The sequence below is a fragment of the Arachis stenosperma genome, chromosome 6 (genome assembly GCF_014773155.1).
Source record: "Arachis stenosperma cultivar V10309 chromosome 6, arast.V10309.gnm1.PFL2, whole genome shotgun sequence".
Lineage (NCBI taxonomy): Eukaryota > Viridiplantae > Streptophyta > Magnoliopsida > Fabales > Fabaceae > Arachis > Arachis stenosperma.
The window spans coordinates 129,338,463-129,410,551 of NC_080382.1; the positions used below are offsets into that span (position 1 = coordinate 129,338,463).

The 72,089-nt window shown below is 34.1% G+C and overlaps 5 protein-coding genes across 7 annotated transcripts; 4 read left to right on the forward strand and 1 right to left on the reverse strand.

The window, feature by feature from the left end:
* The first annotated feature begins 4,143 nt into the window (after positions 1 to 4,143).
* LOC130934611 (uncharacterized) lies at positions 4,144 to 4,998 on the forward strand. Its single transcript, XM_057864168.1, has one exon. The coding sequence runs from the start codon at positions 4,144 to 4,146 to the stop codon at positions 4,996 to 4,998; it is 855 nt and encodes a 284-aa protein (XP_057720151.1).
* An 88-nt stretch (positions 4,999 to 5,086) lies between these two features.
* LOC130934612 (uncharacterized) lies at positions 5,087 to 6,587 on the forward strand. The gene is made up of 2 exons (XM_057864169.1): positions 5,087 to 5,486; positions 6,424 to 6,587. The coding sequence occupies exons 1-2, from the start codon at positions 5,087 to 5,089 to the stop codon at positions 6,585 to 6,587; spliced, it is 564 nt and encodes a 187-aa protein (XP_057720152.1).
* Positions 6,588 to 20,859: 14,272 nt separating this feature from the next.
* Positions 20,860 to 40,611, forward strand: LOC130936854 (uncharacterized). Of its 3 annotated transcripts, none has more exons than XM_057867016.1 (19): positions 20,860 to 21,016; positions 21,449 to 21,886; positions 22,838 to 23,086; positions 23,652 to 23,842; positions 23,941 to 24,112; positions 24,581 to 24,718; positions 24,814 to 25,003; positions 25,518 to 25,663; positions 26,395 to 26,571; positions 26,946 to 27,056; positions 27,495 to 27,614; positions 28,796 to 28,952; positions 31,428 to 31,591; positions 31,745 to 31,831; positions 32,079 to 32,407; positions 32,658 to 32,736; positions 33,017 to 33,156; positions 34,022 to 34,295; positions 39,929 to 40,611. In XM_057867016.1, the coding sequence occupies exons 2-19, from the start codon at positions 21,596 to 21,598 to the stop codon at positions 40,250 to 40,252; spliced, it is 3,339 nt and encodes a 1,112-aa protein (XP_057722999.1). In that variant the 5' UTR covers positions 20,860 to 21,016; positions 21,449 to 21,595; the 3' UTR covers positions 40,253 to 40,611. The 3 variants fall into 3 exon arrangements, with proteins under 3 accessions (XP_057722999.1, XP_057723000.1, XP_057723001.1); XM_057867017.1 differs by having other exon boundaries at positions 21,453 to 21,886; XM_057867018.1 differs by lacking the exon at positions 20,860 to 21,016 and having other exon boundaries at positions 21,801 to 21,891.
* Positions 40,612 to 40,790: 179 nt separating this feature from the next.
* LOC130936858 (uncharacterized) lies at positions 40,791 to 42,630 on the reverse strand. Its single transcript, XM_057867025.1, has 6 exons — positions 42,344 to 42,630; positions 42,177 to 42,256; positions 41,955 to 42,079; positions 41,812 to 41,861; positions 41,607 to 41,681; positions 40,791 to 41,512 (listed from the first exon to the last, which is right to left on the reverse strand). Exons 1-6 carry the CDS (start codon positions 42,592 to 42,594, stop codon positions 41,044 to 41,046), a joined length of 1,050 nt encoding a protein of 349 aa, XP_057723008.1. The 5' UTR covers positions 42,595 to 42,630; the 3' UTR covers positions 40,791 to 41,043.
* A 14,768-nt stretch (positions 42,631 to 57,398) lies between these two features.
* LOC130934613 (uncharacterized) lies at positions 57,399 to 62,542 on the forward strand. Its single transcript, XM_057864170.1, has 5 exons — positions 57,399 to 57,416; positions 58,045 to 58,233; positions 58,503 to 58,709; positions 61,957 to 62,148; positions 62,365 to 62,542. The coding sequence occupies exons 1-5, from the start codon at positions 57,399 to 57,401 to the stop codon at positions 62,494 to 62,496; spliced, it is 738 nt and encodes a 245-aa protein (XP_057720153.1). The 3' UTR covers positions 62,497 to 62,542.
* The last annotated feature ends 9,547 nt before the right edge of the window (positions 62,543 to 72,089 follow it).

Here is a 72,089-nt window from a genome sequence, read left to right on the forward strand (position 1 = left end):
GTAATGTGACACCAAAGACTTGTTTAAATCTACTTCAATGCAAATTCACGCAAACTTCTCTCTCATCACATCAGCAATATTGTTATCCACCTTAATAGTCTTGCCAATTATATTTTCAATTTTTTCCAAAATTAAACGGTGATAGTATTCAATAGCTAATCCCTGGAGATGAATCCAAGCAGCAATGTTATCAATTGCGGCTGATGCTGGGTCAAAATATGGTCTCCATAACTAAATAGCCAAATAATGATAAAAAAATTTTCAAGGACCCTCCATTAGCGTGTGATCCAAGTCTTAAGAGTTAAAGAAACGAACGATGAAAAATTTATTACCCAAGTCAATGACTTCCAAACTGTCTTGCTTACCCCACATAACCTCCAGTCTCCTTTTAATAACATTCAGAGAGATTTTATGTCCTAGGAGTTTCACAATTAACGAGTTCCACCATCCTTCTCTAATCTCCCTCTTGATGTGCTCCCCTGTCACCAAATTATATAGGCCATTAGGCATTTTCTTAATTATCACTTCATCATCTTCCTCACTATCCTATTCTGTTTCGTTAAGGTTGGATTCTCCCTCCATAGTGGGCTCAATTCCCTTCTCTGTCCTCTTCTCCTTTTCACCATATCTGCGAAAGAACGGGTACCACTAGTTAAGACTGTAGAAGTTGTACGGAATAGCCATCCACGACGACTTCTCCCTATACTTCACCTTCTGCCTATTTCTCAATCATCTAGTCTTTCATTTTTAGATATAAAATTCTGTTTCCCAAAAACACTTTTCTTCCAGTAGTCTTCCTTCCTTTTTTCGATGATCTATCCTCCTTCTCTTCTCTCGAATCATGTGGGCGGAAAGCGCCCTCCTCACAAACTTTCTTCGCATACCTCACACAAAAAAACTTTTTATGAAAAAATTTTAGCAGAGTTTTTATTCGTTTTTTTTTTTAATCTTTGTTAATCTTATTTAACTTTTGTTAGAAGACTAGAGTGGAACGGATGAGCTTGGATGAAGCAGAACAGATAATTTGTTTTGACACTTTTAATTTATAGGTCTAATTAATTGGTGAATAATTTCTGGTATTTACTTATAATATGATTATTTTTTATTCATTAATCCTCTTCTTTCTTGATGGTATTTTCAAATAATGACTTGTAACAAAGGAAAATGTATGGACTTAACAATTCCTTTTATGATGAACTTGGTTTGGAAAGTTCTACATTTTAGGACCGGTTCAAGTTCAACGGAACTATTTGAGTAATTCAATTTTTCCACTCTATAAAAATGTTTGAATACTCTCAATCAAAACATGCGTTTGAATATTCAATAGTCTGAAACCGAAACATATTGGTTCAAATAACAAATTTGATTTTTATTTCTTCATTGGCTACTTGTGAAGAAAACGGCGAAATAATCAAACATTATTATTCAAACTGGTTTTCCTCATCTGTGTAATATATGGATTTTAATATTTTATCATAATCCCATCATCTCTGACTATCAATTGTTTCTTTTTGTTATTGATTAATTTCTCCCTTAAACTTTTTTCTGGACGGTTTAAATGGATCGGATCTGTTAACTGATTTTTTTAAATTCAATTCAATTTTATATATTGATAAAATATAATATATTATCTTCTAAGCAAACTTTTTCGTATTTACCTGACAATTGAAATTATGGATATGAGACACCAAAAACAGAAATCATCATGAATATGAAACTTAATTACTTACCTATTACTATGTACTCTTATTGTCGAATTCTCCTCACAAATATGGTGATATTTAACATACATAACTCTTCCAATTGTTTTATATTATTTACAAAAAATGACAAATAAGTCCTTAATTTATTGGTCTACAAACATTTAAGTTTTTAAAAATTTAAAAATATATTTAAATTTCTAACATTTTCAAACATTAAACATATCGATTTCTCATGTTCACTTGAGTCTGTCAGATTCAATAGAAAAATCAAACATGATTTCCGTTATACTGATCTGGTTGATACAAATACACAGTAAGAGAATTTTTAAAATAAGATAAATTAATCTTAGAGATTGATGTGTCTACATTTTAAAGAAATAAAAAATTTAAATATATTTTTAAATCCTCAAAAACTTAAATATTTACAAATAAAAAAATCAGATATCGATTTGTATTTGTCCTTTTTTTCTATCATTTAAAATTAGCAAAGGAAAAAATGCATCTATCACTCCACCTCTCACGTGTAGATGTATATAGTAATTAAAGTTTAGGGTATTTCTATGTTGATCAATAGTGCTAAATTTAAACAAAATGTTCTGGCTTTATAAAATATAATCTTTTTGATACCGGTCTTTGTAATTTTTTATAATTATCTAACAAAATTTAAAAATTATTTATTTTAATTCACTTCATTAATTTGTTATATTAACGCTATGACACACCTTGACCAGTAGCCATTTAACTTGTCATATTTGCATTTTATTAGTTTCGCATTCATCTTAAATTAACTTTTGATAAATAACATATAGAAATATAATTAAAAAATACATTAATATGTTATCTAACTATTTGTATGTTGACTTGTTGAATGTATGGTTGTATATTGAACAATTGTTTTTAAAATGGTAAATAAACAAATCTATCTACTTTTTGAGGAATAGGACACTACCTTCAAGTATAAAATCTTAGAAAGTGAATTTGAGTTATCAGTTTACTTCCGAAGTAGAGAAGTCACAATTCCAATATCTCAGAAGTAGATCTTACTTATGAAATTGCTAATATAATACACGAGAAGGAGAATTAATTATGCTTAAAATCCTTTGGGCTTATGAGAAACAGAAATATGAGTTTAGATTTTAAAGTTAAAACTTAAGTGTAGTTTTAATAGCAATTTCTAAAGTCTTTAAGCAAATTGAAATGGCAATAAACAACAAAAGATGAATTCAGAAAATGATACGTAATCATGTATACTAGTTCGACTGGCACTTGTCTAAATCTATTTCTCATTAATAGTTGTAATTTTTCCGGTAAAACGGTGTTACATGATTTTTTTTTTAAGTCTTTTTAGATTAAGTTTTAACTTAGATTTCACACGTTTTAAGTATCTTAAATATCTTTTTATAGTCATTTTGAGTTAAATAATAACTTAGATTGCTAAAAAATTTAAGAAAATTAGATATTCTATCATCAAATTTTCTCAAAATAAATTTGATCTTTTAGATGAGAATAAATTCTCTTAATTTTTCTTTTGAATTATTAGATAAAGTGTGATTTTTTATCATATATTTTTTAAATAAAATAAAAAAATATGTAAACAAATATTAAATGATAAAAGATCATATTTTATCAAATAATTAAACAAATTAAAAAGATCCACACACTCTCAAATATAGAGATCCACACACTCTCAAATATAGACTGATGCAAAAAAAATTAATACAAGAATAAACTTAAAAAAGCATAGCACAAAAGGAGAAGAGAATTCTATTATAAATGGATGAAATTGGTGGTAATAAGAAAGAGCATGAAGGTAAAAAATTACCTACAAAATTAAAGGATTATGTTATGAAAAAGCCATGAGAATATAAGCATCTTTCTTCTTTCTTAATCATTATTTTTTTCTCTTAATTCTTTTTGATCTGGCCGTTATAAATCTGACCTCATAATTCGGTATTATGGCCAATAAATCGACTCCATACGTCATAACTCGGCGATATGCATTATGATCAGACATAACGAACTACATTTTGGAATGAAAATGTCCGATCATGCACTAAACTTTAATAACTATTCTTCAATGCAGACGACCAGCAGCAGCATAACCGACCTACCCCACTCCACCTATAAAGGTATGATATTTAATCCTAAAAGGACACATTGAATTCTCAATACTGACTTAAACTTTGGAGTGCCTTTGCAGGTACACTCCCCCCTTTTCTTGTTCATACTCTGCATGATTGGACATCTCCCAGGCGGAAAGCTCGGACTGTGGACTATCCCAAGGCTCATAGATCGGCATCGAAGGTAACAACTCGACGCCGATTCCCAACAGCTGAGCTCCCCTCCAGGTATCCATATAGGAACAATTGGCGCCCACCGTGGGACCGAGAATATAATTTCTTCCTTGTCTCATCGGCCTCAACACCTTCACTTCTAAGCCATGGTTGAGCAACTCCCACATACGCCTTCTGAACTTCTTCGGATGGTGACCGAGTTACAACAAGCCAACCAGTGCATGGCGGAAGAAAACCAGAGAATGGCAAATCAGATTGCCAATCTGAATAATGCTCGGATCGAAAATAACAATGACCGACAAGAGCGAACAGAAGAAGCTAAGCATCAGTCTGAACCGACGCACGTTTTTGAAACTGCTCGGTGTGAAGATGAACAACCTGGGTACAATGAAGAAGCTCGGCAAGAGAATGAAAATGACGATCTAGAAAACTCACCTGGACCGTTCACGGCCGAAGTAATGAACTTCGTACTACCCAGAAGGTTCACTCTACCAACCACCCTAGCCCCCTATGATGGGTTAGGTGATCCGAAGAAATACATAAAAAAGTTCATCTCCATAATGATAGTAATCGGTGCATCTGATAAAGTTTTATGTCGTTGTTTTCCATCTTACTTAGACGGTCCTGCACTTGATTGGTTTTGTTCTTTGCCTGCAGGTTCTATTTCTCATTTTCGAGACCTATCAAATCCCTTCGAGGAACATTTTGCTGGATCAGCCATCTATCTCCATGATTCTGATTACTTGAACACAATCAAACAAGGCCAGCATGAAAGCCTTAGAGACTACGTGACGCGCTTTACAAAGATAGCCATGAGTATACCAGATCTCCACCTCGAGGTGAAATTGCATGCAATAAAGAGCGGACTCCGACTAGGAAAGTTCCAGGAGACCATCGCTGTGGCCAAACCTAAAACTATGGCCGAGTTTCGTGAAAAGGTGAAAGGTCAGATTGACATTGAAGAACTCCAACAAGCTCAGAAAACAGAGAGACCACAATAAAGAGAAGACGATAAACCACGAGATAGAAAGAAAAACTTCAAGCCAACTCCCCGATATAAATCTCATACTCAGTTCAACACCAAACGTGATGACATCTAAAGGAAATCTTGAATTCAACACCAACCCTCTCGACCAACCGAGACGTATCATTAACTGTATTTCCGGAGGTTTTGCAGGTGGAGGCGCCACAAGCTCGGCAAGAAAGCAGTCTTACCGAACTATGCTTTCAATAGAAGCCAATCAAAATCATCATCAGACACCTCCACACTTCCCTCAAATTACATTCCAGGACTCCGACTTCAACACAAACGTAACAAATCTAGATGACCCCGTTGTGATCTCCCTACAGCTCGGCGACCTCCTAGTTAAAAAGGTTTTACTGGACCCTGGGAGTAGTGCCGATGTTCTTTTATACTCCACATTTCAGAAGATGAAGCTTAGCAACAACATCCTCCAACCTTCCACCGGAGACCTGGTCGGTTTCTCAGGTGAGAGAGTCCCGATTATGGGCTCTGTGTGGTTCCAAACCACACTTGATGAGGACCCTTTATCAAAAACTTCGGATATTCAATACTTAGCCGACCTTTCTTAAATAGGTTCAGCGCTATTGTTTCTACAGTTCATCTCTGTGTTAAGTTTCCTTTGCAGGATAATACAATTGCAACCATTCACAGTGATGCCCGAGAGGCCAGAGAATGATACAACAACAGTTTTAAAAAACCTCACCAAAGTATGCAAGCTCGTGTGCACAGTATCAGCAACCAAGACGAGCTACCAGTCCTGGCCGACCTTGATCCTAGGGTAGGAGTCCTCGAACGACTAACCCCCATCGAAGACATGCATAAAATATATTTTGTAGATACTTCGGAAAAGTTCACTTATGTGGGATCCACACTAAGCTCAGAAGAGAAGGCCTTATTTCGAGCATTCCTACAACAAAATGCCGACTTGTTCGCTTGGACCCCAGCTGACATGCCAGGAATTGACCCATCCGTCATATCCCACAAATTGGCATTGGATCTGTCTGCCCGACCTATAGCACAGAAAAAACAAAACCTTGGTCACAACCACAAACAAGCCTCTCTGGAAGAAACCAAGAAGCTCATTAATGCCGGCTTCATTTAGGAAATCAGGTTCACGACATGGTTGGCAAATGTTGTCATGGTGAAAAAGCATAACGGTAAATGACGCATGTGTGTTGATTTCACCGATCTCAACAAAGCATGCCCAAAAGACTCTTATCCCTTACCATCAATTGATTGTTTAGTTGACAATGCTTCTGGTTATGAAAAACTTAGCTTTATGGATGCATACTTTGGCTACAACCAGGTCCAAATGCATCCATCCGATCAAAGTAAGACAGCTTTTATTACTGAATATGAAAACTACTGTTATAAAGTCATGCATTTGGCCTTAAGAATGCAGGTGCAACATATCAACGACTAATGGACAAAGTATTTGCCGAACAGATCGGCAGGAACATTAAGGTCTACGTTGACGATATGGTCGCCAAAACAAAGATAGACAACAACCACCTTGATGACCTCGCAGAAATTTTTCGTCAAATCAGAAATACAACATGTGGTTAAACCACGAGAAATGCGCCTTTGGAGTACAAAATGGCAAATTCCTCTGCTTCATGCTCACCAGCCGAGGTATTGAGGTGAATCCAGAAAAATGTCGAGTTGTTTTGGATATGAAGAGCCCACAAACTATCAAAGAAGTCCAACAGCTAATAGGAAGACTTGTTGCACTCTCTAGATTCTTACCTTGCCAAGCTTCTAAATCTTTCTATTTTTTCCAAACTTTGAAAAAGAAAAAAGCTTTCCATTGGACCGATGAATGTGAACAAATATTCACAACCATCAAAGAAACCCTTTCAAAACCACCAATTTTACAAAAACCCCTTCACGAGGAACCACTATTTTTATATTTATCTGTGATAACTGGGTCATTAGATCCGTTCTTATTGCAAAAATGCAAAAGCAGCAGTTGCCGATCTATTTCACGAGCAAAACACTACAGAATGCTGAACTTCGCTATCCAGGCATTGAGAAGTTGGCTTTAACTCTTGTCTTCTCGGTAAGAAGACTTCAGCCATATTTTCAAAGTCATGTCATCCATGTTCGAACAGATCAACTTTTGCGTCAAGTCCTTTAAAAATCAGAACTAGCTGACCGACTAGTAAAATGGTTGGTGCAACTTTTCGAGTTCGACATCAGATACCAAGGATGATCATCTATCAAATCTCAATTCTTGGCTGATTTCATTGCCGAATTCACAGTCCCAGATGCCGCTGAAAATTCAACCGAATGGTTTTTGTATGTAGACGGATCCTCTAACCCACACGGGTGTGGCGCTGGAATCATACTCAACGACGGAAATGCTAATGTCATTGGGCAATCGCTACACTTTTTCTTCAAGGCGAGTTACAACTAGAGTGATTATGAAGTTCTTATTGCCGGCCTCAGGCTAGCTACCGATCTCAACATAGCCGAGCTTAAGGTATATTGTGATTTCCTGCTCATCGTCCAGCAGGTAAACGAGCTATACCAGGTAAAGGACCCTTTATTATCCAAATACCTTGCAATTGTTCAAACTTTACTTTCAAAATTTCATAAATGTGACATCGAACATATACCTCGGGAGGACAATAGCCGAGCTAACATCCTATCTAAGCTCGCCAGCACCCAAACAAATAATTTCTCCCTTCACCGATCTACCTTAGTTAAACCAAGTATACAATTAACAGAAGTTCTAAGTGTAATGCAGGATGCAGATTAGAGAACACCTTACATAAACTATCTTCAGACAGGAATCTTGCCAGGCGAAGTCGAAAACATTCGGCACTTTCACCAACAAGCCTCATTCTTTAGCATATATAACAATTGCCTATATAAACGGGGATTCTCTCGTCCTTTACTAAAATGTCTTTGCAGATCAGAAGCCAATCTTGCCCTAGCTGAGGCACATGAAGGAATCTGTGGTACACACTTCGGAGGACGAAGCCTGTCTTCCAAGATCCTCCGAGCTGGTTTCTATTGGCCAATGTTGCAACAAGATTGTAAAACAAAAGTCAAAAACTGTGACAACTGCCAGAAACACAGTCCAATCACACACCTTCTAGTCGAACTCTTACACAGTACCGAGGTAAGTTGGCCGTTCAACCAATGGGGGCTTGACATCCTCGGTCCTTTTCCTCCAGCGATCGGACAGGTAAAATTTTTAATAGTAGCAATTGACTACTTCTCAAAATGGATAGAGGCGCAACTCTTAGCAAGAATCGCCTCGCAACAAATGATTTCCTTTGTATGAAAACATATTATCTATAGATTTGACATACCTCGGTAAATTATCACTGAAAATGGTCGCCAGTTTGCTGATCAAAAATTCATTTCCTTTTTGCAGAACTTAAAAGTCAAACAGAATTTCTCATCGGTGGAACACCCATAAACAAATGGGTTAGCAGAAGCCGGGAATAAAGTCATCCTACACGCTTTAAGGAAGAAACTCAACGAGGCAAAAGGAATTTAGGCCGAACTCATTCCAGAGATCATATGGGGATACAACACCACCATCCATTCAACAACAAAGGAAACACCATTCCAACTGGTATATGGCTCCGACGCAATGATACTTGTGGAGATCTCCCAGGCCTCAGTCCAAAATCAAATGGCCGACCATACTACAGTAGATAAAGCTCGGTAATCTGAACTGGACCTCCTTGAAGAACTCTGATCTTCAACAACAATCACTCACAGAGCCATGCAACAATATATAGCTCGGCGATACAATCAGAAACTTCACCTAAGATCCTTTCAAGTAAACGACCTTGTGCTTAGGAGAACCGAACAGGCTAGGAAACCATCAACACACGGCAAGCTAGCAGCTAACTGGGAAGGCCCTTTCCAAATTACAGAGGTCATCAGCAATGGGGCTTACTGATTACAAACCTTAGATGGTAAATAATTTGCCTAACACTTGGAATGTATCATCTTTAAAGTTATATTACAGTTAAAAGTCAGGGACAGGCAAAGTACTCTTTTTCCTACTACCAAGATTTTTCCCAAAACGGGTTTTTCTTGGAGAGGTTTTAACGAGGCTTGCCTACCTGCACCTTTGAAATTAAAGGTTCTTCAATAAATAAGTTCCTCATTTCATCAGCTTACTATTTTCGCATTTCACACTTCTATCTTATCTATGAATTTATAAATATTATCCTGCCGATCTTTATTCCGAATCCGACTTTTCAGAATTCATGTCAAACAGATAGTCGATCTCTACTCTGAATTCGACTTTTCGGAACTTATTAGTCAAACATATAGCTGATCTATACTACGAATCCGACTATTCAGAAATTATCAGTCAAAAATATATCGGATCTTTAGTCTGAATCCGACTATTCAGAAATTATCATCCAAATAGATAGTCGCTATCCAGTAAAATCGGCCTATTACGCCTTTACTGAACAGTAAGCATAAACCAATCTCCATCAAACTAATAGGACTTGACCAACCAAGAACTCAAACAATCAAACTAAAACAAAGAAATTCTACCAATTATATCTTTGTCAGATACAACCATTAAATCACCGTTAAGGTGACACAAACAGTCATGCCACATTGTATGTTTACCCATACCAAAACACCCTGTTTTCACAAAGAACACTGATAAAACAAATCGGCTCCAAGCCACACTCACAATCAGGTAAAATTCACCTATCATACCTAGGTTAACAAAAAATGATATAACCATATTTTCTACTACTATAAAATCAACACATGCAAACCAACATATAACCAGAAGCAAAATAAATTGCCTTTCTTAAAACAACAGCAAAATAAAGTTACAAACATAAACAATCATAAGCTCACTCCAGGAGCAAAACAGTTTACCAACAAACTAAATGTTTAAAGCACAATCAAACCCAACCATGTTGTTAATTATTTTCATGCTCTTCCTCGGCGTCACTATCACCCTCGACCATCTCCCCGTCTCGAATGATCTTCCCCGAATCCATTTTGGTGAAATCAACATCTGGAGCTAAAAATTTCGCGTGAAGAGATGCACGTTCAAAACCCTCAATAAAGAAATCCAGCACCACCGTCTCCTTACTCTTTTCCATCTCCTTTAAGCTCGACGTAACCTCAATTAACTGAGCACTAAAACTAGATAGGTCGGCCTCTTTTTTCTTCACATCTTCTACTTCCTTCGTATAATTTTCCTTGGTTAGCTTTAGCTCTTTTTCAATCTCAGATACCCTGTTTTCAAGTTCAACAACCCTAGCATCTGCTCTAACTCCTCTTTCAAATTAGGATTTGGCTTTGGAGTGGCCATTTTCTGATGTATTCTCTCTTGGCTGCGCCCTAAGCTCACCAGCCGAAAACCAACCACCTTCAAAATAGCAAGTACGATAGGTATATTTCACATCCATACATTACAATAAACAACATCAAACATAAAAAAATACAAATACCTGCATATATCGGTCGATAGCAATGTCACCAACTTCCTTCGCCAGTTTCACATCAACCGACGACTGACACACTTCATCGGCAACTACCATATATGGGAGATCCCTCCCCCACAACGACGACCCGTCACTCTGGTCGCCAACTTCATGCAACCTTTTTTGGCTCTCACTAAAACCCCCAACCTCTTCTAGTGGTACCTCATCCATAACATCCTCAAATTCATCGGACAAATCCATAACATCCTGTTTTCTTTTCTTTAATATCACCTTTTTTCTCCTCGGCCTCGGCTGGTCCACCTCGCCAGCCCCACCAACTTTCTCCACTTTTGACGAAGACCCTTCCTTATCCAAATTTTTACTCTTTACCCGAGCTCTGAGGGTAGCAGCAGAAACCCCAGGATATTTTTCCCTGCAAAACAAACATATCAAAACTCAGCCAAACTTTAGCCAGAATATAACCAAATTAATACTCTTGAAGTCTCACCTAAATATTCTACAATGGCCGACCTATTATCCTCCCACTGGAGCAAGTCAAAAACCAATATTTACTCCTTCCGATCAATAGCCTCAACCATATATTCAATAATACACTCTAATAGTTTTTAGCCCGAAAATACTCTGAGGTTCCGAACACCACCATATCGGAAACTTCTCTCCCAGGTGCTCGTCCATATAAAATGGAAAATCCCCTTCAACATTCCTAACTTTCACATACATTTTCTTGAAATTTTTAAAGGAAGACTTGTACAGTTTGAAAACAGCAAACCTGGGTGAACTATTCAAGTTCACCAAAACCCCCTTCCAAACACCTTTGGCTTGGAACAGTATAAAGAACAACTCCACTGCCGGTTTCTCCTCAAAAAAATCCATCAGAATTTCAAAACTATGGAGAAATGCCCACCTATTAGGGTGGAGCTGAGATGGTCCACAATTTAACTGCTTCAACACCTGACATTCAAAGTCAGTAAAGGGAAGCTTTGATGACTTGATTTTTGATGGTTTAGAATTTCACTAATGAAATCTCGTTGTAAAGTATAGTTTCTAAACCAAGCAATAATCCTTTCATACAAAAGATTGTTTGTCACAAGTAACAAACCCCTAAATTTATATACCGAAGTATTGAATCTCGGGTCGTTCTCCCTAGGAATTGTAATGAAATGTCTTGTTATTGGTTGTGAGTTATATTTGGGGTTTTTAAGATTTTAGACAAGAAATATAAATGGCAAAGAAAATAAACTAATAACTAACAAAGCTCTTGGCAAGATATGAGAACTAGAAGTCCTATCCTAGTTATCCTCCTTAATTGTGACAACAAATTATCCATTGCTCCCACTTAGTTAACCTCTAACCATGGAGGAAAGTCAAGTGGATGAATCAATTTGATTCCTCAAGTCCTAATCAACTCCTAAAGGAAAAAACTAGCTTTAGAGGCATTCAAATCAATTAGCAACTTCTAATTATCAATCAACAAAGGAATTAGATAACTCAAGAGTCACTAATTACTCAACCAAAGCCAAGAGGAACAAAATCTATACTAAAATCCAACCAAGCATTTCATCAAACACTTGGAAGGCACAAAAGAAAAGCACATGAAATTTACAACAAGAATGAAATCTAACAACAATTATTGAAAGGAATTAACAACAATAATCAAAAGAAACACAATTATTATGAATTACCTTGAATTGAATGGAAAGAGAATAGAAGGAACAAAAGTAGATCTACAACAAAATATAGAATCAACATAAAAGAAATTACAACAAAAGAATAGAAGAATGATGAATGCAACAACAAAGAATTAAAGAGTAGAAGTAGAAGAAAGAGTGAATTAAAACCTAGATCTAAGAACTAAACCTAATCCTAATCCTAATCCTAGAGAGAAGTGAGAGCTTCTCTCTCTAAAACTAACTCTAAACTAATCCTAATGAGTGTGAATGAATAATAATCCCTTTGCTCTTCAATCCTTGGCTTTAAATAGCATCTTTGGCGCCAAAGTTGGTTGGGATTGGGCCCCACAACTCTTCTGAATTTGCTGGCCACATTTTCATTAAAAAATCATATTCCAGCACCGACGCGTAAGCACACAGCACGCGTACGCGTCCATGAGGTAATTCGCAAGATACGTGCAAGCGCCAGGTGCGCGCGTGCGTCCATGGGCGAGTTTAACTCTTTGGCTTTTCATGATCTTCTCCACTTTGCATGCTTTCCTTTTCACTCCTTTGATCCATTCCTAGCCTTTTCAATCTGAAATCACTAACAAACACATTAACGCATCTAGTGGAATCAAAGGGAGATTAAAATCATCAAGTTAAAGGCCTAAAAAGCATGTTTTCACACTTAAGCACAAATTAAGGGAGAATCACAAAACCATGCTAATTCATTGAATAAATGTGGGTAAAAGGTCATAAAATCCCTTAAAATCAATACAAGATAAACCCTACAAATGGGGTTTATCAAGCTTCACCCTCAATTCCTCCAATACACTACTATACATATAAAAATACTCAAAACCCTCCCCCCGTGAAACATCCGGTCACTGGAACAACAGGGAAGCAGTTCCAATTGAACCCTAGAACCAACCCTCATAATACTATTTTTGTCTATTTCTTTTACTGCATCTTTATCCAGAAATAAGGATGCACGACTCCTCACATCATCTTTCACCTAATCATAAGACCAATCAATTTTTTCCTTTTTCTTTTTCTCTAACCCCATTAATGGAAAAACAGTCGAAGGAGATGGAAACAACAAAACAAAGATAGAAGAAGAAGCAGAGAAGTCGAAAACAACAAATTTAGAGCATACCTCTTTTACTCATTTTTCTTTTTGAAACAAAATACTCCTGATGACAAAGAAGCCTAACCAAACCAAAATGAAAACCTTCAGGATTTTAAAGCGTTTAAATTAACACATTTAATCAACTTCTCGATTCCACTACCCTCAATCACATCAGTTACATCAAAATAAGTGAGGGGCATTATTGAAAACACACACACTCTGTAACATGCATTTAATTCTTTCTCTCTCCTAATTATACCACCACTTAGCATTGACAACTGTTTAATAAAGCAAATTGAACTGGGGGCTACAAGGCAAAACCAATCACCGAGTTACTCAGTAGTCGACTTATGGTTCATTAAAAGCTCAACCTGCTTCATTAAACACATTTCCAGGCTAAGCTTCGGGTTATGATCCAGCCGTTACAAATCTGACCTCATAACTCGGTATTATGGCTAATAAATTGGCTCTATACGTCATAACTCGGTGACATACGTTATGATCAGACATAACGGACTGCATTTCAGAATGAAAACGTTTGATCATGCACTAAACTCTAATAACTACTCTTCAATGCAGACGACCAGCAGCAGCATAACCGACCTACTTCACTCCACCTATAAAGGTATGATATCTAATCCTAAAAGGACACATTGAATTCTCAATACTGACTTAAGTTTCGGAGTGCCTTTGCAGGTACACTCTCCCATTTCTTGTTCATACTCTGCATGACTGGACATCTCCCAAACAGAAAGCTCGGACTGTCACAAAGCTCATTGATCGGCATCGAAAGTAACAACTGGACGCTGATTCCCAACAGTCGAGCTCCCCTCTAGGTATCCATACAGGAACACTTCTAATTCATCTACTCTTTTATTTTCTTATATTTCAGATGACAATTGATACTAGAAGTGCAAAAAAATTTTATATATATATATATATATATATATATATATATATATATAAATTAATAATTTTCAAAAATGTTCTTTTGTTTTACTTATATTGCTATTATATCCTACTTCAAATCAATTTCTGTAGCAATTAAATTGATGCCTTTCATTAAAGACATACAATATTTTTGTATATGAAATATATAGACAAAGATCTAAGATCTAGTTCTGAGATATTATTAATTTTAGGAAGTTCTCATAAATATGTTTAATAATTTAGTATAAGAAAGATAAGTCTAACTCTAGATTATAGGCTTGTTTAGGCTTATTTTTAAAAAAATATTTTTTAAAATTTTTTATAAAAATAAAAATAATTTTATGTTTGAATATCTCATGTAAAAAGATATTTTATCTATCAATTATGATTGAATAAAATAAGATAAAATTATTTTTTATTCATTTATTATGTAAAAAATATCTTTTTTTTTAAAGAAAAATGATCTTTTAAAAAAAGTTATAAATTATAGCTTCTAAAAAAAGATGTTTTTTTTTAAATTTTTTTATACTTTTACTTTTATTATTAGAAATTTGCCTAACACACTAAGAAATAAAAAAAATCTTTTTCATTGAAAAAAAAAAATTTCTTTTATCGATTTAATAGTGCCCAAACAAACACTATAAATAATTAATAAACACTATTCTAAAACAAAAAGAGATTTTACAAAGCAAAAAGAGAAACAATTATCCAAATTTTTATACCAAAGTCACTTTATACTCTACTCACAGTAAAAAGTACGCTCAAATTCTCTCTTCCCTTTCATCTCTCATTATTAGGAAGAGAACATTTGAAACCTAATAAAAAGAAATATTTGAAACTTAATAAAAAAATTCAAAATATTAATAAAAATCTAAAGTCAAATGAAACAAAAAGATAAAAAAAATTATTAAAATATCTGAAACTTAATAAAAAGAAACATCTAAAACCTAATAAAAAAATATCCAAAACTTAAAAAAACGAGATATCTAAAATTATTAAGTAAAGAACATCCGAAACATAAAAAAGAAAATATCCAAAACATAAGAAAAAGAAATATTTAAAGACTATTAAAAAGAATCTTTCAAAACTTAAAAAGAAGAAACGTCCAAAAAAAATATAAGAAGCTTAATAAAATGAAACATCTAAAAAATCGAAGCCAAACAAAATAAGAAATCCAAAATTATTGAGAAATAGATCCGAAACATAACAAAAAAATTTAAGCCTAACAAAAAAGAGATATCTAAAATCATTTTAAAAGCATCTAAAACCTAATAAAATGTGACATTCAAAATTATTGGGAAAGGAACATTCGAAACATAATAAAAGAAAACATCTAAAATATAAGAATAAGAAACAATTGAAAACTAAGAAAAAGAAATAGCTAAAACTATTAAAAAGAATAATACAAAAACTAAAAAGAAGAAACATCAAAATCATAAGAAAAAGAAACATTCAAAACCTATAAAAAAGATACATCTAAAACCTAAAAGAAAATCCAAACCTATTAAAAATAATCATTCAAAACTTAAAAAGAAAAAGCATCCAATACTATTAAAAAAAAATCTAAAACTGAATAAGAACATCCAAAATTATTAAGAAAAACGCTACGATCAGGGAGGAATGGAGCTTTCTAACATGTGTGTCAGGATCCTCTCGCTTTTCGACTCTGAAGAGGTGAAAGCGATGATGAGTCTATATTTGATGATAATTTTTTACATGAATTGGACGGATTTTATCACATAAACTCACACTTATTCACTAAAATAGCATACTTTTGTGATTTCTCTGTAGAATTGGACCTAAATATGAAAATATGCATTTTTGTGATTAAATTGATCATTTTAATTTCACTTTTATTCCATTTAATGCCGTGATATTTTTTGTGAGTGATTCCAAGTCTAATAGGCAAGAATGGCTAGGCAAAAGTGAAAAAAAAAGCATACAAAATAGGAGATTTCATGAAGAAAACAAAGGAGAAGCACACAGTCAAGTGTGCATATGCACACACTTGTGTATACGCACAAGTCCTAGGCACGTGACTCGCAAATTTGGGACTCTCTTGGCCCAATTTTGGAAGACTGAAAGCTAATTTGGAGTACTATATGAAGGGACTTCATTTCATATTAAGGGAATCTCACTTTTAGATAGAAAACACATTATTAAGAGTAGGAGTAGTGTAGAGTAGTGTTCTTTCATTTCTCTCTTAGGGTTTATTTAGGATTTATTGTAGAATTTTATAGTTTCAATTTTTGTCTTGGATTTTGCTCATCTCATTGTAAGTACTCTTCAATCTCCTCTTTAATTGAGATACTCTTGCCATTTTGTCTTATAGTTCAAGTTATTTTGTTAATATGTGCAATTTTGATTTCTTGAATCTTTTATTTATGAATTTGATGTTTTATGATTCCTATATACTTGATTGAGTTTCTATTGTTGATATTGTGAATAGTTTGGTTATAGTTTTCATTATCTTTTGTAATTTATCATGTTTTGTTTTTATACTCACAAGGTGTTTGTGAAAATGGTAATTATGGATTTTGAGTAGATTTTCACACCTTGGTTTGGAAAATGAGTTTCTAGGATACTAGAGTAATAATGTCCGACATTTAGTGGTAATTCTTGAGTTGTTAGTTGATTCTTGTTTTCATTAAGGCTAGCTTTTTACTAATTAATTAGTAAGTTAGTTAGGACTTATGGATTAAGGTCAATTATTCTTGCTTGACTTACTCTTCAATGTTAGGGGTTGACAAAACGAGATTAACTCATCATAATTGCCATAGTTGTGGTTATGACAATGATAGAATTCCTAAATTTTCATTCCCAAGTCAAGGCTCTTTTACACATTTATCACATTTTCACTAAGTTTTGATCTTGTTTCCTTTTTAATTGCATTAATTTTTTTTTATCATTTCTTAATTCTTTTAATCTTTCGTTCCTTGATCGAAGAAACCCCTTTCTTTACAACCAAGAAAATGGCACCTCAATTGCATAGTCCGAGAAAAGACGACCCGAGACTTCAAACTCGCGATTATTTTACGTTAATTGTGACATCTTTTAAATTAAACTTTGATGTTTGGGATTTAATTACCGATTTGGACTATGCTATCAACAAAATAACTCTTATTTAGAGAAATTCTAAATCGGTACAAATCTCACTCGTCAAGCGACGGTGATCCAAAGAGACGCACAGGGCAAAAAAAAAAGAGGAGGAGAAGAGAGATAAAGGAGAGTGGAAGGACACATTTTTTTGTGTAAAACTAGTTTTTAAAATTTTAAAATCAATTTTTTTTAAAGTTGACTATTTTGTTAAAAAGATATTTACTCTCATTTGATTTCTTATTGTACATGATTGTTTCTTTCGCATTAGTTTGGGAGATTCATTTTGAGTGTGAGATTGTTTGTTGGGGTTGTTGTCGTTAGAGTCACTTTCTATTCTAATATTATCACCATCATCAACATAAATAACAATCTCCTTCCCCTCAAGTACTTTTGGTGATAACACTCCATGCTCAAAATAAACATCAATTACACTATTATTTTTTTGAGCCATAAAGTACATCTTTTGCAAACTCATTATCAGAATTTAGAGCTCTTAAGTCATTGTCTAAACTCCTCCTAATAACATGCCACAAACATTCTTCTATTTTGTCATACCCTAGTTTTTTATAGTAATTTCTAACTCAAAATATATCCAATGTATCTTTATTAAGGTCACCCGGCCCATACAAGTCTTTTTATCAGGTGAATAAACAGTTATCTCTTTTTTATCTTTTTAAAATTTTCTTCCATGGTAAAACATAATGTCTAACAACACATTTATCTACATGTTTGAAAAATTCATTTTGATAAGCAGACCAGATACACACACTAATTACATTGACATAATTCACCAATATCATTTATAAATAACACAAAATATTTTTATAAATCAATATGCCTACCCAAATTCCTAATAAAAGGACTTCCATTGTTCCACAATTGAAACATAGCATAAAAAAAATCCTTAAACACAGCCGCACAACCCTAAACATAAAACCCTAATAGAGAATTCACTTTGAAAAAAGTTAAATAACAAAATAAAAAACAACCAACAATAATCAACAACATCAAAGCATGGCATAAAATTTAAAAAAAATTCTCTGCACTAATTTCTGTGACAAAACAAAAGATTGAAAAGATAAAAAAACTCTTTGCACAATTAGATATAGTCAGTGATGTTTCAATAATTTTCAAGAACCCTAACACAACTTGCAATTAGTAATCTTTCTCATCCATAGAACATAAATTTTTTTTTTAAACTTTTCAATCTTTGTGGTGATGTTGAAGATGAAGAGTGAGAAAAAAGGAGTAATGTTTTATTTCTCCTCAGCTATAAATGACATCGTTTTAAGGTATATTTAGCGTCAAACAATTTATATTTTTGTATTTCAGCTGGCAAAATGTAGTTACATTACTCATGGAATTATTGTTCTGGTGACGAAAAATAATAAAGGAACTAACGTGGTGTAATTTTTTTAAATTTAGAGGATTAATTTATAGTAATTAGAATCTTGATGACTACATCAGTATAATGCGTCAATTTCAGGGAATAAAATGAGACTTAATTCGACTAGTTTAATTGGAGTTGATTACTAAAAGAATTGAGTATATACCCATTTTGGTCCTCAAAGAATTTCAAACCAGACACTTTAGTCTCCAACTAAAATTAATTACTCAATTGGTCCCTAACAATTAACTCCGTCAGTCACTTAGGTCCTTTACTCCGTCAACTTTAACGAAGGACAAAATAGTCCCTGACAGCTCTAACATGGGACAAAATAGTCCTTTATCTCCTCTGTTTGAAAATGACACTGTTGTCTTCCAATTTCTATCATATCTCGCATAACGCTAATAATCTAACACTGTAACTTCAAGCTACACAATGCACACTCTACAACTTCAATGTTCACAAGAAAAAAATTCTCAACTTGTTCTCAACCAATTCATACTCAGGAAACTAATGACTATGTCTCTCAACTACTTGTCGACTTCGATGGATCCCATGAATCTATACAGCAAGTCTGATTTGTTAAGACCCGTCGTCGTCGTTGCCATCTCCCTCCTCCTCTGTGCTATCATCTCCATGACCACATTGTCTACCACTCCGATCACTTCCTTCAACTTCTTCTCCGAACCAATGTTCAGTAATCGCTTCAGTTTCCATATGAGCGGCAACGGCGACATTGCTGGTTGTACTGATAGCTTGGATGCGAGGTCGAAGCTGTCTACTAACTTGGACTCTGGGAAAGAAGGAATGAAGCACTCAGTATCTATTTCAAATGAGAATTTGCATATGATGTCGAAGGATAATATTCTCATGATGTCCTAATGTCCAACAATCTATATTACTTGCCGGAGAGTGGAGAAAGGCGTGCCCTTGGGGTAGTTGTGAAACTTGGTCTTGAGGATGTCGTGGACGTTGTCGGAGTTGGAGGTGATATTATTGAGGACGTGAAAGTGCATGCTTCTGGTGGCTGAAGTGCAAAGAAGGTGGATGTACCAGTCATAGAGATTTAGGAAGTGTGTAGTCCATGACATGTTGAGGTAGGTGCGACCCGTGTGGCACTTACACCAAGGCTTAATCTTGGAGCTAAAGAGGAGGAAGGAAAAGATGGAAAAGAAGAATGTGAAAATGAAGAATGAGAGTATGAATGTTAGGATTATGCAAGATATGATAAAAATTGGGGAAGAACAACGTCGTTTTTGAATAAAGGGGTAAGGGATTATTTTGTCTTTTGTTAGAGTTGTCAGGGATCATTTTGTCCCTTATTAGAGTTGTCAGAGACCATTTTGTCTTCCGTTAGAGTTGACGGAGCCAAGGACCTAAGTGACTGACAGAATTAATTGTTAAGAACCAATCGAATAATTAATTTTAGTTGAGAACTAAAGTGTCTGGTCCAAAATTATTTGAGGACCAAAATAAGTATATACTCAAAAGAATTTAATTAGTATGATCATTATTTTTTAATCATTAAATTATTTAATTACGTGAATAAATTTAAGGGAAGAGTTTTATCAAACAATTAATCATGGGTTGCGAAATCAGTAAAAACAATTAATTTTCGTATTCACTATTTAAAAGATATTTAAACGATGTATCAATTTAATTTAAAAATATGTTAAATTTTTTAGATTATCAATATATTAGAACGATAATGTTAAAGAAATAAAAAAAATAGTTAGAACTTTTTTTATTAATATTTATTAATTATTATGATAATTAATGAAAATTAAATAAGATAAATTATAATTATTTTTAATTAATTTTTTTATTACTAAATATCTCTGTTATTGTTATTTGGTATTCTCCAATTTATTATTATTTACCATCATTTGTTTTGTTTTTACGCTGTAATGGCCCAAACAGTGGGAATGTGGGATACACGGACGCCACCATCAGCCGTTACCACAAGATGTGAATACTTGGATCCGGTGCATTTAATAAGCCCGTTGTCTATAATTTACTTAATTAGTGTAAAGTGTTTACCCAATAATGATTATTCCAATAGCTTGAACTACCCGACGGAACCGTTAACTTCCCTTTCATTACTCTTATTACGCACCATGAGTCCATGACCATGCTGTTTATTATTAAAGTAGCAATCTAACTATTTTCTATTTTTCTTCACCTCTTCCCCCATTGCCATTGCCACTCTCTTCGCTCAACCAGGCGACACCTTAAAAACAAGTCTTAAAAGCACAAAAAAAAAAAAAAGAATAGAAAGAAAAACCCTGAGCATATATATAAAAGAGTTATAATTTCAATTACACCTTCTCTCGTTTAACTTCACCCATTCGGTAATGCTTTCTCTCTTTCTTTCTTTTCCTCTCTTCAGCTTTCCCTCCATCTGTTTATCTTCCTTCAGATCTATACAGCCACTTTGAACTTTTCTCTGCCTTTTCCTTGCTTCGAATTGTTTCTTTACTTTTTTTTCTTTGAGTTCTGTGTGGAATCGTAGATTTTTCTTTCTGTAGATTTTCCTTTTTCATTTTACTAAGTGAACTTGATCTGGTAAGTAATGAATGAATGCTAGAAAGAAAAGCGACTGAATCTGTTTCGTTTTGGATCTTAAGCTGAAACTAGTGATAAGGCTCGCGATCTGGTATAAACGGTTGAGCTTTCTATTTTTAGCTCGTGTTTATTATGCTTGCTAATTTATTTAGTTTACGTTTGTTTCTTCTTTTATTTTTAATTTTAACTTGAATATACTCTCTTGTTTTTTTCTTCAGCCAGGCTCTTGCTTTTTTAAGACTAAAAGGAGTGAACGGTTATGCTTCTTTTTGGAGCTTGCAATTTGCGGAGTTGAACAAAAGAGGGAACAAAACACTGCTCAACAGCTAGTTAAGATTTTGCGGCCAGTGATCTTTTGTGGTGCAATGCGGGGTATTGGAAGCAAGATTAAGATTGGAATTTTGATTACTTTGTTTTTAGGGGTTTCTCTCGGGGTTTTGTATTCATTGCTGAATCCCGTTCCAAATGGATGTGTTATGACTTACATGTATCCTACGTACATTCCTATTACCTCGTCTGAAAGTGGTTCGCCGGTGAAGTATGCATTGTACCTGTATCATGAGGGGTGGAAGAAGATTGATTATAAGGATCATCTCAAGAAGCTTAGTGGTGTGCCAGTGCTTTTTATCCCGGGCAACGGTGGTAGCTACAAACAGGCAAGGTCCTCTTTCCTTCGTGTTACGAGTCTATTTGTAACTTGGTGTTTGGCTTCTCTGGTTGTTAATTAATACTTCATCTGTTTCATTTTGAACTCTATTTTGTTTTTTTTTTTCCATGTTTGGCATTTTCACATATCATGGAGTATTTATGGCTAACTTTCCAATTTTACCATTCACATTATAGCTAAACTGCAGTGAGAGAAAATGGAACAGGGAAGGTGATTCCTGGTCCAGCTAATTTTACATGTCGTTTAAGATATTGCACTGCTTGGTATTCATGATCATGAGTAATAAATAACAACAACAAAGCCTTATCCCACTAGGTGGGGTTAGCTAATTCATGATCATGAGTAATAAATATGGAAAACTGGGAATGCATTTTTGGTAAGTTTGTTCCACTTTAAAGACCAAAGATTTTGTGCTTAGAAATTTGAGGTGAAAAGTTTTTTCTTTGTGAGTATGTTGGTTTAGTTGTTAAAAGTTAATTGGAGAGCACTTGTTAGATATTATGATGACAAGTTGAAAAGAACATGTCTAGCTAGTTATTTCCAATGCCTGAGGTGTACTTACTTGGTTCAAACTCCCGAAGGTCTTTTAATTGAACTTAGGTTTACTTACTTGGCTTTCAATTCTTTCTTAGAGGGTTTTGTATCTATTATCTGATAAAGAGCTTCTATGGGGAGAAAAGGGAAAAGGGGGGGGGGGGGGGGATGTGCCTTCATTTTGTTTAGCAAAAATTGAACAGCCAAAATAGAAGGGGATTTTATAAAAAATAAGTCTGAAAATGGAGAAATTAGCTATTGCCAATGCAGTTTATTAGCCTAACTTTACTTATGGTTTCCAATTCAACTGTTTCTGAATTTATTATTATTATTATTTCTAGCGTCTTTGCTGTTCAGAGTTTTGTCTTTCCATTAATATATTTCTCTGCTTTTGTCCACATAACAGGTGCGGTCTGTGGCTGCAGAATCTGATAGGGCATATCAGAGTGGTCCCCTGGAGCGTACATTTTACCAAGAAGCTTCTCTAAGCCCCAAAGAAGGAGGTTCAGACAAAAATATATCTGGCTTTCGGTTACCCAGCCAGTATACTAGCAGGCTAGACTGGTTTTCTGTTGATCTTGAAGGAGAACATTCTGCAATGGATGGTGCGATTCTTGAAGAGCACACTGAATATGTTGTGTATGCTATTCACAAGGTATTATCTCCGCAAGACGCAAATGATTATAGGATAACTATTATGAGGTTGCATTTTTGTAATGTTGAGATTGTGTTGACTGTTGAATTAACCTTGTTTTATTATTTTGCACTTAGCCTATCCATGTCATGATAAGCAATCTCCATGAACAAAAAAAGTGTTTCTTTTTATTTATTTCCCAAAAATCCTAGTCGTTAGGTGATTTTTAGTATGGTTTTAGTCTCAGGTATGCTCTAGTAGACAAAACTTTTCATTATTGTTCCTGTGTGGAAATGTAAGTAAGCCTTATTTACTTATTCTACTTTTACTCCGTCTTGGAGAAAGAGTTTTACACTATCCTTCCGGAAGAAATAAATTGCCCATGCTTTGTTGACGCCTTGAACATCATGCTTCTCTGGTGTCATGGAGTTCAGCTTTGAAGTTAGGCATAATTTGCTTAACTATATACCCTTGTTTCTTTCCCCTGATTCTGTACCTAGCTGGCTATCTGGCTTTACTTTATTTAGGCTGTAAAAATTTTAAAATGTTTCTCTGTTCAATTATTATAATTTGGCCTTCTTTGTAGATTTTAGATCAGTATAAAGTGTCTTATGATGCTCGAATAAGAGAAGGTACTCCAGTTTCTGGGAGTTTGCCAAATAGTGTGATATTAGTTGGTCATTCTATGGGTGGTGTTGTTGCTAGAGCTGCTGTTATCCACCCTCGCCTTAGGAAATCAGCAGTTGAAACTGTTCTTACAATGGCATCCCCTCATAAGTAGGTTCCTTTCTCCCTTCCCTTCCTATATGGTTTTGGCTGATTGTTTTGTTTGTATCCCCTGCTTAAATGTTTGACGGCAAATGTATTCTATTCAGATCACCACCTGTGCCATTGCAGCCTTCCTTGGGTCATTATTTTGCACGTGTAAATTCTGAATGGAGAGAGGGATATAAAGTTCAGAGGACTAACACTGGGCGTTATGTCTCTGGTCCTGCACTCTCTCATGTCGTTGTTGTATCTATTTCTGGTGCATATAATGATTACCAGGTATTGTTATTGTTTTTTAATCTTCCCTTGTATACATTATATTTATCACCAATGGGATTTAAGAGAAGGGATGCCTTAATTATCTGCATGTTGCGCAATTCTTTTTTTTCTTTTTCTGTACAGTTCTTAAATGTTGGCAGTTGACTTGATTGTGCATAGATAGTCCCTTTTTGTGCAATACTATTACTAAAATGTCCATCTTGTTTAATTTCTAGAATAAAGTTTGTTAACTTTTCATTGAAGTATATGCATGATATGTTTTCTACCATGGGTTAGGTGTTTTTGTATTTTTTTTTTTTGGCAGCATCATGCAATATAACTTCTAGTTGAAACTGATGTTTATTATACAGCAAATGTATTTCCTTTTTTTTTTATTGCCTCCATAATCATATTTCAACAATTTCAATGTTTATATAATTGCAAAATATCAACATTAGCATAGTGGCCTTATTTCTTTCTTTGTTTTAGGTACGGTCACAATTAGCATTGCTTGATAATATTGTACCCCCAACACATGGCTTCATGATCAGTAGTACTGCCATGAAAAATGTGTGGTTGTCCATGGAACATCAGGCTATTTTATGGTGTAATCAAATGGTTGTCCAAGTGAGTAATCCTCCCCCCGCCCCCCAACTCCGGCCATGTTTAGAACGCAATCAATCTCCTTTTCTGTGGTTCTCATCATTTACATTCATATCCAGGTCTCACACACACTTCTTAGTCTGATAGACTCGAGAACAGGCCAACCTTTTCCTGATACTCAAAAGAGGCTAGCAGTGTTTGCAAGAATGCTGCGTAGTGGAATATCAGATAATTTCAATAGGATGATGCAGTTGCCCTCTTCTAAACAGTCAATGCATGTTCCTGGCCAGAACACACAAGATGCTACTGGTATTATGTGCTGAATTTCTAATTTTATTAATTTATTATCACATAAACTTTCTTATTTTTAATATTTTTTGGATTCTTTTATGTTACTTATAGAATGTGTTACAGACAAGGTTTCTATAATCTCATAATGATTTTGGTACAATTATATGCATATATGGCTGGCTACTTCAAAGCATGCATAGAGTTAAACTTATAAACTATACTTTATCCATTAGTATTAGGTGGTGAAGATAGTATTACATGATTTCCTGCCCTTTATTCTATTCAAATCAGCTTGGTTTGTATTGTTATTATTCTTATGAATGTTTACCATTCTGGTTTTCTCATAATTATTTAAGGACATTGTGAATAAACATTTTGGAACATTGAATTGGATATCAAATCCATTGCACTGGCTGGTTTCTATGTAAGGTTTCTCTGAATTTCTTCATGTCAAATTTTGACATGCTAGTTTGTCTTATACACACCTACACATTCTGTGTAAAGATTTATATTTAAATTATATATCATGCAGGATCTCTAGTACATAGATCGGTTTCGTGCCCCGCCAATATTCATTGGAACGAAGAGGGCCTTGATAGAGACCTATACATTCAGACAAATGTTGTAACTGTATTAGCAATGGATGGTCGAAGACGGTGGTTGGACATACAAAAATTGGTATTTGCATTTTATTTCTAGTTTTGTTTAATACAATTGCTAGAATCTCAACAATAGACATAAAAAGAGAAGGTACAACTAAGGATTTCTAGATAACAGAAATGTAAGATACGGGGTAACATGAGAAACTCAACAATGCAGGCAGTCTCTCTGCATATTAGATGTTGTTGCAATTCCATTGAAGCTTTGTATTCATCTCATAATAACAACAAATACAGGAAGAAGAGACACATTTAAAGATCCAAGATTTTCACTGCAACCAAATGGACTGAGGACTGTATAAGTTTAACCCTTGCCCCATCCTTGCCACCTTTAAAAATCATTATAAATCTCCGGGTGTTTTTCTTAGTTTACCATATTATGTAGGAATATGTAAGGACACTTAAATTATTAAGATTTCCTTCATATCCTTTATTCTTCTCCATTATATATTTTGCTTTTTATTTTGTGTTTCTAAAAATAAGTAATAATATATAATTGTTTCTGTAAGTTGCCTATGCTTACGGGAGATCTCAATATATAATCAAATGACATTTGATAAGCCACTCAACTTCCTGATCAATTAATATTATTTTCAATTAGTTGTTAATTTGTGTATAAATTCTGTGCTATCATTTCTTAATAATTTCCCTCGCTCCTGTAATAAGTACTCATGGTTACAGTTTGCTTTACAATTACATTCATACTTATTTCATGGCGCACTAGCTCAACCATTAAATCTGGATGTGTAGGGGTCAAATGGAAAAAGCCATTTTGTGTTTGTGACCAATCTTGAACCATGTTCTGGAATTAGAATTCATTTGTGGCCAGAAAAGGGAAAATCTTCCCCAGATTTGCCTCTCAATGATAGGGTGGTTGAAGTAACATCAATGATGATGCGTATTCCTTCAGGTCCAGCACCACGACAGGTATATTTTGCCTAGTCTGAATGATTTCTTCCCTCTTGTTTGATATATCTACTTATCTAGTCTAGTGTATATAATGGGAATTAATTAGGAAGGATTTGGTGCACAAAATTTTTTTCCTGAAATGTCTTTCATCATATGTATCCCAAAATGAAAACATTTTGCTATTTCTAAGACTTGAACCCAAGACTTCTAAATTAGAGTGTAAAGTTCTTCAGTCTTGACTAATTTCACATTTGTTATTATTATTAAATAAAAGAATGAACTAATAGGCACTTCACTAGTGTTTATAAATGACCTTAAAAATATGAGAGTCTGAAGTAGAAAGTTAATAAATTTGATATGGTAATAATTTTGAATATGTGATACTTTTACAGCTTGAGCCTGGCAGTCAGACCGAGCAAGCCCCTCCATCTGCTGTGTTTTGGTTGGGACCAGAAGACATGCGTGATTTCAAATTTCTTACCATCTCAGTTGCACCTCGTCCGGTACATTTTCAATTTGTGGATGAAGTGATTTTAAAGATTAATAAACGCATATGCATATGTGAGGTTTACTGAATTTTGTTATTTTATTATATTTATTTTTAAATTAATTTCTACCCAAGGCCATTTTGGTCTATCTTGAAGAGATTTTTTTTTTCTGGTTTGTTTTCAAACTTTATTGAGGAAGCCCATATTCATTTGAGGGATTTGATTACCTTACATGCAAAAGAAGAAAGATGCTTATTGTTTGGATAGATAGAGCACCTTCATCATTCAATGCTACTTATCCTTTTCAGCACAATTTCGTGAGCTATTTAATATATTCCCGATTCTAGACAATCAAATGATTGAATCATCATATATTTCCTGTGGAAGCTTTAGTACAGTTGAAAACTTTTTAATTTTATTTTGCACGTATGTATAATAAAATTCAGTGCTCAGTCTGTTTCAGGAAGGCCACCACCGGCAGTATCCATGGCAGTTGGGCAGTTCTTTAACCCAGACGAAGGGAAGAAAGATTTATCTGCATGGTTTATGCTTCAGTCTATCTATTCTCAAAAGGTTGTTATTTTCAAGGGCAGTTGTTTTTATGTTGTGTTTTTGGTTTTTATACCCCTACTACCTCCCCCTATGCAGAAGTGTAAGGTTTGATCCAAATATGAATTTGGTAGGATATAGATCCTAAATTCGTAAGCCATTACCTGTTTGCTCACAAGAATTAGTGCACAAGTATAATAATGGGTACTTTACCAAGACTAGACAAATATTTTGCTTTTTGGATCATTAAGCCACTGCATTATTCATTTAACTTAAAATAAAGAGATAAACCTTTTGATACTATGGTTATTGTTATTGTTATTGTTGTTAGGCTAAAATGCTGTTTTTTTAACATGCACATAGAATGTAGATTTAGCAAGAGATATATTAATTCTAGTTTTTAAGTGAAAACTAGAGATTTTACCAAAACGCATGAAGTTTTAGTATCTTGGATCCATCCTACAAAAATAATAAGAAAACAAAGGGAGATATGAATGATTAATGTTTTTTAAAATCACAGAATTCAATCAAGGTGGGTAAAATGGAGGAAGGATATGGATGATGTTGGTGAAAATGCCACATACGTTTAAGGGAAGGGTTGAACATATGATCCATGCCGTATGAGAATTCATTGTTTCACTGTTGTGTTCATTGTTCAAGATGATGGAAATAGAGGGGTGGATGCGGATTCAAGTAGGGCTGATGAAATAGAGGAGTTGCTTTAGGTGTTATTTGTATCAAAGAAGTGTAACTTCAACTTAGGGAAAATGTTTACCACACAACTACGTCACATGGGGTGTTAATGTCGTTATATGGGACATGCTGTTTACTGGTAAAAAGCCAACAAGAGAATATGTTCGCTGTTTTAGTAAATTGTTGTATGAATTGATTCACTAGTCAATATAAGAATAGGTCAGTAGGAACGATTGCAATATGAAAGAAAGTATGATAGAACCTATTGTGGAAAAATTTGGTAGAATATTCCCTTAGGAGTTTTGGGTGGCCATAGGAAGACCTGCAGAAGCTTGGGTAGATTGGAGAGAGAAGAAGTTTGACTATGGCGGGAGACCAACAATAATCACAGATGAAGTCACCAACACAATGTTGTTTTTTTTTATGCATATATTGGATCCTATCTAGTGGGTAAAAGTCTTTTTTGTTGTTGTGTATGTTCAAAAGTTAAAAATAGTCAATATGTTTTGCAGGAACTGTTATTGGAGGAAGCACATCCTTTGGCTGTCAAATTATCATTTGCTGTCAGCTTGGGTCTTCTTCCTGTTACTTTGTCTATGAAAGCTGTCAGTTGTGGAATTAAAAATACTGGACTTCCAGAGGAGGAAGCTGGAGACCCTGAAAGCACTAGTAAGTATTCTCATTCACTATGGGCTTTGCATCTGTTTGGGGTCACTTCATAGAGGTTTTCTTTTTGTGTGCTTATAGAAGTTATGTGTTATTATTGTATGAACTATAGATAATACTATCTCCCCTGATGTGTGTTATTTGCGGGGCAAATTCAGAGTCAAACCCACATCTGTTTTTGCAGTGCCAAATATCTGTTTCCTTATGGGGCGTCTAACATGCTTTGTAAAACACCTAGCATCTAGTTGGTGTAAAGGTCATGATCATGTTGTCAGACCCACATCTGTTTTCTTACTTGTACTTACATCATGTCAGCTTTGGGCATCTAACATGCTCTGAATCTGTTTCTGCATTGCCCAATAGCTGTTTTCTTAAATACAAGCATATTGGTTCCATTATGAGATTCTTAATTTGAACGTGATATGGTTGGGGGATCCATTTTATATCTTTTTGGGGGTTTTATGAAGGGTTCTCGTGCAGAATATAAGTTTGGTAAGAGACAAACAAATACGAAGAAGGGGAAAATGGGGAAGATACCCCACCATAAGTCACATGACAAAGGATATTGGTTCCATTATGAAGATTCTTATTTGGAATTTGATATGTGGGGGATCCACAAAAGCGGGGGAAAGGAAAGGAAATCTACTTGAAGGCTTTCCTTGAGATGGTTTTGCTTCATGTAACCAAATGGGAATCTTTTGAAGATTTGGATTTAAGAGAAATCATGTATTTCTTCCCTCTGTTGAAGCTTTAGGAGGTATGGTTTTGATTCAGGGTACTACAGTTGCAAAACAGTGGATGCTTGAAGTGGCTCTCTTTCTGGGTTCTATTACAGTTTTTTGGGAAAAGGGAATCGGAAGTAAACTTCTGTTTATGGTTCAAATAAAATGAATATTGCTCTTTAGTTCAAATAAAACTGTATTTGCGGTTTCTATGGTCCCTCTTGGTCTTTGGCGGGAGAATTTATAACAATGAGATTCCTGGACAATGCAAGGTTGTGTTGCTTTCGTTCAGAATTTTGGGTTAAAAAGAACTCCTTCTAATGCTAAATTTACTTGGTCTGTCAATAGGGATCATGCAATGTTTTCCACGTCCTTTTAATCAATGCTTGAGAGAATGTTTTCCTTGATTTGGCCCAAGAAATTTTTTTGGCCAGTCCTTTGCAACTTCCCTGCTATTTTGAATGTGCAAGATAAAACTGGGTCCACCTCCGTGCAACTTTTGGTTTTGTTTCTTGGGGTTGTAACCCTTTTTTGTTTCAATTTGAATAATGGGAATGTAATACCCATGTGAGTTTTAAAGCTTGGCTTTAGTCATTGCAACAGCTATTGTTGGCATCTTGTTTGCCACATGGCTAATTGTGATGAATATTAGGTTGTGCTTCAACCCCCATTGTGAATGACTATATATCTTCCTTGGTATGATTTTAAGGGTTAGTATTTAGAGTTTATGTTTTAGGTAACTTTATGATATGATTCATGAGCTTGATCCCTTGCAGTTTCTACAATTATGTATATCTCCCTTGTTTTTATAGATAGGAATCATGGTGCTCTTGCTCCATTCGTTTGCCATTTTCTTAGAACTTAAAATTTCATTAAAAAGCTTGGTCAGCCTTTTCTTCCTAAAAACCTTAAAATTTCATTAAAAAGCTTGGTCAGCCTTTTCTTCCTAAACTGTATATTGTCCGAAACCGTTGCTCTACTATTCTTCGTCTATTTTAGGGCCTCAAAAACTTCAGACTCTCGAATTCTTCGATAATAATTAAAGTTTTGGTTCTCCTTCCTCATTTTTAGCCGATCCTAACACGAAAGAGTATCATGGCCCTTGTTGAATGATTTATGATATAGTTCTTCCATCTTTCAATATTGCTCTCTTCTACAACCAAAATCTCACCTCCTTGTTTTTAATGCGCTTAATGTGGTCCATTGCCTCTTTTCCCTTCTTTGCACCCAAAGATTGATACACCCATATAAGCTCTAGTTCTTGCTTCGCTTTCCATCACTTTTTTCTCCATCTTAGCCATTATATACTTTTCCCGATTTTCCACATTTTTGCACAGATGGCTCTTTAAACATTCTCTTTTTATCTTCACCTTCACTTGCACACTTGTGTCCTACCACCACGATATTTTATCTTGATCTCAATAAATATAAACAATGTGCTAGAAAACTTAAAAAAAAAAGATAACAATGCTTCCAATTTTCTATAGATCCTCCTGATAAACTGTGTCTCAAGACGTACATTCAAGCATTGGTTCTGAATATAGCAAGGTCCTGTTACTGATTCTTGTTCTGCTAACTTGAACTTGGCTTTTCATTTCTGCTGATAGTTTCATGCGTTTATGGATGTTTCATTATTTGTTAGTTACTTTGATAAAAATATATAAATAAATGTTTGCATGTTTATTTTATTTATTTATTTTTTTGTGTGATGTTATTATTTCCTGTCAGCTGAGGTAATTATAGTCTAATGTTTCAGATCTCTGTAAATTGCGCTGCTTCCCACCTGTTGCACTTGCTTGGGATGATACAGCTGGTCTTAGCATATATCCAAACTTGAATACGAAGACAATTTTTGTGGATTCCACACCTGCTCTTTGGAGTTCAACTCAGCATTCAGAGAAAACTGTAGTTCTTCTATTGGTATAAATCATGAAATACCTGAATGAAACTATTTTTTGCCTTTAATTCATGAACAAAAAGAAAGCAGAGTTATTTGTCATGTATCACAGATTTGTGAACTGTTGATGTTTTCTCAGGTTTCGGAAGTTAATGTTTAATTTCATTATTCTTTAGGTTGACCCACATTGTTCTTATAAAAGTAGCATTTCAATATCCGTTAGTGCCGCTGCGAGTAGGCTTCTGCTGCAGTATTGTCCAAAGGTAGTAAATTTCTCGTGCCTAATTTTTATGATTACTTATAATCTGCATTATATTTATTAATTCTTACATCAATATCTGGATAACTTTCTATACATGCTTATATTTCCATTGCCAATCTTTAGGTGCTTGTATTGACTTCATGCATATGGGGCTGACCTGATATTTGCTTGCTTCATTCTTTCTCCCCTCCCTCTTATATATTTGTTGCTAGCATATTTTGTTCATTGGGATTTTTATTTTCATGCAGATAGTTGGTTTCTCTATTGCTGTTATTTTCTTTGCTCTAATGCGGCAAGCATGTTTATGGGATGCTGGTCTACGGATACCAACAATGTTAACAGCTCTGCAATCCAATTTAACACTTTTATCACATTTGTTTCCCCTAGCCATTCTACCCATTTTCTTATCCTTTTTCCTTTCCGTGCTGCTGTCTCGGCCATTTCCCCCATTTGCTAGCTTCATTGGCATCTCCCTAATTTGTTATATCTTCGCAAATGGGTTTGTAGCAATTCTGGCCTTGATATCTCACTTGGTATTCTTTGTGGCTGCTGTGACACACATCTTCATCAAGACAAGGTTAGTAGACTAATTGTTTCTTCCCTTTGTTATACTACAGATATAAGTCTTGCAATATTAATTGGATAGACTTTATCTTAATGTCAAGCTGCGTTGCTGAATCATGTTTGTAATGAATATATAGATTTGTTCCCTTTTTTTTCTCTCTCTAGCAATAGTGTCTTAAAAGTTCACTTTTCAATCATAAGAACTCCTAATCATGCTTGTGTAACTATTTAAATGATAAATGATATGTATAACTATTTTTCAGGTGGCAAATGTGGGAACAAAATGGTTTTATTTTTCTTCGTTGGTTTGTCAATCTGTCATCTAGTTTCTTTTCTCTAAAGGTAAAGTATGACCTCATGTGCATGTGATTTATATCTCATACATGTCAGTTGGGTTTCTTATCAGCATTTTGTTGGACAGGTTTATTTATATAAAAATTATAAGGTGGTGGTGTGTTTAACTTTTTGGGGAAAAGGATAAGTAGAATGGGAAGTGGTGGAGGGTAGTAGAAACATGGTTCTTATCAGTAGTTTTCACTCCCTTACTGCATCATACTGTTTATTTTCATTCAGTTCGATATCAACAATTGACCATACAGTGTTTCTAACATATATTACACAGGGGGTCAGAGTTTTGAGAGCAAATCCAGTACTTGTAACGGTGCTTGCTGCAATGATCTTTGCATGCTTGGTTCATCCAGCATTTGGTCTACTAATCCTTCTGTGCTCTCATTTTTTCTTCTGCCACAACGCGCTATGCAGGTATATACATTAAACTGCATTTCTTTGTTGTGGCTACTGGTAAATTACTTTTGATCATTTCAGAGTTGCCATAAACTGTCAAATAAACATCAATTTCATCGTCAACATTACTTGACCATTTAACCACTTCTGCCATGCCCAATATTTAATGTGGAGTTTGAAGGACCGAATGAGGGCTGCTCAAGTAATTTTATAGGTTATCTATGTCATACCTCTGGTCTATTATAAGTTATAAGGGGAATTAAATAACAAGAACAATATATATGGTAATATTATTGTATGATGGAGGGTGATATTTCCTGGATGCAATATTAGGGAAATCAAAATTGTTTGCCTAAAAAAAAATGATTACCAGGCAGGTGAAGAAATTGAGATTTATTCAGTTTTAGTTAATTGGAAAATTAGATTTGTGAGCTTGAATGTTTTGGGAAGAAGTGAAATAATGAGGAATTTTGAATGGTAGTTATTGTATTTTTGAAGTATCCTTGGATGGCTTACACCACCATTTCATGTATTTGGTTAGAGCGTAATGCACACATTTTTTCATTGACAAACTTTTGGACAAACAAGCTTTATGGGTTATAACTTGACTTTTGGCATACATATGGTGTAAAGCTCATGATCTTTTACTGAGGACATGCACTCTCAAACATTTTGAGAGATTGGAAAGCTATGCTTTATAGATAGCTGTTTTTTGTTTTTCTGTATTGTTTTCATACTACTATTGGAGGGATTCTTATCCTGTATTTTGTACCCTCCTCTCTTCATAATGCACTGTTCTTTTGTCAATAATCTGGATGGCTTCATTTATTTTGTTGTATTTGTCAGCTATTGTGACCCTCAAAATTTCTTTACATATGTGCAGCTTCCTCATGGCTTCTTGCCGTAACCATGAACAAAACAATGGAACTTTGGATTCTTTGTCTCAAGTCCACAATGGGTCTGAACGGCCGAGGTTCAAATTCGATGGTAGTTTTGATCGGACATTCCCTTCAGAAAATGACTCTTCCAATAGTCCGGATTCATCAAAAAGTTTTAGTGACACCCAGTTAGATGCATTCCACCATCGCCATGGGTTGTTGTTGTTGCATTTTGTTGCAACGATGATGTTTGCCCCCTCCATGGTGGCTTGGTTCCAGGTATTGATATAAATAAACTTTTTTCTGATGAACAACTAGATTAAAAGTAGCATTCTTTTGCACTTTAATTTGGAAAACATACCACTTGTTTATTTTTCATAGCCAAATTTAGTAATTAACAACTATTTAAAATTTTGAGAGTTATGTATTAGGTGATAAGAAAAGGCTAAATTAAAAGAGGAGCCAGCTTACAAATGTTACTCCCAAAAGTTTTAATCCAGGTTATTACCCAACTTAAAGGGAAACAAGGGTTTAAAGGTAGTATAACCTTGAGAAAGAAGTTTTTAGAGGCAGAGTGATTAGCTTGGATAGAAGTATTAGACTCCCATCTATTTACTTGCTCCATTCTTGTCCATGAACATACACATGCAGCCAAAACGAATTTAATAAAGTATTAAAGTTTTCTAGTCAATCCTTTGAATTAAAAGCTTTTACTAGGTAGATCAAGTGCAAAAAAGTTGGTATAATTTGAATAATGCATTTCTGTCCTTTGTTTTGTCAAATAATATATTCTAAAAATATATGTATGTTAAAGAAGTCAAAGCAATGTGATAGAACCAGCACTAGCAGAACGGGTAAGCTTTATTGCTGCATAGGAATTGCCAATTAGCACTCCCTAGAAGATTCTACACAGTTGGAACTACCAACTTGGAGAGGGATTCTCTCCAGTTTCTAACAGAATCCGTAACAGAAAATGCACATAAAACTAAATTAACTATAACCTAACTATTTATAGGTAGTGAGTAATAGAGTCTAACAACCTAGCCAGCTGGACCATGCTAACAACTCCTAAAACTGCCACTTAACTACTACTTACCTCTTCTTTTGTAACACATCCCAAACCTGTTAGTAGTAGGCGTCTCTCTATCAATACGCCCCCCTTGGACAACCACCTTGTTCTCAAGGTGGAACTCCGGAAAGGTAGCCCGCAATGTTGCCGCTCGCTCCTAGCTGTCCGCACAATGAGAGAGGCCCACCTAACGCACCAAATTCTCCAAATCCCCGTCCTCTGTGGTACGTGACGCCACGATCTGAGAAGGACTCATCACCAGCTCACCATCCTCAGCCAGCCCTGGTGGAAGCCTCTGCACCTGCTGCTGCGGTGGGACGGCCTTTTTCAACTTGCTAATGTGGAAGACCAGGTGAAGTCTGCACCCTGGAGGCATGGCTAACCTGTATGCCACCTCCCCTATCTTCTCAATCACTTCAAACGGCCCATAGTAACGAGGGCTCAGCTTTTCATTGACCCTCCGTGCTAGTGTCTGCATCCAATAAGGTTGCACTTTCAAATAAACCCACTCGCCCAAGCTTGAACTCCACATTCCTTCGATGCACCGCAAATAAGTCTCCAAACAGCGATTCAACACTTTGGTTTGGCCATCGGTTTGAGGATGAAATGGCGTGCTGTACTTCAATTTGTCCATGTGGCTTGGAATAGTTCGGACCAAAACTTACTCATGAACACCCTATCCCTATCCGATATGATCGACTTGGGAAACCCGTGTAGTTTAACCACCTCCTTAATAAAGGCTAGTGCCACTCCTTGGCTGAAAATGGATGAGCTAGGCGGATGAAGTGAGCGTATTTAGTTAACTGATTGACCACTACCAGGATAGTGTCCATGCCTTTGGATTTTGGCAATCCCACCACAAATCCATTTTAACATCTCCCAAACTCTCTCGGGAACTGGGAGGGGCTGCAACAGCCCCGCCGGTTTCATAGCGGCATACTTGTTTTGCTGGCAAGTGTGGCAACCAGCAACATAATCCCTGATCCTTTGCCTCATGCTGCGCCAATGAACAGCTGCTGCCAGCCGCCAGGTCCGAAAGAAGCCTGAATGTCCTCCTACCCCACTATAATGGGACTCAGCCAGCAAAAGTGGGATCTGAGAAGAATCTGCAGTCCAAACTGCCCTCCCTTGATAAAACATCCTACCCTTATGTAGGGAATACCCCGGATAGTCATCCAAACCCTGCTGCAAGGCGACCCCAATCTTTTGCAGCTCTTGGACGTGAGCCACATCCTCCTCCACCGTTTCCCAGTTCATATGCACTACCGAGATTGCCCTTGACATCATTTGTCGTGACAATGCATCTGCCGCCTTTTATTCTCAAGGCTTGGCCAGTACCAGATCTCAGAATCCAAGCCTAATAATTTAGTAGTCCATTTCAAATAAGCTGGGTCCATGAGTTGCTGGTTTGTGAGGAATTTCAGACTTTGCTGATCTGTGAGAACAATAAAATGCGACCCAACAAGTAATGCCGCCACTTTTGGACAGCAAAGACAATGGCCATCAACTCCCTTTCATATGCAGATTTTTGCCGGGCCCTTGGAGATAGTGCTTGGCTGAATGCTATTGGTCTGCCCTGCTGGGACAGCACTGCACCCAACCTCTCACTCAATGCATTTGTTTCCAACACAAACACAGTCTTGATTGAAATCTGGAACTGCTAGGTCGGTAGGTCTGCCATCAGCTTCTTCAATCTCTCAAAAGCTTCTTGGGCCTTGTCATTCCATTCAAATGCATTTCGCTTTGTCAACTCTGTCAACGACCCTATATCCTTGCACAAAATGCCTATAATATCTGGTAAGGCCCAGGAATCCCCATAAAGCCTGCTGGTCTGTAGGCACCGGCCACTCGAGCATTGCTGTGGTTTTGTTAGGATCAGCCGAAACCCCTTGCGCCGAGACAATGTGACCCAAGTATTCCACTAAGCTCACCGCGAATGTGCATTTCTTCTCATTCAACACCAGCTGGTTCTCCAATAAGATCTGGAAAACTTGTTGGAGGTGAAGGGCATGGCTCACTATATCATGACTATAGATGAGGATGTCATCGAAAAAGACCAAGACGAATTTCCGTAATAGAGACTTAAGAATGTCATTCATCAAGGCTTGGAAGGAGCTAGGGGCGTTGATCAAGCCAAAGGGCATGACTAGAAACTCATAATGGCCCTCATGAGTGCGGAAGGCGGTCTTGTGGATGTCTTGATCCCTCATCCAAATTTGGTGGTACGTGGATTTTAAATCCAACTTAGAGAAAACTGCAGCTCCTGCCAATTCATTGAGTAGCTCGTCATTGACGGGGATAGGAAATTTATGCGGCACCGTAATACCATTTAACGCCCTATAATCGACACAAACTCCAGCTGCTGTCCTTTTTTTTTCACCAACAATATCGGGCTAGCGTAAGGGCTGGAGCTTGGCCGAATTATCCCTGAGGCCAGCATTTCTCTCACCATTTGTTCAATCACCGATTTCTGATGGTGCGGGTAATGATAAGGTCTTATATTCAGGGCCGAAGCTCCTTCCTTCAGTGGAATCGCATGATCATGGCGATGGTGCGGTGGCAACCCTGGTAAGGTCTGAAACACCTTAGCATTAGAAGCTAACACCGATTGTATCACCTCCAGCACCTGCGATATAGTGGCAGCCTGCAAAGTCATGGGCCACAGCTGGACCATAAATCCTTCTCCCCTTTCTTGAATGGACAAAACTGCAGATTGAAGGTGCATGCCTCCATAGCAAAGCTCCGGGTCCCCCTACAAAGTAACCATGTTCTCCCCATTCTGAAATCGAAGGCGTGACTTTTTGAAGTTTGTTATGACATCTCCCAACTTATCTAGCCACGCCAGCCCCGAGACAAACTCCGCTTCGTCAGTTGGGAAAATGAAGAAGTCTTCCTTGATCGTCAATTCCTTGAATTGGAGAGTTACACCCAAATGCCTTCCTTGTCCCCCTTTACTGCTGCTGTCTGCTACCTTGACCTGGAACTTAGGGGTGTTGTCAATCCTTAAGCCCAACTCGGTGATGATCTCCGGTGTCGTGAAGTTTTCTGAAGCTCCACAATCTATGAGAATGTGCACATGGCGGCCATTTATCTCTACCCAGGCTTTGATTGACTTGTGATGTCCATTCAAGCTCATGAATTTGAGTTCCAATTGCTCCTGCTCCCCTGTTTCTGGATCTGCCTCAAGCTGTAATCAATCAGCTTCAAAGTCTGGCTCCATGATCAAAAGCTTGAACTCCCTATTCTTGCAAACGTGATCTGCAGTGTACTGTTCATCACAGAGGAAGCATTCCCCCTGGTGTGCTTTGCCCTATACTCCTTGTTGCTGAGATGTCTCAATCCGCGCTGTGGTAAGGGATCCGTCGTCGACTCTGCACCCTTGCTTGCTGCAGAATTGGACATTGTAGCAGGGTGCACAGCTTTGGTGGCGGTTGAATTGGCAACAACGAAGTTGGAAGCCAGTGGTTTACTGCGTCTCAATACTCTTCGCAAGGCAGCCGTTGCGGTTTTCTACCTTCTGTGCCAGCTCCATCAACGCATCCACTGACTGATATGGAAATAGTTTACATTCTTCACCCACTTCCAGTTTCAGCCAGTTCAGGAAGAGGTCCATTAGCAATTCCATCACGGTTCCACGGAAAGGCTGCGCGTGAAGCACCAACTGATTGACATAGTCCCAGACCGAGTTTGTCTGTTTCAGCTTCAGCAGCATTTGATACAGACTCTGCAGCCGTTCTGGTTGAAAATGCCGTAGCAGCACTGCACTGAGGAACCGCCACTGAAGCATCGGCGCCGTCGCCTCCCGCCACCTGAAACACGTGAACGCCCTTCTTTCCATCGCAAAGGTGGCTATCGTGAGCCATTCCTCCTCTGGCACTGCATGCAGCAAGAAAAATGGCTCTATGCGTTCAATCTGAACCACCGTGGAAGATCGGAAGTTCCAGCTTCCGCCATTGCTCTGGCCCGTTGCGGTTTCCCGGGGACGAGCCCGCAGCCAGGTGTGATCCCGGTGAACCGCTCTTGTTTCGATTAGGTGCGCGATTTTCAAATGAATCCATTCTGGAATCAAAACACTGCAGCGTCTCCTGCATTGATCGGAACATCTCCTCCATGCGTGACTTGATAGTGTAAAATCATGTCTCCTTTTTCCTCGATCTCAATTGCACCATTCAGCAACAGGATCCTCAAGCTCAAATACCAGTTGATAGAGCTAGCACTAGCAGAACGGGTAAGCTTTATTGCTGCACAGGGATTGCCAATTAGCACTCCCTAGAAGATTCTACACAGTTGGAACTACCAACTCAGGGGGAGAGATTCTCTCAGTTTCTAACAGAATTTATAACAGAAAATGCACATAAAACTAAACTAACTATAACCTAACTATTTATAGGCAGCGAGTAATAGAATCTAACAACCTAGCAGCCAGCTGGACCATGCTAACAACTCCTAAAACTGCCACTTAACTACTACTTACCTCTCCTTTTGTACCAATAAAAATTGCCAATTACTATATCTCTGACCATCTTAAAACAAATATATGTTGTGTCTGCGTTATCATCATTATCAGTATGACGATTATTTAGTACATTGGTGGCAATACTGTTTAAACTTTGGACCTTATGTACATTATCTAAATCAATAAACACTAGATTACTCCTAATGTGTAGGCTAATTTATAAATCATGTGGGGTAAAAGAAATAGAATGTAACACCTAATTCCACCAATAAGATTGTGCCAACTTATGGACATGAAGCAATTTTATTTAATTTTTTCTATTTGGCAGTCTTCACCCTTCATGCTTTTTACATTCTATTCATTCCTTCATTTTTTGTTTTATTGCAGAGGCTAGCTATGGGCAAGTCTCTCCCAAGGCTTCTGGATTCAACACTTTGTATCTGCGTTATACTTCACGGCATCTGCAACACAAAGCCAGAGTTCAATTCTTTCTTTTTGCCCATCAGGGGGATCCCCATCCTCAAAGTTCGTCTATACTTCCTATATCTGATAGCTGGATACTGTTCCTATTTTGCTGGTCTGGCCATGGCTCCGTACATAGCCTTTTATGCTATGGCTGCTATAGGTGCCATTTCCTTTACTTTAAGGATGTTGCAAAGAAGGAATAGGGATACAAAACAGGTTACTTATGGCAGCAGAAAGCGGCACTAAACAAGCTTCAACAACTTCGTAGAACTAGATAATAGGATGTCAGGAGTTCTCACTGTTAAGAATTTACGATTGTTTTGATGATGTATACCTCGGTCATTGCTGTTTGATGCTTCATGTCGAGAGGAAATTTCACCGGTGAAATGAAACTGAGAGTGTGTAATCCGAGTATTCCACGTAGAACTGTTGCAACATTTTAGAAGCTTTGGGCTTAGCATTTCTTTTGTTCATATTTTTTTCTTTTATTCTTTTATACATATGTGCCAAGGTCCTTTTTTGCTAGCGGATCTTTGTATAAGGATATTCCATTACATTGTAGAATTTTGCTGGAACACAATTAAAATCTTCTTGATGGTTTGAGATGATGCCCATTTATATGCTTTTTGTCTTTAGGATGATGATCCTCTTAACTCTCATTTTCATAGCTGCAACTCTCATTTATAAAGAAAGCATGTTATGTGATTGTTGGATGAGAGAATAAGAAAATTGATTATATTGACTTAATTTAGATAGAGAAGACTAAATAAGATTGTGTGTAGAATCACAGGTCCTTCAGTAAACAAATTTAATGTGATCACAAATTCTAAAGTTACTAAATAACAACCTCCAAGCCTAATCCCATGAAGTGGATCCACTTTACAGATAAAACAGCGGCAAAGTTCCTTGACATATATATTGTTGTCAACAACAAAAGTTCTTGAGAAAAAAATATATAAAAAGAAAATTTGCATAAAAAATGACAAACAATACAAATTTGGAGCAGCTGAAGCAGCTACTGGTCCCTATTTTATTTTTCAAAATCTTCGATCTCTAATGCGAAGACTCATGGCTCTTGATGCCATTGCCCTCAAATTTTCTCTAGCTAAATCCACAGATGAGGATCTGCTGGAATGGTGTTGTTCCTGTGTTCCCCTAAAGGCCTGCATAAACTCCTCTCTCTGCAGCCTCAGGGCAATTGCTGCATCCTCAGTTTGTGTAGCAGGAGTAATCCCTCTTCTTGATCTCACACCTTGGAGCCGCCTTGCTTCCTGATCAGTTATTGCGGCAGCCCTACCACTGCTTCTCCTTGTACTCACACCACCTCTGGTTGTTGTGCTTTCACCATTCCTTAGATTGTTGTAAAATGCTGCTTCTGGGCTCAGGCACTTAGATTGTTGCCGGCTATTTATGGTGCCGGCCGCTTTCCTTGCCTCAACTTCTTGGGGAAACAGGAGCTGTATTGTATTCCAGAGAACAGTGTTCACAGTGCATGATCTTCCATTGCTGCAATTTAACAAAAAATGATAAAACATTAATTAAGAATATGAGATTTTTGTGAAGTAATAAAAAAGAAAGAAGGAAAAGAAATTATACATACCCTATTAATTGCCTGCATTTTGGGCATTTTTTGCCACATTTGTCTGCAGCAGATCGAAGGCACTTTTTACAAAAGCTGTAAATATTCAAGATTTTGAATTAGAAATCTAGGATATGATAATCAATTAATTTAATAGAAATTTAAAAAACGGCCAGGAGAAATCATACTAAGTAAGAAATTCAGAAAATTTTTACTTGAAGTGTACCTGTGACCACAAGGGGTGGTACTTGGCTCAAAGCATATCTCCAAACAAATCTGCACAATGATAAATAAAAACAAACATGAAATGATTAAAACTAGGAATTTATGAACCTTGAAAACAATGATATCGACATCAAAACCACTCACGGCGCAAGAAAGCTCGTCTCTGAGCTTATCAATGCAGGGAAGTGCAGCAACACCGGATTCCTTCCCTCCTTCTTTACTCTCTTCGTTTACAGTGGCCTTCTTTTCTTTAGTCTTTTTCCCACTATCTGCACAGTAATGATAACATAAGAATCTAAGATCACAATGATTATGAAAGATCAAGAACCCTAAACCCCAAATTGGAAACAATGCAAATAAAATAACCTTTTCTTGGAGTGTCTTCTTCGTCAAGATCAAGAACAGCCACTCGTATCGATTCTGGAGAACTCTGTGCTCTGCGTTTCCTAAACACAAAGTTCATTCCAATAATCACATAATTGCAATAACACAATTCAAACAAAAAAGCGTTGAAGAAAGCAGGATTAGAATACCTTCTTGAATTGGTGGGTGGAGTCTTGGAGTTCAAGACAGAGCGCTTCTTGTGTTTGAAATCTCTATCGGGTGTGTCTTCAACGACGAGGCTTGCGAGAAGCAGTGCCTCTTCGTCCCAGCCGGCCATTGCTGCCGCAGATTTGAATCGCGGACTGAAAACGGCATCGTTAAGGTTTTGGCTTTGGCCATTTCCCTCAGTTGCAGGGTACTTCTGGTTTCTGGGGCTTCGTTTTTGGTCTTCACTAACCATTTTTTTCTTTTTGGTTCGAGAATGGTTCTGTCTGAATATGAAAACAGTACAAACTGGGAAGTGAAGGGTATAAGGTTTCACCAACGGTCGAATTGTATTTTATTTTATTTTAGTTTTGAATTCGCAACGGCTATAATTTGTGGTGGTAGCGTGGTACTATATACTGCGAAATGCGATAATACGCTCACAATCTTTGCTAGATTAGAAGAATTTTATATGGCATAAAATTGAGTGAAACTCTTAAAAATTAATTTTTTTTTGTGTTTTTTGAAAAGAAAAAGTCTAAGGGGCAGCAATTTTATTGCATTTTGTCCAGCATGTAACCAGTAGAGAAATATGAACCATTAGATAAAATCTCACATCAATCTCACACCATCAAATAATCATTGATGACTAATTAATGGCTACCAATCATAAATGTTACTGGCCCTAGCATTACTCTTTTGAAAATATAGGTGCAAATTTAAAATTAATAAAATGTCAAAGTGAATTGTAAATTTTTTTTTATTTGAAAAGATAATTTGCTATATATACCTGTCATAAAAGAAAGATCTACACTTTTACTCAATTTTTTTATATGGATTCATTAGCATTCTCAAATATCTATATCTCATATAAATATTATTCTTTAACCACTTAGTTCATATGGTAATCACAAATTTCAGTATGTTATAAATTTTTTTTTTTGGTGTTCTAAGCCCGTGATATTAGGTATTTTTATTTTAGTAAATAAAATAATTATAATAATTATTAAAATAAATAATTTAAAAAATATTTACCGAAATAAACGTCTTTCTCTTATCTAGTTTAAAATAGGCCTGTCAACGTTTATAAATATATGTCGTTCACAGTGTGATTCTGGGTCCCAATTTGACCTAATTAACTACTTTCTCCTCTCTATTATCCCTTTCTGACTCTATTTTCGACTGTTACTGCGATGGCGCGCAAGGCGGAGAACGACGGAGACATCAGCAAGCTGAATGAGACGTCGCATTATGCCAGGGTAGCCGACTTTGAGGTTAGTTTTGTTATGTTTAATTATGTGCAATCCCATATGAATTTTTTTATGTGGCTATAGTTAGGACAATCGTGAAGAACTATAACATAGTTTGTAGCTTTAGCAGTAGGTCTCTAGTAGAAATTTAGAACTCTATTTGCGTATGGAAGGTTGTTACGACATAATTATTAGTTTGGAACTGCGTTTTACTTGTGCTAGATTGCTACTATTTATAACGTTCTAGTTAGGTTTTGTTTAGTATGTAATATGTAATTTAGAAATATGTGTAAATTAGAAGCATAAAAATATGTTCTTAAGTAGAAGTAGATGTAAGTTAGAAAAAAATATTTATTTAACTTTAATGTTTTGTATATCATATTAATTGATCTAATTACAAAACTAAAAAGAAGTGTAAGAATTCAATAAATCAAATATTTAAAATTATTTCTTTATAAGGTTGAATTTTTTTTATTTTTCAGAGGCTTCGCCTTCTACTGCCCCGGCGAGTGAGTCACACCATTCCTTCACCTGACGCCATCGTCCCGTATGCTTTAGAAGTACTCAAAAGCACAATTAAAGTTGAACTTACCAGTATCCGAGTTTCTGCCGAAGGGCCACACAGAGGCTCCATGGACACCTAGCCACAGCTTGCCGGTACTGCACATGGTACTTTAGTCAATCTGATTCGATCACCTGGTACTCTGCACTCCTACAAATACTGTAATTCTTCACACCTTGCAGTACTGCGTCTCGGCATTTGAATTTGTGGCCGACCTGAAACTCTACCCCACTGTCCAGGTTGTAATCCTTGATCTTCTCCCGTGTCAGAAAACGGAATTCTCTCATGCATGGCGTCCAGATCCAAAATATGATAGTGAATTGGCACTGCCGATATCGCGGAAATTGGGTGAAGTGGAGGCAAGATATGGCGCGCCACAATCGGGGCGGTTGTCTCGGATACAAACTCCTCCTCATCGAACCCATCCAAAGAATCACTATCGGCACTATCCGCCACGTATTCTTCGTCTGACTCCTCGTCGTCCTCCTCCGCTTCATCAACCGGAATGGCGATATGGATCAGTGGTTGTGTAAGAGGTCAGTCGTCTTGGACATAGGTCGAGTGTACAGAACCACCACGACCAATATCTCCAACCTCGGTAGAAAGCTCTATCACCTGTTCCGCCATGATCCTCCCATGGATGTCGAACATGAGTCGAACATGCTCGTCCCCTAGAAGTCGAAAGAGTCGAAACCAGAAAACTCCATTACCCATGAGTGCTAACAACCAATACCCCACCTTTCTGACCTCCTTCGCTTTTGTACGACCGAGGTTGTTCAGTATCAAACTCTTCAACTCCAACAACGTACTTACACGCTGAGTGCGTAATAGTATCGGATTCTCACACTAAAATATCACTCCGTTTCGCCATTTCTCATATGACAATTGGGATAAACACACACAACTATGTATACGCTGTTACTGGTCATTGCTGCTTTATTTTTGTGAGAAAAATATGACAGAAAAAGATATGAAATGTGTGTGAAAGATGCCAAAGGTTGCACATCCTTTTATAGCAGCTAAAAATTTGTCTTCTTATATCTCGTTTACAGTGTACACGAGATATTTTTACATGTATCTCATTTATAAATGTAAAGGAGATACATGAAAAATTATCTCGTTTACAGTGTAAATGAGATAAGAGAAATACATTTATTTGGATAAATATTTTTTAAATTATTTATTTCAGTAATTATTATAATTAATTTATTTATTAAAATAAAAAAACCGGTGATATTAGATCTATAAATCAAAATATTAAAAAGAAGGAAAGAAACGATTGAAGAAGACAGTGACGCAGGAGATAAAAATAATGTAGCATCTCACATCAGATAGATGATAACGTGTTATTGTTTTTACCCTTGCATTTCAAACATGCGGGAAAGACTTAGAAAAAGTGCATACATATATCTCACTCTCAAAGAGATGACTTGTGAAAATAACTAAGAAATACATGTCCCCCTTGTTTTTAAAGCAAAGGAATATCCAAGTTTCTATTATTATGAGACGTGATGATTCGTTAGTCGTCGTTAAGGATCTTACACCATTATCTTTTTTTTTTTACCATAATAAACACTAATTATGAGATTTCAAAATCTAATGATATATGGTGAAATCTAAAACGACAAAATCCATAGTGAATCACCCTATTACTTCATGAACTTACAGAAATCAATTAAACTTAAATACTCAATTCGTTTTCACAAATGCAGAAGCTAACAATTAATAGAAGTCTACCGTAAAATATTATAATATTATTGGTTGAGTAGCAGGTGCGTGAGATTAATCACACATCGAAAAAAAAAATAATTAAGTGACTTAAATTTAATGTATAATATTTTGAGTTAAATGTGATATCTAATTATCTTTTATTTTCTCACTTAATTTTTTTTAAATTTTTTTTTGTAGTTGAACGCTTTTTATGGTGGCTAAACAAATAATACATATATTAGATTTGTAATGTCTAACATATATAATTTTTGAAATTTTATATTATATTTAATTATTTCCGTATTATCATTTTTGTCACCACCATAAAATATTTTAACATATACAAAATATTTTGATAATAATATTTCTGTATTATCAATTTTTAAGTAGTTAATGACAGGTCAAATATGTATATTAAGTTCACATTTCATTTTATCCAATTTGTATAAATGTGAAAAAAGAATATTAAAAAGTGAAGGGGGAAAAAAGCGATTGAAGAAGAAAGACCGTGATGTAGGAGATAAAAATAATGTAGCATCTCATATCAGATTATAACATTATTGTTTTTCACCCTTGCATTTCAAACATGCTTGGAAGACTTAGAAAAAGTGCATATATGTCTCACTTTCAAAGACATGACTTGTGAAAATAGAAAATGGGTAATCATCAGACCCAGTGATAAATATCTAAGAAACAGATCATATATGTCCTTTTTTTAAGGGAGAGAAATATCACAGAAATTAATTTAGTTATGGAGGGGTTGTTGGTGCTGGACGGTGTTATGGAGGGGAGGAGAGTTTTACATACGTATGGTGTCAGTTTACAAACAAATCGGACCTAGGGATTTGTCATAAACAAATCGGATCCAGGGACTTGTAGTAACCATGCGGACCAAATTTTTCTTAACAAACAAAACGGACCATACGATTACCTTCAAGGATTATAAAAATAAACTATCCGCATGTACAAGTCGCATGGTCCGATTTCCTTGTCTCCTCTCCATGCAAAACGGACCCTCCGATTTGCTCAGGAAAAGCTGAAAGAGAAAATCGTTGGGTCCAATTTCTCATCAACAACTCTGACAAAAAAAACTGTCCCACATATTAGTCTAGCTCCTCTTTATCCCATAACCCAGGACAACACACCCACCACTTTCATAACCAAATTAATCAGCCGAAATATCAATTTTTGTTTTTTTTATTTTAATTTACGGTGTCTATTTTTGTTATTGGATTTCAATAGTGTTTTCAAAAAATGTGGACAGTTTATATATATATATATATATATATATATATATAGATTAAATTTGTAATTTGTAATTTTTTTTATTTTCAAATACCCAAATCGGATTAGATTTAAGTTTTTTTTTTATTTTAAATTTTTTTAAATATACAAATCTGAATTTTAGATTTGTATTTTAATATTAAAAAATTTTAAATATTTAAATCGAATCCTTCGATTTATTTTACTGTAAAAAAATAATTTTATTTTAACATAAATCGAAGATACTGATTTGTATACTATGAAATCTGACCCTCAGATCTCTCTACTTTTTTAAATCTAAAGATCTGATTTATTAATTAAAATTAAAAAAATTTAATCAACAAAAAAAATACACCAATTATTCATTATGATAAATTACACACAATCTTTTGTCATATAAAAAAAATTAGCCTCTATATATATATCTGTAGTAACGGATCCATTCAATAGCAAGGTTAAAAAGTAGTAAAAAGTATATATTTTTATATATGTACTTCTATTATAAAATTATATTTGCCTCCACGTTAAAATAAAATTTATGCTAAATTTTTGTATCAAAAAATTTATTTTATTAAATTTAATTTCACACAATTAATAAAAATCTTTTTATTAAATTTTATCTAAAAATACAACATATATTAAATCAAGTTAACAAAAATAGAATATTGTAATACTACTCAATTAAAAAATTTATTTAGTTAAAATTATATTCTTGAATTTTTCTACTCAAATTTAATATTTATTAATAAATTAAAAAATTTTGTACTACATCTATATTTTAATAATTAATTCTCAAACATAAATTGAATTAAAAGTCATTGAAAAATTAATTGAGAGAAATACATTAATTTAAAATATTTATTTTTATAATAATTTATTCTATATTACACATAAAAATAAATATTTAATTTAAAAAATATATATTTTTAAGCAAAAAATAGTTATAATTATAAAAGATATCTAATTAAAAGTTTTAATCTAATATAAAAATTCAATTACGACAAACTTTTAAGTTATAAGGATCTAATTAAAAATGTAGTGAAAATTATAAGTACTAATAGAATAATTAAACCTAAACTATATAATTGGGATATGAAGGGCTTAGCATATAATTTTTTCTTCTAAAATATTCTTTATAATATATAATTCATAAAAAACATGTTCCGCTATTTCAAAATTTGAATAAAAAATATCTTAATTAGAAGATAATTTCTTTATCATCTTAATTAACACTACAAAAAAATATTAAATATTGTCGAATTTAAGATCGCAGAGTAGCAGCATCTTTAACAACGGATTTATTGGCAATTTAGGCATAAATTTCGTCATGTCAAGCAAAATATTACCGGCGAATTTTCGTTTTCGACGACAAATTTGCCGATAATAATTAGAGGTAAAACAGGAAAAATAGGCGCGACATTTAGGGTCGAATTTACCGGCAGAAAAATTCGATGGTAAACCCACTTAGTGGAACACTGTGTTTTGGTAACCTGCAAATGTTACCGTTGGGGTTATCCACCAATAAATTCCGACGGTAATTGTGTCCTAAATTTAAACCGTGAACCCTCTTCCCCTCATTTGAAATTCTTTATATATATATCTCTCTCTCACCATCTTGCCTTCTATTCTCTCTCTACCCCTCTCATCTTTCTGGCAGCCCCCTCCTCTCCGAAATTCCCCTTTAACGCTGGCAGCCCCCTCCTTCTTCGGCGTTGTTCGTCATTTTTATCATCACCGTTGCTGCTTTCGGATTCTGCCATTACCATAGTTGTCAGAACCGAACCGATGATCGAAATAGTGAAGCTACTGGGTCATTGGTTACTGATTCAAGTGGTGGATCACAGGTTGAACTAATTAACCCGGTCCCACGTAAATAAAAATATAAAATAGTCAACATAGAACAACATATATACAACAACAACATATAACAACAATGAACAATATAATTGTTATTATAATTTTAGTTCTAATTTATTATTATAAATTTGTGTTCTTTGTTTTGGTTCTGATTTGTTATGATTTGTTATTATAATTTTGGTTCTGATTTGTTATTATAATTGTGTTTGTTATTTGGTTCTGATTTATTTTTATTCTAATTAAAACATGTTTTGAGGTGTTATTGATTAAGTTATTGGTTTGGTGATGAACAAATTAAAACACATAAGTAGTTAGAAACTCAACTAATTAGTTAACTAATTAAGTTATTTTGGATATCTTGTGGCTATTTTTAAGTTTTAATTTATGATTGAAGTTGGTTGGATTTGTGGGAACCGCAAAGGTGAACATATGTCCAACTTTAGAGGAGGTTATGCCAACATTTTTTTCAAATAATATAAATGTTCATAGAATTTGTGTTGTATTTGCTAATTTATGTGATTTGAAGTGTGTATGAATTTTATCTTTACTATTACATTATTTTTGTGATTAGTGTTAATTGATATGCCCTTTGCAGACATGACCAAAGGTAGATGTGTCACAGATTGATCTCGTGGTCGTATCTCGTGGTCGTGATAGAGGGAGGGGTTCTACTAGTACCCCTAAGACTTTTTAGTCGTCATTCTCTATTCCGACTACCCCTGTGACGCTACAGAAAATGGGTGCACAAGACCAGCCAATCATCATGGTTCCTAACCCCAACTACGTGGCTCCTACTACTGCGCTATCCCCGTAATAAGGAATTCGTTTGTCTGCTTCATCAGAGTAGACTCCTCCACCACCTCTATCCGCTCAGCAGCGCACTATCTCGATGACACTGTCTCCAGTGACAGACACCGTGGTGCTAGAATCCTCTCACGGATCTCAGTCGGATGTCCCTCCACCACCTCCCATCATACAGACGATGATTTGGCCTGATGATTTGACGGTGTGAATAATATTTTAAGCTTTTACATACAAACTATTTTAGTTAGTTTGATTAATTTAGCTACACTCAATTTTCTACTTTTAGTGGATTTAGGTTATTAAGATAGGTTCAATTTAGGTTAGTAAGTTTGAATTGCTGAAAGTGTTTGAGAATTCTTGATTGTTGATGGATGTTGCTGCTTAAGTCAGATAATGCCATATAGATGAAATTACTAATCTTAATTAATTGAACTGCTTATTGTTGATTGACGAATGTTGTTGCTTGATTCTTGATTCTTATTTGTTGATTGTTGATAGATGTTGCTGTTTAAGTGAATTGTTGATGGATAGAGTTTTTGGCCCATTCTAGTTATAGATGAAACTCTGCAGAAATTTCTAAAAAAATCTAAATATAATTGAAATTTTATAGATTACTTCAAATAACTTTTTAGTAAACTACTAATCTTAAGTTTTTCATTGATAGGTTTGCGCCAAATAACAATGCATGTACACAGAAGTGTACTAATAATGTCATCAAACTGATGTACAACCATTCATGACCAAGCTACATGAAGATCCCAACTAAGAATAGAGAGCGATGATTTCAGAAGTGGGCGATAAAAACTCAACATATAGTTAGTTTATATATTTTATTTTATTTAAGGTTAAATTACACTGTTAGTTCCTACACTTTCAGTGAAATTGCAAATTGGTCCCTATAATTTAAAAATTTATAATTGGGTCCCTGAAGTAAATTAAAATTTTAATTGGATCCCTACCGTTCAAACTCCGTTTGATTTAACGGAATATTCGACAGCATATTCGTCCTTGAGCATGTGAATTGCACATGCAGAAGCTGGACTGAGAAAAGGCTCATTGTTTTTTAGTTCCAAATTTTTGTAATGACTAAAAAACCCACTGAGACCCTACATTATCGTTACGCTTTATCTCCAGTAGAATTTGTCTCTGCTCATGCTTTCCTTCCATTGTTGGAATTGATCGTCGAGTGTGGTTCGGACTGTGTGGAGTTGCTTTCTGCTTGACATTGTTGGCAGCTGAAGAATGAAGTGTGTAAGAGAGCAACATTAAATCAGGTAAGAGTTCATAACCCCCATTCCCTTCACAACTGTGAGTTGAATGTTATGGTTTGATTTGTTTTTTTTTTAGTGGAGGTTAGAGTATCTAATGTAGTTAGGGTTTCTCTGATGAATCTATTTTTTTGTTTTTTTTGGTAGTGATGGGAGATTCTGTGTTTACCTTTGATCCCTACCATGGTAGTCAGATGGTTAGCAGAAAAGGAGGGAAAGAATACCTTGGTGGGATGGTAGTGGAACGATTGCAGTTTGAGTTAGATGAGTGGTCGTTACAAAAAATGGTTGCAGCGCTGAAAGAAGTTGGATACACATGGAATGCTAAAATATGGTGGAACGAACTTGGAGTTGCATTGAAGGATGGTATTAGGGAGTTGAAGTCTGATGGAGATACAATGAAAATGGGTAAGTATGTAGTGGAACAAGAGATTAAACACTGCCATGTGTATGCGGTTAGTGGATGTAGACAAGGAAATGGGGTTGAGATAACCTCAAATGATGAGGACTATATACCCTCTGATGGTGAGTACAGTGGTAATGATTTAGTTGAAGTAGAAGTGGTAAGTCAATCAGAGTCTTCAAGTGAAGATAACAGATTTGATGACAGTGCTAACGACGGTGATCATGAGGATCATTTTGGCTTTAATGTTGAAGAAGAAAACTAACAAGGTCAGCATCCAAATGCCTTCGGAGGTAACAGTGGCTCATTAGGAACAGATGATAATAATATTGATGTGAGAGTTGGTGTTGAAAATAACACAGGAGGGGTGACTGAAGATGGAGCAGAAATTGATGTTGGAGATATTTCTTGGGTTATGATACATAGTTATTAGACAGCTATGATGGAGATTCTGATGAGCCCGTAAGAAGAAAGTGGTATCCTAGATATAATGAAGCTGACATGAGTGTTGATTATGAGTTTCGGCTGGGGACTGAGTTTAAGGAGGCTATTAAGGAACATGCATTATTGAATGGGAGGGACATTAGATATGTCAAGAACGATCAGGTTAGATGCAGAGTCAAATGCAAGGGTTTAGGCGGACAGTGTCCATGGATGGCATTTGCAAGTAAAGTAGGAAAATCTGGCTGTGTTAGGCTGAAGACATTGAAGAGTAAGCACACTTGTGGGAGGAACTACAGTGGCCGTCTTGCGTCTAGCAATTGGATTGCTAAGAAAATTACTAATAACATAAGTAGAGAAAAAGATATGAAGCTGGGGATTGTAATTCAAACAATTCAAGATAAATATATGGCAAATATATTTGTGTAGAAGGCTTACTGGGCAAGAAGAAAGGCAAGGGAAGTGGTGCATGGGAAGGCAGTGCAGTAATATGGGAAGATCAGAGACTACTGTGCAGAGGTCTTAAGAGCAAACCCAGGATCGACATTGAAGCTGAAGTTGGATAGACCCTGTCTAAGAATCTAACCAAGGTTTGTACGAATGTACATGTGTCTCGATGCTGTGAAGAAAGGATTCCTGGCTGCTTGTAGGCCTATTATTGGACTTGATGGTTGCCATCTGAAGGGTGATCATGGACAACAATTGTTGGTTGCTATGGGCAGAGATCCTAATGATAACTACTTTTCTCTAGCAGTTGTAGCACTAGAGGCAGAGACTAAGGATTCATGGGCCTGGTTCTTGGAGTTGCTACTTCAGGACATTAGAGACTTCACAAATAAAAAATGGGTCTTTATGTCAGACCAGCAAAAGGCAAGATATTAATTTTAGTTTTCTATGAACTCATTTTTATAATTTTCTATGAATTTCATTCTTACTTCAGCTGACCATTGATCACTTGGCAGGGGCTGCTTCAAGTATTTCATGAAATGTTTCCGGGAGTGGAGCATCGGTTTTGCCTTCGACATCTCTATGCCAACTGTAAGAAGGCTTTTGGTGGGGGAACAGTTTTAAGGGACTTGATACTTTCTACTGCTAAAGCAACTTATGTTGAGGAGTAGAATAGAAAGATGGATCGTTTGAAAGAGGTAAATAAAGAGTGTTATGACAAGTTGGCAGTCCTAGATCCTAAGGTATGAACTACATCTCACTTCACTCCATATGCCAAGAGTGATATGCTAATGAACAACATATTTGAGTGTAGGAATAGATAAAGAAGAAGCAGTGACACAATTCATAATCAAATTAAGTGTAGGAATAGAAAAACCAAAGCTCTTAAGGGTATGAGCTAAAAGCCTCCAGTCAACTCTGTCATAAGCTTTCTCCAGATCAATCTTAAAGGCTAGTGTGCCTTTCTTTGATTTAGTCTTCTTCATAAAGTGGAGGACTTCTTGAGCAATAATGATGTTTTCAGGAGTTCCTCGTCCCGGAATAAATCCTCCTTGAAGCGGGCCAACAATCTCCGCAAGATGAGGACGAAGCCTATTAACAAAGACCTTCATGATGATCTTGTAAACTACATTGCAGAGACTAATCGGCCTGAAATCTTTCATAGATACCGGTGATTCAACCTTTGGAACGAGAACCAGTAAAGTCTCCAACATTCTCGGATCAAGAGTAACACCAGAGAATGCCTGCTTAACCATCTTCCAAACATCAAGACCAATGATCTCCCAATATTCTTTGAAGAAGAAAGCTTGAAATCCATCAGGACCCGGAGCTTTAAAAGAGTTCATGTGAAAAACAGCTGTTCTAACTTCCTCCATAGTAACTGGAGCCGTAAGATTATTGCAAGCTTCCTCATTCAGAGAAGGAAGAGGCATATCACCAAGGCAACTCGAATCAACATCATCCAAATGACAGAATAAGCTTTTATAGAAAGACTCTGCTTCTTGAATTAGAACCTCTGAATCAGTTTTCCACACTCCATCCTTGAGAAAAAGGCCATGAATCTTATTATGCTTCCTTCGCGCAAGAGTTTGAATATGAAAGAATCTTGTATTCCTATCCTCGAACCTAACCCACTGCTCTCTGGACTTTTGGAACCATAGGAGCTCTTCTTGCATTAGAGTAGTATTATAGTTATCAAGCAACTGTTGCTCTTTTTGACACAAATAAATACTATCCACCACTTCCAAACGATTTTGTAAATAATTAATCTGCTACTCTAATTCACATTTCTTAACAAAAATGTTACCAAATACCTTCGAGTTAAACTCTAGTGAATTCTTCTGTACTTTCGAAAGCTTGCCATGAATCCTTCTATTACCAGACCACCATGACTTCAAAATATCCCTATACCCAGGATAAGTAGCCCAAGAAGCAACAAATCGGAAAGGTCGATTTCCTTTAGGCTGAGGACGACCTTTACAATGCACCAAAATAGGGCAATGATCAGACTGAAGCCTATTTAAAACTTCTGTATAAGCCTCTGGAAAGATAGATAACCAACTACTATTTATACAGACTCGATCAAGCTTTTTTTACCACGTCAACATAATTTTTCACCCTCATGTACCAAGAAAACCGCCTCCCAATAGTCTTCAGATCAAACAAACCACTATCCTCTAATGAAGTAGCAAACATGTTTGCTCTTTGATGAGAAAATTGACAGCCCTTAGATTCATGAGAAAATTTGACTTCATTAAAATCACCAAGAACAATCCAAGGTCCTTGAAAAACCATGGATTGTGCAATAAGATAATCCCAAAGGAGAATCCTTTTCTTAAATTGAGGACTGCCATAAATACCACTACACCTCCAAATTAAATTATCAAAGTGAACCTCAACAGTAACACCCTGATCAAAAGCATCAATGAACTTACAACAAACACCCTTCATAGAGGATAGAAACCAAATACCTCCCTTATGCACCTCTGCTTCTACTATACCAACAGAGTGATACCCCAACCTTTCCCAAAATAATTTTAAATGCTGAAAAGGGGAGTGAGTTTCAACCACAATAAAGAAAACATGTCTAAATTTTCTAACAAGTTCCTTACAATGCACCCGGGCTAACTTATTAGAAGCACCCCTAATATTCCAAACAATCATATTTAAACTATCCATAAATAATAGGGACAGAATAAATAAGAACATAAACTCTAAACAGAATCACCAACCTCAATAGGTGGTTTGTCCTGCGGTACTGGCACACTCTGATCCTCAATAATTTTCACCTTCGGACCCCCTGACACTGCACCTGCCATGCTTTCATCTACTAAGGTTTTCTCCGTTGTGCCACCATTTTTATCAACTGGCGAGTTCTGTAAGGAGGAAGGCCGATGACGCTTCCGTAGAGAAATTCTATGACGTGCAGGAGTTCTGCGCGATGGAGATGGCGCAATTTCATGGTTTTCTCGCTTCCGATCCTAATGCCAATTGATTTGCCTCCATCACCATGCAAATTGGGTCTTGGAACCCTTCTCGAACCAAACTTGTGCTGCTTTCCATCTTGGTCCTTCAAACATGATGACTGGCCCATTGTGAATTTTCCCTTATGCAGCACTTGTTGCCAGCTCTCTTCATCATCCATGCATGCCTCATTACCATGACCATCAGGCACGTGAGGAGCCAATGATTCCGTAACCACATCCTTCCCTTTAACAACTCCTAATTTTTCACACAAATTACGAGGATTCTCACCCAAATCACGAGCTTCTGATTCAGCCTCTTTTTGAATCTCATGATTGTTGTGTGGCACTAGTGTCGGGGCTTCATTATTTTTTCCATCACCAAAGGAATTTCCGTTTCCTTCCAAGGACTCCTTCTCCATGCACAACAATTTATCATGCTCATACCGTGCACAAGTAGCACAAATCAACTGTAAACTCTCGTACTCCACTTCATAAGTCACACCCTCCACTATAATATGTTTGATTACAGGCAACTCAAGATTAATTTGAACACAAGCTTGGGCATATTTTTCTCTTTCTGCAAGCTTAGTGGCCAAATCTACTTTCACCGAAATCCCTATTGCAGAAGCAATTCGCAGCATTGCTTGTTCTTGGTAGCGCCAAATTGGAAGTTCCGAGACTCGAATCCATACCAGCGTTGATCCAAAAGATTTTTTGCATGGCCTAAAATCCACATCCCATGGTTTCACTGCAACATAGTAACCGTCTATCAACCACGGGCCACCAAGAATGACTTTCTCACGATCTGCAGCAATATCAAATTTAACCAAAAAATATCCAAATCCCACATCCAACAAATCAAACCCTCTTTTGATGCGCCATACTATCCGAAGCTTATGCATGAGAGCCGTGTAGCCATAATGCTTATCCAGCACCTTGATCACGATGACTTCCTTATAATGTTCAACTAGACAGCTCTTTGCCTCCTTGGTAAAACTGACACTTGGTGGACGAGAATCACCCTGCTTACTTGTGACCGTCGCGATACCATCCCCAGATAAAGATCCTACTAATGCAAAGGCCTTAAACTTTTCTGCACCAATGACTTTATCTCGAAAAGAGACCTTGGATGGCTTTTCTAACCCCTCTCGAGAAGAACCCTCCTTAACACCGGATACACACCCACCCACGCTCTCCCCCTTATCTCTTCCGATGGCATGACTATCTTCCTCACCGTGTTTTACCTTCAACCGCTCGCTCCCGCTCTCTCTTTCTCTCATTCTCCTTGAGTACGGAGTACGTACTCTTTCTCTGCTAGATTTTTTTTCTATGTCTGCTATTTCTGAACAAATGATTTATGTGTTGTATTGGTAACTCTTTGGCATGTGCATCAAATCATTTAAATAATAAAAGGCGAGTTGAGTATTGTAGGTTTAGTTTGATAAAAAAATTTTAGCCCTTGTAACTTTAAAAAGTATATATATTTTTTATTTTATGTTTGATAAATTAAAAAAATAATATATTTGTGTTTATAGTTTTTAAAAGATATGAATAAGTTTAAAAATATTTAAGATAAATTTTTTTAAAATTGACTTATATTTATTAAAATTAAAAAATATAATATAATCTCGTACATTAATTAATTTTAAATTTAATCTTTATAATTATGTCTATTATAATATTTTTAAATTTTAAAAATTATTTTATCAAATACAATTATTATTACTTGTACTTATTGAAATTTATTTTTAATTTAATTTATTAAATATAGATGTATAAGTCTACAATTTTTAAAAACTATCTTTTAAAAATTAATTTTTATAAGTCACTCTTAAAAAATAAAAATTTTATCAAACAAGCGTAAATTATCAATTACCTTTTAATTTCACTCATTTAACTTCTATTAAATTTATATGAAATAATTTTGGATCAAATGTAGTTTAATACAACCATTATTAAAGCAAGAAAAAAAATACTACGCGTCTAAGGTAATTATTAAAAAAAAAAGCTAAAGATTTAGTGTTGATTCAATTTTAATAATATCTAAGTAATCTCTAAGAGATTGATTTACAATAGATACTTTCGTAAAATGGATGATGGCTATAAAGTATAAATCCCTAGTTCCTTAGATGATAAATTTTCTTCTTCTTAAAGCATCATGTTATGCCATTAAACATGTGCCTATAACAAGAAAGGATAGAGAAAAATACCCACCAATCCATGATTTCACACAATTTTGAAAATGTATTCTTAAATTATGAAAATTATGAGGTTTATCCTATCTAGAGCTAGTTCATACATTAATTTCTCAATTCATGCAAAAATCCAAAATCAATTTATGAGGAGTCAAACTCACAAATTTATCAATCTTATCGTTAAGTTCTCAAAGAATTTTAAGGATTAAGTGGATAACACATAGCATGTAACTATAAATTCAAATTCAGCCTCTCACTCACAGTATTATAGTGCATCACGCACAAAATTATCAGAGTGCTTTAATTAATTAAATTTCATTGCTTGTAGCTAGATTGGTGAGTAATAATATAAAATACTCGTGTTTCATGTAAGAATGTGTATATCTCTGTTTCTATGGCAAGCCCACCCACTCTACCCTTTTCTTCTTTTCAACAACAGAGACGAGTATCACAACAGGCACGTGTTTCAATTTATTTTTCTCCTTTTAAGCAAAACTAATTTCTTTTAATGAATGAATTATTTTATTTAATTTGGTTAAGGTTAGGCCTACGAAGGCAGTGTCATGGTGGGAAGGTTGTGACATATTGGGAGGAAAAGATGAGATAGGAGGAGGGACATGGATGGCTTGTTCCAAAGAAGGAAAGGTTGCTTTTCTTACCAATGTTTTGGAGCTTCATTCTTCTCCCCAAGCCAAATCGCGTGGTGACCTACCTCTCTTGTTTCTTAAGGTAAAATATTGTGTCAATGGTATGGTTCATTAATCAGTAAACAATAAATAAAGAAAAAGGTCTATAATCAGAGGAGCAATCTACTATACAGACTAACATTATATAAAGAGAATATAAATTTTTTTTGTAGTTATTTTTTATTATATTATTACTGTTCAAAATGTGGATATAATTTTTTCAAATACTATTTTATCTCATAAAAAGAAAGATATGTATCATATAATTTACCATAATCAGACAACATGAATTTGAATGGATAATTAATGCAGAGCAGCAAGAGACCCAGAGAATTTGCAGAAAGCCTAAAAGGAGAGGCTGATAAGTACAATGGGTTCAATTTAATTGTTGCAGATATTGAGTCAAAATGCATGGTATACATCTCCAACAGGCCCAAAGGACAACAGATTAGCATTCAGGAGGTTTCTCCAGGACTGCATGTGCTTTCCAATGCCAAACTTGACACGCCATGGCACAAGGTATATATGTTACTACATATATATGCATAAGGATTTCAAAAATGGTAGAGGATAACACATTTTTTATTAATATTACCTACATCAATACCTTATTTTTATATTTATTAGAATTTAAAATTTATAATTTAATACAAAAATTTAAAATATTAATAAAAAGAAAATAATCATATAATATTATTATAAGAAATTTACTCTTTAATACCGCCAAATAACTTGGCATAATTTGTTTATTATTACATCATACATTATAACATTTATAAAAATATTATTTATATATTAAAATTAATCACTGGATATTTGTGTATAAATACATGTATAATTTAATTTATTTTTAATATTTATTTTATATTTTAATATATATTTTACATTAGTAGCTAATTTTAGTGTATATTTAATATGATTATTTTATTATATTATAAAATAACTATGTTAGACCATCTCCAATAGAAAACTCATCCCAATTCCTTTTTATGGTCCACCTGTCATAAAAAAGTAACTCTACATCAGCTTTTGCGTCATAAACAGTAAAATACTAAATAGGAACTCAAAGCATCTCTCTCTTCTCCATTAGGAGGAACTAACTTTAGTCCCTATTGTGGTCTCACTTAATTAATTAATTGAAATACTTAAAATAAATGTAATTAATTTTTTTCAATAATATAATTTAAATTTATAAATTTAAAAATAATTCACTACTAAAAGATATTACTATTAAATAAATTCATATATAACAATAATACACAATATATAATTTGAGATTACACTCATTTGTAAAATTACTTAATACAAAGAAAAATATAATTAAACTCTATAGTTGACGACAAGTATTGTGAAACTGCCATATGTGTTCAATCAAGTCCTCTTTCAATTGTCTATGATGCTGCCTATTTTGAAATTGGGCATTTCTTTGGAGAAATTGATGGTATGGTGCAAAATCTTCTTCTCCCAGCTGAGGTTATGATAAGCCATTTTTGATATCATCATACTCTAAGCTTTGAGCAAAATTTTCTACATAAGTGTCTCTTTCATCCTCAACAATCATATTATTGAATATAATACAATCTCTCATTATGTTGGCAAGTTTCTTCTTTTTCCAAAAGCGAGCTGGACCACGTATAATTGCAAAGCGTGCTTGCAACACTCCGAATGCTCGTTCCACATAGAGATGGCAATACCACCCGAACCCGCGGGTACCCATCCCGCCCCTACCCGCTCGGGTGGGTAATTACCCGCCCCGCATCGGGGCGGATTTTTAGCGGGGCAGGTTCTTGGGAGGGGCGGGGCGGGGTCGGGTTTAGGTAATACTCGCCCCTACCTGCCCCGATATATATATAATATATATTATTTTAATATATAATATGTATAATATATGTAAAATAATTAGTAAATAATTAATAATATTGTATCATATTTAAATTTTTACTTTAATTTATGTTATGTATGTGATGATGGTTATATAAATTTTGAAATTTAATTTTATTTATTTGATTTTAATAATTATAGGGGCGGGTAGGGGCGGGGCGGGTACTCGCAGGGGCGGGTTAGGGTTCAGCGTTTTACTACCCGCGGGTAGAAGTGGGGCGGGTTCTATGCGGGTTGGTGTACGGTGGGGCGGGGTCGGGTAGAGCAAAAACCCGCCCCTACCCGCCCCGTTGCCACCCCTAGTTCCACATCTTTTCTTTGCTCTTCTTGGTATTGTTCAAATAACTTGCGTTTCTCCTCTTGTGGCTTTGAGATTGATTTGACAAATGTGGCCCATTCAGGATAAATACCGTCTGCTAAATAGTATCTCATAGTATAATTGTTACCATTAATAATATAATTTACCTCCGGAGCACGGTCATTTAGAATATCATCGAACACTGGACAACGATCTAACACGTTGATATCGTTATTTGAACCAGAAACTCCAAAGAATGCATGTCATATCCAAAGGTTTGAAAATGCTACAATCTCAAGTACTATGGTTGTAACCCCACGATAACTACTCATGTACTTGGAAGAAGATGAAGAAGAGTAATAGAAAGTGTGAGAATAGAAGTATATCTAAGTGGTATATATAGAGTAACAAAATATTAATTTATTAATAATAACGGTAACATAATAACGGCTAATTTCTAACGGCTAATTTTATAACGGCTAATTTTACAACGGCTAATTTAATATAATAATATAATAATATTTAATATTAATTATGACATAAATGATTAATATAAATCATTAATTAAATAAAAATTTAATTATTTAATCTAATTAATTATTATAATTATTAATAAATTAATTATGATTTTAATTATTATTTAAATAATTAATATAAATTATTAATTAAATAAAAATATAATTATTTAATATAATTAATTATTATAATTATTACAAAATTAATTATTATTTAAAATAACCAACCCAACAAAAATTATTTTGTTAAATATAAAAATTAAATTTATTTTTTGATATAAGTAAATTTAATTAATTATAATTTATTATAATAATATAAATAATATTTAATATTAATTATGATATAAATAATTAATATAAATTATTAATTAAATAAAAATCTAATTAATTATTATAATTATTAATAAATTAATTATAATTTAATTATTTAATTAATTATTAGTTAAATATTTAATATAAATTATTAATTAAATAAAAATATTAGTATTTAATATAATTAATTACTATAATTATTATTAAATTAATTATTATTAAAATAATTATTATTTAATATAACTATTTAATTAATTAATATTTTATATAATAATTTATTTTTTTACATAACTTGTCAAATGGCAAATGTTGATTGAATAATGGGTGAGGGAGCTCACTCTCTCTCTACTCCAAGGCTTCAATTCTTCTTTCTCTCTGACATAATAATAACCAAACTCTATTTTTTAGTCCATTAGAGATACTCTTATATGTATACAAAAAAATTAGTTATTAATATAAATTATGTTTTAAATACAAAACGTATATTAATTAAAAATGTATAAAACGATACAAACAAATATACAATAGTTGATATAAAATTTTTTATCATAAAATATGTTTAACAATAGGTCATTCTTTGAAATAAAAATATATCCTTTATCTATTTTTAATTAAATGCTCACTTGGATTTACAATGAAGATTGAAATGTATTGGAGTTATAAAAGTTAAAATATAAACTAATCATCTTTAGTAAATATAACTATTCTCTTTATTAATAAAATTCCCTTTTCTGTTTGTTTTAATATGTACATTTTGCAGACTCAACGTCTTGAAGTGAGCTTCAAAGAACAACTTGCTAAGTATGGGAAAGGTGAGATTCCTGTGAAGGAGACGATGAAAAAGATATTGAAGGACAAAGTTAAAGCTGAGGAGAGTGGTCTACCTCATATTTGCTCTCTTGATTGGGAACTTAATTTGAGCTCCATCTTTGTTGAAATAGAAACACCACTGGTAAATTACTAATATTATTATTATAATACTATATCCTTTCCTTTTCATTCGTTACAGGATGTCAAGAGTGTTTGGTGTACGTACCAATAGTATTTTTTTTTTCTATAATTTTTCTTGGAACTCCTAAATCACAAATAAACTCTAATAAATAGTGTGGATAAATTCTGATGAGATATTCGAATTTGCGAGTATTCCATATATGTTTTATGTATGCAGGGTCTTTATGGGACAAGAAGCAGTGCTGCATTAGTTGTGAGATCAGGTGGTGGTGAAGCAAGTTTTTTTGAGGAATATCTGGATGATGGTATTTGGAAGGAGCATGTTACCGATTTCTCTATGATGGTATGAATTATTATATGAAATCATTGAGCATCTCGCCGTGATGCTCTTGTATGTACAGGGATTTTATCATCATTAAATAAAAGCAATGTTTGATTTGGCCTAATTAGCTTGTGCTTAGTGTCAAACTCTTAATCATGGCGTTCTTTTCACTTGTCTCACACGTCTGAATGTCTTTCTGATGAGGAATCTCTTGCTAGAGAATCGAACATGGAACCAGAGTTTGCGCTTGAGCAAATCTTCCAGATTAAATCATCCAATTCTAACAACATTATTTGGGTACGCGAAGAAAGGATTTATTAATGTTCTAAAAATCGAATCGCCATTAGAATTAGAAATTCAAAAATTTTAAAATTTAATTAAATTTCAATTGAAATTGAAGCGAAAATAATAAAATATAAAATATATATAATTTAAAAAAAAAGGTAATTTTTTATGTTTTATTATTTTAATCGGTTAACTATTAAAAAATCATACCAATTTAATCGAATAATCAATTTTTTAACCAATTTTTTATTAAATCAAATTAATTTAGTGATTGATTTTTAGTTAATTCAATTGAATTTGTCAATTCGATCTGATTTTTATAATCATAAAATTTATGCTTAAATTATTTTGGATTTCTAGATGCTATTATATACTAATGTCTCACTTTTATAATTACTCCTAAATTTAACAATTTATATAGCAAAAATTACTTACAACAAATTACTACTATGTAAGTCACCAAAAAAAAAATATTAAATAACTATTCTAGACAAATAATAATATATGAGATAACAATTAAATGAAATCTGATGTTAGTCTGTTACAAGATAATATCAGGAACAATATAATAACTACACTATTAAGTTATGAAGAATCATGGCATTAAGAGCATGTTATAAAGGCAGTAAATTCCTAAAAAAGTGGTAATTTTAAGATAAAGGAATAAAAAAGAGAGAATTTGGTAGATAAATTCTAAACTAAAAAATAACATTTATCTAAAATGAGCTCAACAATTATGTGTTTATTGAATAAGTCACACTTATATAGACCATTAGATTTTATTAGATAAAAATCAAAGGTTAATATAAAAGAAGAACATTGATGGACTCTAATAAATATAGAATATTCTAATACATAAATAAATACTTTAAATGGCAATACTTTAATACACAATACTTTAAAAAGCAACAGAATCTTTTATTTTTAAATAATTAAATATAAAATATATAAATATAAAATATATGAATATTTTTTATTTATTAAAATTAATTATTATACAAAAAAAATTTATAATATTAAAAATTTATATTAAAATAATATTTTAAACTGTAACATAAAAATATAAAATAATTAAATTTTATTTTATATTACTTGACAAATAATTAAATTATTATATTTAAAATTTATTAACTAACTACTTTTATTAAAGATATTATTATATAATATAATTTTTTATAAAAATATTTTAAAAATATAATTTAATTAAAATATTATATATAATACATGAAAATATTATTTTTTTTATTTTTTTTAATTTAAAAAAAAACAGAATAAATAATATAATTTTAAATACATACCTAAATAAAAAAATTAATATTTTCATGTATTATATATAGATTTTTTAAGTTTTACTTTTACAAATTTTTTGATAAAAAATTATATGATATAATAATATATTTAACAAAGTAATTAGTTAATAAATTTTAAATATAATAATTTAATTATTTGTCAAATAATATAAAATAAATTTTAATTATTTTATATTTTTATATTGTAGTTTAAAATATTATTTTAATATTATAAAAAAAATTTACATAAGAATTATCTTAATGAATAAAAAAATAATATTTTTTGTATTTATTTATTTTATATTTCTTAGAACAAAAATTTTTTACTTTTATATAGTAAAATATGTGATAATCTTCTTAATATGTATATTAGGGGTGGCAAAATGGGTCGAGTCTGTCGGGTCGACCCGTCGAACCCTCTAAAAAAGGTGGGTCGAGCTAAGATTTGAAACCTGTCAAATTAAAAGAATTCGCCAAATTCGCAAAATTTTTATGCAAAGTTTTTTTATAATTTTAAAAATCATATCAAAATGATATTTTAAGTTGTTATTTTGTAACAGATTTAATATGTTTTCTGATTTCAATGTTATTATTTGATTATAATTATTTAATATATAAAAAAATTACTAGATAGTATATATATTAAGGGGTGGCAATGCGGGCCGGCCCGTCCCGTTCTGCCTAGGCCCGCACCATAAACGGAACAGGCTGGCCCGCCTCACTAACTAAAGTGGATATAAAATGTTAGTCCGTTTAACTTTTTTTTTTGAAAAATAAAATTAATTAAAATTAACTAAAAATAGTCAAATTATAATATAATTTTTTTACTATCTTTTTTTAAATTTTTAACTTCAATAAAATTGTTCAAAATAATATTTGTTAATAGAACTATCTTTATTTTAAAAAATAAGTCACATAATTTAAATATATATATGAAATTGTAAAATAAAATAAATAAAGCACATAATTGAAACATATATACATAATTTGGCGAATTTTTTTAATTTGATAGGTTTCAAATCCTAGTCCGACCCACTTTTTTTAGCGGGTTCAACAGGTCGGTCCGACGGATTCGACCCGTTTTACATATTTTATTATATAAAGGTAGAGATTTTTTGTTCTAAAAAATATAAAATAAATAAATATAATAAATAAAAAAATTTATTCATTAAGATTAATTATTATACAGATTTTTTTTATAATATTAAAATGATATTTTAAACTACAACATAAAAATATAAAATAATTAACATTTATTTTATATTACTTGTGTAACACCCTACCATACAGAGTCTTATGCTTAAGTCATAATTCAGAGATGGCAAGGTATTACGACCACTAAAATAAAAATTTAGTGCGTATAGTAGTATGAATGATTGATTATAGCTAGGAGCCTTTATAGAAAAAGGGGTAAACAAAAATCGCAACTCAAAAGCGCAACACTCCGATCGATAACATAACGAACAAGGATAAACCAACGCGAGATTATATATATACAAAAGAGTGTCAAAAACAGGAATATCAATACTCAAAATCCGATTGCGAAGATAACCGGTCCGAGCATAGCGATATATACATACGATAACATAAGGAAAACCCCAAAGGAAACCCAAAGGGACACAAATACATAAAACCTATTCTCCAAAATCTTTCATAAGAGGAGTCATCACAGTTTGTATTATTTAATGGAGATAAAAGTATCTAAGCAAAACATATAATCCAAAAGATAGTCCCGAGAACAAGGATCTTCGCAAATCTAGAAGTCTCCAGCATGTCTCAGCGGGAAACCTCACGTCTTGCATCTGAAAACCACAAAATCCGCATGGGTGAGAACTAGAGGTCCCCAGCATGGTAACAGCTTCCACATATATAATACATAATAATAGAGGAAAGCCGAAGGCAATCCTAGAACTTCCCCCAGATAATTCAAAGCTTATAAACAAGCTAAACCATAAAAGGGCATCTGACTAAAGATTCTTCAGTCTAAATAATACTTTCCTTTCCAATTCCTTCAAACCTCCCAACCACCAGCAGGAGTATAATGTAGCAAACACAGTTATATCAAACAAGAAATATACAAATAGGAACAAATAAGGCATTTAGACAATTAGCAAGTAATATGCAGTAAAATAGGCAATCTCAAACAATTCATATAGTATGCATATGATGAATGCCTGTCCCTAGTGGCTGATGATATCATATGTCGGTTATAGAGCCAACCCGACAAGTCTTGGTAGCTAACCATTGGACAGTCCTTCTGTCGCGCATCCCCAACTCGAGTTATACTCATCATAAACTTGATCATAATCATGATCTATATCCATCACCTTCACTAGTGAATATTTACGGGGGCGAGCTCATCCGGGGCTTTCACAGTGCCCGGTCACCCTTACGACATAGGGTCAAAAGAGCTTCGAGTCTCAACCTGGAGCACGTGGTGGCTAGTCACTGCTTCCTTCCAGGGAAATTCTCATCTCCAACAGTGAAAGTGCAACATTCACAATTCATTCAACAGCATATATGCATTTATACTTAGCCATAATCATGGCTCCGCCGTAACACGGCAATAATCTAGCCATCCGGCTCACGGTTAAATCCATAACCAGCCATTCGGCTCACGGTTAAATCCATAACCAGCAATTTCATTAACAATTACGGCCCTTCGGCCCATGGCATAACAAGCACTTCCACCACCATTCTCCGCCTCTCACATAATCATCTTTGATCTTTATTGATCATTCATTTTTCCCTTGCTTCACTCGCAAGTTACCACATCCCCTAGCTCCTTTTCTAATTGCTAGGCATATCATAATGATTTAAGACATAAGTAGTGAGATCGGAGGCTTAGAAGTATGAGATTTGGCTTTTAAAACTCAAAAATCAACTTTGGGATAAAAACAGGGCCACGCGTACGCGCACTCCACGCGCACGCGAGGATGGCCTCGAAAACTCATCGACGCGTATGCGTCATGCACGCTAACGCGTCGATTGAAAAATAGTCAAGCGACGCGCACGCGTCAGCCACGCGTACGCGTGGGTGCTCTCGTGCCCCAGGCACAAAGCTGGCACAGTTTTGGCACAACTCTCTGGCAAAATGGCTGGGCGTTGGGTGCAGCACATTCGGCGCGCCCGCGCACATCACGTGCACGTGCGGATAGCGCTTTCTGGAAGAACGGCGCGTACGCACCAAGTGCGCCTACGCGCGGGGGTCATTCTGCTAAAAATTTTCTAAGTTAAAAGCTACAGAATTCACAGATTCAACCCCCAATCTTCCAACGGACATAACTTTCTCATTTTAAATCGTTTTTCACCGTTCTTCAAACGGCATGGACATCCCGGATCCAATTTCATTTCTAAACAAATTTGGCACAAAATAGAGATCCGTAGTCCAAGTTATGTCCCGTCAAAGTGTGCCCAAAAACCATGTTTTTCATACAAAATCACAAAGTGCCATTTTCAAAACAAGCCATTTTCAACTCATTTTCAAAATCAATCAAAACATGCCAATTTCATCCCTTTTCTTTGAAATCAATCAAAATATATCAAATTCAACATCAAGACTCCTCAACTCACACATTGACACTTTACTACAATTCACCAAAATCACTATCCCATCATTTTAACCCACTTCTCCCAAGTGGCTCAAACTTAAACACATTGACATATCATATACTCTTCCTCATGCCAATTTTCAACAACATCAATTCCAATTAACCATCATTGTACATAATTAATATCATACTCACCATCAACATGGTTCCACCCACAATTCAACCATAACCAATCATCAAGCATATATCACAACATGCATATTTCTCATACATCATACCATCAAGGCATTAATAATCATCATCACAAATATGACCACATCATATATATCAACCATTCAACAACATCAACAATTCAATGCCTATCTTAGGGCCTCTAGCCTAAGAATTTTCTACCACATTACATATTAGATACGAGAAACCGAGACCATACCTTAGCCGATTTCTCAAGCTCAACCGGAGCACTTCCAAATCATTTATCCACAAGCTCTCAAGGTCTCAACACCTCCAAGAACAGATTTTTCACCACTAAATCCCTTTTCAAGCTTTTCAATATCACTAATCAAGCTCCAATATTCACATATACACAACCTAAGCCACAATCATCATACCCATACACAACATCTCAATACCCAAACATCATAGAATAACAAATTACACTAGAGTTGAGAATATTACCACACCTAAGGTCCAAGGAGACAAGATTAACATTCTCCTTCAAGAGAGTTGGGTCCTATAACATCAAAGAGCCCAAAATCTCAACATTTTTGCTCATAAAACTCGAAAACAAGGCTGGAAATTCGAAGAGCAAAATGTGGCTTACCTCAAAATTGATTGTATGGGTTTTGTATAGCTCTCCGCAGTGAACGCGTGGTCACAAATGGTGCGGCAATCGGAGCTCTAGATCAAAAGTTATGGTGGTTTGAAGATCAAGTGAGAGAAAGAACTTGAGAGAGTGTTTATTCCCTCCATGACCTCCATTTTCAGCGTGTGAGTGTGTTTAATGAGGAGAGAGGATACTAAAAACTAGGGTTTTGGTTTAGTTATGTTGGGCCAAGGGCCTACTTTGGATCCAGTTGGCCCAGTTTGGCCCGTTCGGTCCAATCTTGGTCCGAATTCTATAAAATTGGTACCAAAATTCTCGTCTCAATCTCCTCTATCACTTTTAGCCATAAAAATCACATTTTGGGCTTTCTAGAATAAATTCTCATTTAGGGATTAATTAGCCGTTAATTAACCGGGGTCTTACAACTTGACAAATAATTAAATTATTATATTTAAAATTTATTAACTAATTACTTTATTAAATATATTATTATATAATATAATTTTTTTTATCAAAATATTTATAAAAGTAAAATTTATTTAAGACGTTATAGATAATACATGAAAATATTAACTTTTTCATTTAAGTATTCATTTAAAATCATATTATTTATTCTGTTTTTTTTTTTTAAGTTAAAAGAATGAAAAAATTATTATTTTTATGTATTATATATAATATTTTAAATAAATTATATTTTTAAAATATTTTTATGAAAAATTATATTATATAATAATATCCTTAATAAAAGTAGTTAGTTAATAAATTTTAAATATAATAATAGAATTATTTATCAAGTAATATAAAATAAAATTTTAATAATTTTATATTTTTATATTACAGTTTAAAATATTATTTTAATATAAATTTTTAATATTATAAAAATTTTTTGCATAATAATTAATTTTAATAAATAAAAATATTCATATATTTTATATTTATATATTTTATATTTAATTATTTAAAATTAAAAGATTCTGTTACTGTTTAAAGTATTATGTATTAAAATATTACCATTTAAAGCATTTATTTATGTACTAGGATATTCTATATTTATTAGAGTCTATCAATACTCTTCTTTTATATTAATTTTTGATTTTCATCTAATAAAATCTCATGGTCTATATGAATGTGGCTCATTCAATAAGCACATAATTGTTGAGCTCGTTTTAGACATATCCTTTAAAACATATTGCTAATTTAAATATTAGAGTGTCTTGCAAGTTGCGTTTTAATCTAATTTTACTTTTTGTGATCTCTACGCTTAATACGAAATTAACAAACACTAATCAACCTTTAATAAGTCATTATTTATAAAAATAATTAACAAAATGATTGCAAGAATTACTTTTAGATATCATGGCTCATTTGTTCTCTTTCAGTGCATTTTAAATTTAAAATTAATTTTTTTAAAATTAGAATATTTAAATTTAAATTAAAACACCAACAAAATACTGTGCTAAATTTCTTATATATGTTTAAGTAAAATATAAAATAAATTTTGAATGTTTCAAATATATTTAGAAAGTATTTTGAGTAAAAGTTTCATTACACGTTCAAGTGATTTATGCAACCAAACAACTAAGTCATTTAATTTACCTAGTCATTTAATTTACCTCCTCCTCCTCCTCCGTTTTCTTCATCTTTTTTTATTATTATTTTCATCGTTACTACCACCATACCACCACATCCATCTCTTCCTCCTCCTCTTGTTTCTTTTTATATTTAAATTTTTTTATCTCCTCCTTCCTTTTCTTCTTTCTCCTTCATTATCGTTATCGTTATCACCAATATTTTGTTAACATCTTTATTGATTCTGATTTTCTGTGGTGACATCATTAAATAATTTTGGAACTAAAAATATTATCAAAACAAAATTATTGTATAATACCAAATGAACCGAAAATTGTCCATTATATAAATTCGAATTCAAAAATATCTACGTTTCGAATGAACCGGAAATATTATCAAAACGAAACTATTGTATAATACCAAATGAACCGAAAATTGTCCATTATATAAATTCGAATTCAGACACACCTGCATCTCGAATGAATCAAAAATATTATCAAAACAAAACCATTGTATAATACCAAATGAAGCAAAAATTGTCCATTATATAAATTCGAATTCAGAAACAAGTTGAATAAAAATACATCCAAATCAAAAAGACGATACGTATTAGAAGAAGACAATAACGATGATGATGATGATTATGATGATGATGATGGAGGAGAATGATGAAAAGGAAGGAGGAGACAAAATTCCAATAAAAAGAAGAGGAGGAGGATGTTGAAAATTAATAAAAAAAGAAGGAAAAGAAAAAAAAGACGTAACATCCAATAAGAAAAACACATACGTGAATTTAAAACAAGAAGAAAAAGAAAGAGCCTAAAGAAGAGGAAAAAACAGGAAAAAAAGTGCGTAACTCAAAGCACTTGGATAAACTTAAATGTTAAAATTGTTATCGACAAAAAAAAAATGTTAAAATTGTTTAGATGTAAAAAATTATTCTTTAAATAATACTTACTATATTATTTTAAAAAACACTCTATTATATAGATTAAAATTGTAAAAAAAAAAATATAAATTTTTTATAATTATTTTTTTTTATTATTCAAAATATGAGTCCTATCCTTTTCAATTTTTTCTTCATCCTATAAAAAAATTATGTAAACTTACATTTTACTATATAATTCACCTTATTTTAAACGTGTTGCGAACAATTTCAACGAAGACAAATGAGGCTACTTGATGATAAATGAATTAAATAGCGTACGTAATTGAACAAGTTGCTACTTCGCAATGACGCAATTTATAAAATTCTCCAAAGGCACCACGCGAATCTCATTGTTCTACTCATCCATGGTCTCCATACACATTACTTCGGTTTAAATTCAAGATTATGACTTATCATCATGTGCATGTTTATATATGCTCTTTTATAACGAACTAAGTTTGCTCTAGTGAAGATTTTGAAAATTGAACCTGTTATCGAGTTGCTTTAATTATTAATTTATTATTTTAAAACTTTAATTAATTTAACTGTAATTTAATCAATAACTAATTTATAATAAAATAATATGTAAAATTATAATTAAATACACAAAAACATAAATATATATTAATATTAATTTTATAAGTTTATATAAGTATCATATAAATATAATATAAGAATTAAATAAAAAAAGTCACATTTCAAGGTTTATATATGTATAATATTTATTATGATATTATATATTTTATGTTATAGAATAATAAAAGATAACCAAATAAAAAAATTACTAATTTAGTTATATCTTAATTTGTAAATTTTTTATTTGAAAAATAAATATATTTTATATCTTTTAATTTTTAATACATATTTAGTTTAAATTAAATGTATTTTGTTCTTTTGGATTATTAAATGTATTGTGTTATACTATTAAAGATAAGGGTAATTTACTATAATAAAAACAAGAGTAATGCTAAGGGCCAGCAATTTTAGTATTTTGTAACCATTAATTGGCCATCAATAATATTTTTAATGGTGTGAGATTACATCCAATGATGAGAAATTACTTCCACTTCTTTTGATGGTTAAGTGCTGGCCAGAAAACACCAAAATTACTGGCCCCTAAGCTTTTCCTAAAAAAAAAAAACTTTTTTGTTATGAATTTAAATAGCCTATTAAAA

Excerpts from the sequence above, each read along its gene's own strand:
- LOC130934611 (XM_057864168.1), top strand. The coding sequence starts at position 4,144 with ATGGTTGAGCAACTCCCACATACGCCTTCTGAACTTCTTCGGATGGTG.
- LOC130934613 (XM_057864170.1), top strand. Across the intron at positions 58,234-58,502 it reads TACCTCTCTTGTTTCTTAAG|AGCAGCAAGAGACCCAGAGA; the intron begins GTAAAATATTGT and ends TAATTAATGCAG. Across the intron at positions 58,710-61,956 it reads TTGACACGCCATGGCACAAG|ACTCAACGTCTTGAAGTGAG; the intron begins GTATATATGTTA and ends TACATTTTGCAG.
- LOC130936858 (XM_057867025.1), bottom strand. The coding sequence starts at position 42,594 with ATGGTTAGTGAAGACCAAAAACGAAGCCCCAGAAACCAGAAGTACCCT. Across the intron at positions 42,080-42,176 it reads AGAAGACACTCCAAGAAAAG|ATAGTGGGAAAAAGACTAAA; the intron begins GTTATTTTATTT and ends ATTACTGTGCAG. Across the intron at positions 41,513-41,606 it reads AAATGCAGGCAATTAATAGG|CAATGGAAGATCATGCACTG; the intron begins GTATGTATAATT and ends GTTAAATTGCAG.
- LOC130934612 (XM_057864169.1), top strand. The coding sequence starts at position 5,087 with ATGACATCTAAAGGAAATCTTGAATTCAACACCAACCCTCTCGACCAA. Across the intron at positions 5,487-6,423 it reads AGACCTGGTCGGTTTCTCAG|GTGCAACATATCAACGACTA; the intron begins GTGAGAGAGTCC and ends TTAAGAATGCAG.
- LOC130936854 (XM_057867016.1), top strand. The coding sequence starts at position 21,596 with ATGCGGGGTATTGGAAGCAAGATTAAGATTGGAATTTTGATTACTTTG. Across the intron at positions 25,004-25,517 it reads GAACACACAAGATGCTACTG|GATCTCTAGTACATAGATCG; the intron begins GTATTATGTGCT and ends TATATCATGCAG. Across the intron at positions 25,664-26,394 it reads GGTTGGACATACAAAAATTG|GGGTCAAATGGAAAAAGCCA; the intron begins GTATTTGCATTT and ends CTGGATGTGTAG.